This window comes from Megalobrama amblycephala, unplaced genomic scaffold, assembly GCF_018812025.1.
Source record: "Megalobrama amblycephala isolate DHTTF-2021 unplaced genomic scaffold, ASM1881202v1 scaffold450, whole genome shotgun sequence".
Taxonomy (NCBI): domain Eukaryota; kingdom Metazoa; phylum Chordata; class Actinopteri; order Cypriniformes; family Xenocyprididae; genus Megalobrama; species Megalobrama amblycephala.
Window position 1 is genome coordinate 156818 of NW_025953385.1, and position 70431 is coordinate 227248.

General features: G+C 40.1%; 7 protein-coding genes across 7 annotated transcripts in view; 6 read left to right on the plus strand and 1 right to left on the minus strand.

Annotated features, from left to right (window-relative positions):
- The window catches only part of LOC125261653 (complement C3-like), a 14626-nt gene extending 12879 nt beyond the window's left edge, over positions 1–1747 (plus strand). Inside the window, exon 15 of the mRNA XM_048180207.1 lies at positions 1329–1747. Coding sequence (XP_048036164.1) covers positions 1329–1467 — 139 coding nt within the window. The 3' untranslated portion in view covers positions 1468–1747. The remainder of the gene's footprint in view (positions 1–1328) is intronic.
- A 3691-nt stretch (positions 1748–5438) lies between these two features.
- LOC125261648 (C-type lectin domain family 10 member A-like) lies at positions 5439–6708 on the plus strand. Its single transcript, XM_048180202.1, has 4 exons — positions 5439–5664; positions 5983–6348; positions 6431–6540; positions 6661–6708. Exons 1-4 carry the CDS (start codon positions 5556–5558, stop codon positions 6706–6708), a joined length of 633 nt encoding a protein of 210 aa, XP_048036159.1. The 5' UTR covers positions 5439–5555.
- Positions 6709–10965: 4257 nt separating this feature from the next.
- LOC125261649 (CD209 antigen-like) lies at positions 10966–20741 on the plus strand. The gene is made up of 5 exons (XM_048180203.1): positions 10966–11192; positions 11510–11875; positions 11958–12067; positions 20189–20292; positions 20422–20741. The coding sequence occupies exons 1-5, from the start codon at positions 11084–11086 to the stop codon at positions 20555–20557; spliced, it is 825 nt and encodes a 274-aa protein (XP_048036160.1). The 5' UTR covers positions 10966–11083; the 3' UTR covers positions 20558–20741.
- A 6135-nt stretch (positions 20742–26876) lies between these two features.
- LOC125261654 (C-type lectin domain family 4 member E-like) lies at positions 26877–28461 on the minus strand. Its single transcript, XM_048180208.1, has 4 exons — positions 28305–28461; positions 28082–28203; positions 27910–28013; positions 26877–27564 (listed from the first exon to the last, which is right to left on the minus strand). Exons 2-4 carry the CDS (start codon positions 28157–28159, stop codon positions 27429–27431), a joined length of 318 nt encoding a protein of 105 aa, XP_048036165.1. The 5' UTR covers positions 28160–28203; positions 28305–28461; the 3' UTR covers positions 26877–27428.
- Positions 28462–31447: 2986 nt separating this feature from the next.
- On the plus strand, positions 31448–33788 carry LOC125261651 (CD209 antigen-like). The gene is made up of 4 exons (XM_048180205.1): positions 31448–32007; positions 32094–32203; positions 32984–33087; positions 33203–33788. The coding sequence occupies exons 1-4, from the start codon at positions 31686–31688 to the stop codon at positions 33336–33338; spliced, it is 672 nt and encodes a 223-aa protein (XP_048036162.1). The 5' UTR covers positions 31448–31685; the 3' UTR covers positions 33339–33788.
- A 2470-nt stretch (positions 33789–36258) lies between these two features.
- On the plus strand, positions 36259–58443 carry LOC125261652 (complement C3-like). Its single transcript, XM_048180206.1, has 20 exons — positions 36259–36343; positions 37232–37318; positions 37399–37602; positions 37703–37778; positions 37875–38034; positions 43887–43982; positions 44107–44257; positions 48506–48669; positions 49131–49289; positions 50190–50249; positions 50342–50432; positions 50710–50758; positions 51100–51190; positions 53413–53502; positions 53886–53991; positions 54782–54871; positions 54970–55050; positions 55181–55264; positions 55583–55718; positions 58046–58443. Exons 3-20 carry the CDS (start codon positions 37446–37448, stop codon positions 58182–58184), a joined length of 1980 nt encoding a protein of 659 aa, XP_048036163.1. The 5' UTR covers positions 36259–36343; positions 37232–37318; positions 37399–37445; the 3' UTR covers positions 58185–58443.
- A 3780-nt stretch (positions 58444–62223) lies between these two features.
- LOC125261650 (CD209 antigen-like) overlaps positions 62224–70431 on the plus strand; it is a 9714-nt gene continuing 1506 nt past the window's right edge. The window contains exons 1-3 of the mRNA XM_048180204.1: positions 62224–62388; positions 62706–63071; positions 63154–63263. Coding sequence (XP_048036161.1) covers positions 62280–62388; positions 62706–63071; positions 63154–63263 — 585 coding nt within the window. The 5' untranslated portion in view covers positions 62224–62279. The remainder of the gene's footprint in view (positions 62389–62705; positions 63072–63153; positions 63264–70431) is intronic.

The following is a 70431-nucleotide window of genomic DNA, read 5'->3' on the forward strand; positions in this document are numbered from 1 at the left end:
AATTTGGTTGATTTGACACAGAATGACCTAAATGTGTTTATGTCTGATAACCTTTAAATCTTTTATACACATATTTAATGGCAGATACTGAAATGACATACAGTGTGTGGTACAGTACAAATATTTAGGGGCAGTTTCGCGGACAGAGATTAGTCCTAGTCCTAGATTAAAATGGCCCTTTAAACCAGATTAACAGAAATCTGCTTTCTCTGTCATGGTTTAAAATAGTCCTAGACTTAGTCTAGTCCAGAGTTTAATAAACTGATTTCCTGGAGGAAGAGTAGAGCTACTCCAGGACTAAACTGAGGCTTAAATTAAACCTACAAGGAGGCAGGTTTCTTCTGCTGATCTTCTGCTGTAGAATCACAGTGCTGCTGTAATCAATAATGTAAATCTAACTCAGAGATTGGGCTCTAAATGAGTTCAGTGATTCAGGTCAAATAATGATTATGTGAAAACATAACCAACACCACCTGATCATCTTTTTACTTTGATTGTCTGGATGTGATAATTCAATTACAACAGCCAAACAAAAGTTAAGGGTCAAGAGCTCAACTAAAGCAAACACTGATCTCCACGATGGTGACTTAAAAATTGTGATTTTCTCCTTTGATTCTGCTTGTTATCATCAGGTGTCTTCAATAATGGTCAATCATCACTCAATTAATCACTTAATTATCTCATTAACTTTAACACTGCTTCAGTGGGTGAAAAAAAAAAATATGGCAGGACTTTTACTTTCTGACCCCTGGACTTTACACCTCTGATAGCAGCATGTTAAAACACACTGTCTGTCTGTTTTTCTAATATAGCCTACCGTATTGCCTTCAAAAATGGTCAAACTTTAAGCTTTAAAACTACTTTAAACTTTAAAAAACTTCAGACTGAAAACCTTCAAATGTTAAGCTTTAAAAACTTCTTCAAACTTTCTGGTCAGGTGTTCTCATTAAGCCAATATCAAAGTTTGTTCTGACTAACTTTTTTAATCTAGTTATATTCATTGTAATAATGTATTAATCAGACATATTATATTGTATATATTTCTTACTGTGCACATTCTGATGTCATTGTAGATTTAGTTATTGTTCATTATTGCAGTCATTGAATGCACGTGAATATCTTTGCAAGTTTGAGAGAACACACGCATTTGACTGTAATCAAAACAGTTTATCAAAAGTCAACAAATAAGTTGTAACACAAGTGAATTATACTGTAAGAAGAGTGAAAGAAATGTTAAACTTTTTGATTTTGAGTCAAGGAAAAAGGATAGAATGTATTCATTTTAGTCATGTCTTCTTTAACATGCATTTCCTCTGATTCCTCTTCAGAATTCAGTACGCTCTGGGTGAGAGGACGTGGGTGGAGTTTTGGCCCAGCTTGGAGCAGAGCAAGATAAGTGCTGAGCTCAAACAAAAATACGAGGGCATGTTGAGTCTCCAGCAGGATCTGCGCTTCGGCTGCGGCTAATCCGTCAAAACGGCCCTAATGCCAGACTGATGCTTTTGATAACAAAATAATAAATATTACAAAACTCATGATAGCTTAATTTTCAACTTTCAATGTATGTTAAACATGAGTTTATTTTGACTGTTGCTTTTTTTAGTAATTATCCTGTTACTCAGCCAATTAAATAATGTATACCAGCTTGACTTACAGAGCCATTCTTAAGGCAGTGTTGTAACGCATATATGCTTGAGCAAATTTGCATAATAAAAGAAGTCTATCAAGGTCATCCATTCTGATCATCCCCTTATTCACTGTCACCAAACAAGAAACTTTTAGAGGGTACTGATTTAATATTGATGCTGAAATGCATGTATTATTACAATCTTTACTTTAAAGGTACCCTAGAATCAAAAATTGAATTTACCTTGGCATAGTTGAATAACAAGAGTTCAGTACATGGAAATGACATACAGTGAGTCTCAAACTCCATTGTTTCCTCCTTCTTATATAAATCTCATTTGTTTAAAAGACCTCCGAAGAACAGGCGAATCTCAACATAACACCGACTGTTACGTAACAGTTGGGATCATTAATATGTATGACCCCAATATTTGCATATGCCAGCCCATGTTCAAGGCATTACACAAGGGCAGCCAGTATTAACGTCTGGATCTGTGCACAGCTGAATCATCAGACTAGGTAAGCAAGCAAGAACAATAGTGAAAAATGGCAGATGGAGCAATAATAACTGACATGATCCATGATTACATGATATTTTTAGTGATATTTGTAAATTGTCTTTCTAAATGTTTCGTTAGCATGTTGTTAATGTACTGTTAAATGTGGTTAAAGTTACCATCGTTTCTTACTGTATTCACGGAGACAAGAACTGTCGCTATTTTCATTATTAAACACTTGCAGTCTGTATAATTCATAAACACAACTTCATTCTTTATAAATCTCTCCAACAGTGTGTAATGTTAGCTTTAGCCACGAAGCACTATCAAACTCATTCAGAATCAAATGTAAACATCCAAATAAATACCATACTCACATGATCCGAAGCATGCATGCAGTATGCATGACGAATATACTGGGAGCGCGCGATTTAAAGGGGCCGCAGCCTGAATCGGTGCATAGTTAATGATGCCCCAAAATAGGCAGTTAAAACAATTAATTAAAAAAAAAAACTATGGGGTATTTTGAGCTGAAACTTCAGACACATTCAGGAGACACCTTAGACTTATATTACATCTTGTAAAAACTGGTTCTAGGGCACCTTTAAAGTGACCTTATGTTGTGTGATGAACTTTATGTAAGTGTATTTTTCCAGTAATTCAAGCTCAACAGGATGTAAAAGAAATTAAATTACTTTTCTTTCCTGACAGCAACATAGGGCCTGTTTACACCTGGTCAATTCATGCGTTTTCGCTGATCGGAAAGCAAGACCGGTCGGTGTTCAAATGGGAACCACCAGCAGGGTGTTAAAAGTATGTCACCATTGATGAGAAACATATGCTGATTCTTGATGTCTGTGTGTCCTGTGTGATAATTTTTTTTTTCAGATTTTTTATTATTATTATTATTAAAGAAAACAGACGTCAAGAATCAGCAAATCAATCACAATAATGTTGACATTTTTCATGCCACAATGCATGCTGGGGGCCACCATAGTATAAAATTCATGACCCCCAGCATGCATTGCAGCATGAAGCATGTCACCATTGATGAGAAACATGCTGACTCTTCAAATTCAAAATGTCTCATCTGTGGCATGGTCATTGATAGGACTAAATAATCAGTTTTCTTCTTGATGGTGTAAACCATATCACCTGACTGCTTTTGTTTATGGTCTTCTTCTTAACAAATTACCACAAATTTAACATAAAAATCAAGAGTAACTGCCCAACTAAAGGAACACTGATCACCATAATGATGACCAATCATTTTTAATAAAACATTAAAATCCAAGCATGTTAATTCTCAAAAATAACTGTAAATGAATGACAGAAATGAAGTCAGCCTGGTTTGTAATAAGAGAGATTTAATGTATTTTATCTTCAGTTGATTTCATCTAAGGCTGTGACTGAAGTCAGTTGTAGTTCTTGTGTTTCTCTTTTCCTTCAGTGATTCTGCTCGTTATCATCAGGTGTCTTCAATAATCAAACAGTCGTCACTTAATTAACCACTTCAGTATCTAATTAACTCAGTGTTACTTTAACACCCAGCTGGTGGTTCCCATATGAACACAGAGCGGTGTTGATTTAACACCAGGGAATTTACTGTGTGTTATAGGCTAAATAACATGTTATAGCCAGATATGACTGTGCTACTGCATCACACATCGCCACAGCTGAGCATCTCTTCAGCAACCCAACATGCAAACTGCCGCATTGAACTGAAAGTAAGTTACAGACGCTCAAATCACACAATCATCTTCATTAAAAGTAATGAGACTAAATGATCTTACCAGTGCTGTTGTCACACCCTCTTCACAGTTTTTGATTTTGAAATTAGCTTTTGATCAATAAAAGCTCATATCTGTTGCTTCCGGTGACGTGAACTATATTAAATCTGCATATAGCATGGGAATTGAAGATCAGATTTATAGTTGTTTTGCGGAGACACATTTATGAGGGCAAGTGTAAATGGAATCGCTTTGATAAATCGGATATCTATCCGATCAGAGGAAACGAATGAAGTGACCAGGTGTAAAAAGGCCCATAGTGTTGTAATCCACATGTACCAGATGTGGGCCACACTATGTTGCTGTTTGGGTTTGGAGGGAAATGTGTATTTGTGTTTAACCCAGCACATCAATCTGAGGTTCATCACCTCGTAGTAACACTGAGCACAAATAATACTCAACAGAAAGTTCAGAATGGACTTGGTACGTAACAAGTTTATTTTCAATGCATCTCTTTACGTTTTTTGAAAACAAAAAGAGTGTATTATATAAAAGATTAATTAATGTTTGCAATAATTGTGTAAATTCAAGAATTATTGTACTGATATTCACCAGTATTTAAAGAAAGTTGCACAATGAGCTGTGCTGTTTGTCACTATGCAAGAAAAAACTGCTCTAAAATCAATTTTCACAGAAACAAAATATATTAAAAGGTATACAGTTGAGTTTGGACCCTGTCTGAAATAAAGTTTCAGTGAAATTAAGGAGGGAAAAGTCCTTGCACCCAATATGTTTGACAGTGGTCACATTTTTTATGAAGATATACAGTGCATTAAAATTTAAATTCTTGTCAGCGATATGTAAATTTAGGGGAGGTTATTAAATCCTGCATCCGTACTCCTAAAGTCCACAGCTCAACTGAAGAGACGCAGACGTCATAATGGAACTGGATGTTGACTGTGAGACCTGCAGCAAATGCAATGAGAGGGCATTGGACAGAGATGACGATATTTATGCTATAATAAGGAGCCAAAATTCAGCCTGTCTGTGGGTGTGTCTAATATATTTTTTTCCCACAATTTGTATACAAATTCTAATTCAAAATGTCTGATCATGAAGGTTCTGTTGGGGAAAATAACTTAGTTTTCAGTCAGTGATGGGGCTAGGCCATTAGTTTTATTTTTGATGGTATAAAGCATCACTTGATTGCTCTTTTTAATGGTCTTCTTTTTAATAAACTATGTGAAACTATGTTCCATAAACACTATTACAAAGACCACAAACTAGCATAAAAACCAAAAAACAAGTCCAACTGACAAACTTAAAAAACCCTGATCACCATAATGGTAGCCAAACATATTTCGATAAACATCTAATCCTGTTAATTCTCAAATAAAAAAATAAATAAAGCCAGTCTGGTTTGTAATAAGTGAGATTAAATGTATTTTCAGTTGATTTCATCTAAGGCTGTGGCTGAAGTCAGTTTTAGTTCTTGTTCTTGTTCCTTCAGTGATTCTGCTCGTTATCATCAATAGAGTTTCAGAGAGTTTTTTTTTTTTTTTTTTTTTTGTGGAAATGAAAGTATTTTTCTCTGTGTTTAAACGAATAAAGTCACTTCCTGGTCAGCACTTTTAAAAGAAACCATGCCATTCAACCACAGAGCTCATCTGTGAACACTTGCTGTCAGACATAAGAGAGAAAAATGGAATTAGAGGACATTTATGAAAATGTTGAAAACGATGATACTGAGGATACAACTAAACCTCGAACACTGAATCACAGCCAGGATGAAGGAAAAGATCAAAAGTGCAGTAAGTAGAAAGTTTCATTTGAAGCAGAAATGGTGTCATCGGTTTGAGGAACAAAGAAATAATACTTGTAATATCAGTCTTTTTTCAAAGAACAATGTGTCAATGCTTTTTTTTCTGCTTTTTTATTTGTATTAACATTAATTATTTTTTAACTTTTTAACATAATTATGTTCCCTATCATTATCAAGGAATAAACATTTTTGTTAAAAAGGCCTGTGTATTATCTAAAGAAAAAACCTGGTTTGGAGCCTTTATATCTAATAATATTAAGTGAATTGTTATTAATTGATATCTGTGTGTTTTTGTCCTGTTTGTCAGGAGGAAGCAGACGTTTGGTGTTGATGACAGTGTGTCTCGGGATCGTTTGTGCTCTTCTGCTGGTCTCCATCATATCGCAGCACATCTCCAACAGAGCAGAGAGAGAATCTCTGTTCAAGAGTAACAAGAACACAGCTGAAGAGTTCAATCAGACCATCAACAGCTTACAGGACAATTACACTGAACTAATGACTGAAAAACACCAACTGAAGAACAACTTCAACTCTTTGAGTCAGAAAAAACTGGAGCTGGAGACCAGAGTCAATGATCTTATGGCTGAGAAAAACCAGTTACAGAGAAACATTGATTCTTTGAGTCAGAATAAACTAGAGTTAGAGAATGAACTAAGGAAGTTATCTGAGCAAGGTTTGCAAATTTTGAGTTGTACATAGAAGCATTTTACAAATAATAAATAATAGCCTAATTGTATTTGTTTGTTTATTGAAAGCAATTGGCTGTCTTGTTGTGTCCAATGAGGAGAAGAGCTGGTCTGACAGCAGGAAGTACTGCAGGGATCGTGGTGGTGATCTGGTCATTATCAAGAGTGAAAAGAAGCAGGTGAGTTCAGTGGAAAACGTACTCGGTTACGTACGTAACCTCGGTTCCCTGAGATACGGGAACGAGTACTGCGTATGGGAAAAGCTCCTTTTTCCTCCTTGCTGAAGCCTTTTTCAATAGCGCAGTGAAACTGCACGTCTATTGGCTCAAAGGAATGGAACTCTTTGAACCAATGACGGCGCGGCGTAGTCGCGCGAGCCAATGGCGAAACAGCGCGCCAACAAGCCCGCCAATACGGGCGTGGCTTATGGCTCTATAAGCCGGTGTTTTCACCATGGATTCAGTTTAACTCGACTGAAGCGACGATACTGAGCCGCAGTGTTGGAGCACGGCATAATACGCAGTACTCGTTCCCGTATCTCAGGGAACCGAGGTTACGTACGTAACCGAGTACGTTCCCTTTCGATACTCTCACTCATACTGCGTATGGGGAACGAATTCAATCACGCCGTGCAGCGATGCGCTTAACCGATGCTAGCGCGAGTAGCAGAGCGGTTTTGAGCGTTAAGGGCCGAAGGTCAGCTGACTGCATTGGCTCAAAGGGCGGACCCTTGAGGGCTGCAAGGACAGTGGAAAGGTCCCAATAGGGAACGGTAAGTGGTCTAGGGGGGTTAAGACGCCTAGCACCTCTTAGGAAACGGACAATAAGGCCGTTTCTGCCCACCGTCTGGCCAGCAATAGGGGCGTGGAACGCTCCAATGGCTGCAACGTAGACCTTGAGCGTGGAAGGGGTGAGACCACTATCCAGCCGCTCCTGGAGGAAAGACAGTATCTGGGATACGTCACTCTCCACAGGGTCGACGCTGCGCATTGAGCACCAGTCAACGAAGACCGACCATTTCTGGGCGTAGAGACGCCTGGTGGACGGCGCTCTAGCCTGAGAAATGGTGTGCAAAATGTTCCCGGGGAGGCTTATCGGCTCCCATCGAGGGACCATAGGTGCAGAGCCCACAGTTGGGGCTGGGATGGCCAGATCATCCCGTTCGCCTGAGAGAGGAGGTCTCTTCTCAGGGGGATTGGCCATGGGTCTCTTGTGGAGAGCCTGAACAGCTCTGAGGACCAGGTTTGGGTCTTCCAGAGTGGGGCCACCAGTAGGACTCTGTGTTTGTCTTCCCTGATTCGTCTGATCACGTAAGGGATCATTGCGATTGGGGGAAAAGCGTAAAGGAGGAGCCTGGGCCAGGCTTGGGCCAGGGCATCCGTCTCTTTCGAGAAGAAGGTTGGGCAGTGAGAGCTGTCTTCTGAGGCGAAGAGGTCGACCTCTGCCTTCCCGAAGATTTCCCATATCTTCCGTACCGTTTGGGGGTGAAACATCCACTCGTCTGAGGGCACATTGCTCCGTGACAGCATGTCTGCCCCAAGGTTTGATTTGCCAGGTATGTGCGTCGCTCTGAGCGACCGCAGCCTGGGCGCTGCCCATTCGAGGAGGCTCTTTGTCAGGGCACAAAGGCGGCTGGACGAAAGGCCTCCCTGGTGGTTTATATAAGACACGACCGTCATGCTGTCCAACTGGACCAGGACGTGGTGTCCTTTCAGGAATGTCTGGAACGTGGCCAGGGCATGTTCTACTGCCAGCATCTCGAGGCAGTTGATGTGCAGATGGCTCAGCTCGTGGGTCCACGAGCCGAAGGCCGGTCTGCCCTCGAAAACGGCTACCCAACCCGTGTTGGAGGCGTCCGTCGAGAGCACCTTCCTTCTTGATACCGCCTGAAGGGGGACTCCACGCTTGAACCAGCTGGGGTTCGTCCAAGGTCTCAGAGCTGTAACACAGGCCTGATTGACCTTGATTAAGAAGCGGCCGTGCCGCCAAGCATGAAGTGGAACCCTGAGTTTCAGCCAGTGTTGCAGAGGCCACATACGTAGGAGGCCGAGCTGCAGTACCAGGGAGGCGGAAGCCATCAGCCCTAGCATCCTCTGGAAAGTCTTCAGAGGGTAACGGCGTTGTTCCTGACTGATGCCGAGAGCTTCTGAATCATCAGAGCGTGCTCTGGGGAGACTACAGCCCTCATGTGGACTGAGTCGAAGACTGCGCCCAGGAACGTGATACGTTGGCTGGGGAGCAGTGAGCTCTTGGCAAAGTTGACCCTGAGTCCCAGGCACTGAAGGTGGCTGAGGAGCACGGATCTGTGGTGTTCTAGCTCGGTACGAGACTGGGCCAGTACGAGCCAGTCGTCGAGGTAATTCAAAACTCGGATCCCCATCTTTCTTAGAGGGAGAAGCGCCGAGTCCATGCACTTGGTAAACGTGCGGGGAGCTAGAGACAGCCCAAAGGGCAGGACCTTGTATTGATAGGCCACACCCTCGAAGGCGAATCTCAAGAATCGCCTGTGGCGGGGGGCTATCTGGATGTGAAAGTACGCATCTTTCAGGTCCAGCGAGAAGAACCAGTCCCCTGGGCGGATCTGCGCGAGGATCTGCTTCAACGTTAACATTCTGAACTTCCGTCTCATGAGGGAGAGGTTCAGAAGTCTGAGGTCTAAGATGGGTCTGAGACCGCCATCTTTCTTGGGGACAACAAAGTAGCGGCTGTAGAAGCCGACTCGCTCTCTGCAGGGGGAACAATTTCTATGGCTCCCTTCTGTAACAGAGACGTCACTTCTGTGCGGAGGACATGAGCGTCGTCTGCTTTGACTGAAGTGGTGACCACACCGCTGAAGCGCGGTGGCCTTCAGGCGAACTGCAGGGAGTAGCCGCTGGATATAGTCCCGATGACCCACTGTGACACTCCGGGGATGGCTTGCCAGGCCTCGACCCGTGTGACCAGGGGCTGAATAGCGTCCGGTGACAGACCGCTGTGCAGGGGTCTTTGCACCGTCGTTATAAGATGAGGAAATTTGCTCTCTTTTTGGTAATTTAAAAATATTAAATCATCTTCATTAAAAGTAATGAGACTAAATGATCTTACCAGTGCTGTTGTCACACCCTCTTCACAGTCTTTGATTTTGAAATTAGCTTTTGATCAATAAAAGCTCATATCTGTTGCTTCCGGTGACGTGAACTATATTAAATCTGCATATAGCACGGGAATTGAAGATCAGATTTATAGTTGTTTTGCGGAGACACATTTATGAGGGCAAGTGTAAATGGAATCGCTTTGATAAATCGGATATCTATCCGATCAGAGGAAACGAATGAAGTGACCAGGTGTAAAAAGGCCCATAGTGTTGTAATCCACATGTACCAGATGTGGGCCACACTATGTTGCTGTTTGGGTTTGGAGGGAAATGTGTATTTGTGTTTAACCCAGCACATCAATCTGAGGTTCATCACCTGTAGTAACACTGAGCACAAATAATACTCAACAGAAAGTTCAGAATGGACTTGGTACGTAACAAGTTTATTTTCAATGCATCTCTTTACGTTTTTTGAAAACAAAAAGAGTGTATTATATAAAAGATTAATTAATGTTTGCAATAATTGTGTAAATTCAAGAATTATTGTACTGATATTCACCAGTATTTAAAGAAAGTTGCACAATGAGCTGTGCTGTTTGTCACTATGCAAGAAAAAACTGCTCTAAAATCAATTTTCACAGAAACAAAATATATTAAAAGGTATACAGTTGAGTTTGGACCCTGTCTGAAATAAAGTTTCAGTGAAATTAAGGAGGGAAAAGTCCTTGCACCCAATATGTTTGACAGTGGTCACATTTTTTATGAAGATATACAGTGCATTAAAATTTAAATTCTTGTCAGCGATATGTAAATTTAGGGGAGGTTATTAAATCCTGCATCTGTACTCCTAAAGTCCACAGCTCAACTGAAGAGACGCAGACGTCATAATGGAACTGGATGTTGACTGTGAGACCTGCAGCAAATGCAATGAGAGGGCATTGGACAGAGATGACGATATTTATGCTATAATAAGGAGCCAAAATTCAGCCTGTCTGTGGGTGTGTCTAATATATTTTTTTCCCACAATTTGTATACAAATTCTAATTCAAAATGTCTGATCATGAAGGTTCTGTTGGGGAAAATAACTTAGTTTTCAGTCAGTGATGGGGCTAGGCCATTAGTTTTATTTTTGATGGTATAAAGCATCACTTGATTGCTCTTTTTAATGGTCTTCTTTTTAATAAACTATGTGAAACTATGTTCCATAAACACTATTACAAAGACCACAAACTAGCATAAAAACCAAAAAACAAGTCCAACTGACAAACTTAAAAAACCCTGATCACCATAATGGTAGCCAAACATATTTCGATAAACATCTAATCCTGTTAATTCTCAAATAAAAAAATAAATAAAGCCAGTCTGGTTTGTAATAAGTGAGATTAAATGTATTTTCAGTTGATTTCATCTAAGGCTGTGGCTGAAGTCAGTTTTAGTTCTTGTTCTTGTTCCTTCAGTGATTCTGCTCGTTATCATCAATAGAGTTTCAGAGAGTTTTTTTTTTTTTTTTTTTTTTGTGGAAATGAAAGTATTTTTCTCTGTGTTTAAACGAATAAAGTCACTTCCTGGTCAGCACTTTTAAAAGAAACCATGCCATTCAACCACAGAGCTCATCTGTGAACACTTGCTGTCAGACATAAGAGAGAAAAATGGAATTAGAGGACATTTATGAAAATGTTGAAAACGATGATACTGAGGATACAACTAAACCTCGAACACTGAATCACAGCCAGGATGAAGGAAAAGATCAAAAGTGCAGTAAGTAGAAAGTTTCATTTGAAGCAGAAATGGTGTCATCGGTTTGAGGAACAAAGAAATAATACTTGTAATATCAGTCTTTTTTCAAAGAACAATGTGTCAATGCTTTTTTTTCTGCTTTTTTATTTGTATTAACATTAATTATTTTTTAACTTTTTAACATAATTATGTTCCTATCATTATCAAGGAATAAACATTTTTGTTAAAAAGGCCTGTGTATTATCTAAAGAAAAAACCTGGTTTGGAGCCTTTATATCTAATAATATTAAGTGAATTGTTATTAATTGATATCTGTGTGTTTTTGTCCTGTTTGTCAGGAGGAAGCAGACGTTTGGTGTTGATGACAGTGTGTCTCGGGATCGTTTGTGCTCTTCTGCTGGTCTCCATCATATCGCAGCACATCTCCAACAGAGCAGAGAGAGAATCTCTGTTCAAGAGTAACAAGAACACAGCTGAAGAGTTCAATCAGACCATCAACAGCTTACAGGACAATTACACTGAACTAATGACTGAAAAACACCAACTGAAGAACAACTTCAACTCTTTGAGTCAGAAAAAACTGGAGCTGGAGACCAGAGTCAATGATCTTATGGCTGAGAAAAACCAGTTACAGAGAAACATTGATTCTTTGAGTCAGAATAAACTAGAGTTAGAGAATGAACTAAGGAAGTTATCTGAGCAAGGTTTGCAAATTTTGAGTTGTACATAGAAGCATTTTACAAATAATAAATAATAGCCTAATTGTATTTGTTTGTTTATTGAAAGCAATTGGCTGTCTTGTTGTGTCCAATGAGGAGAAGAGCTGGTCTGACAGCAGGAAGTACTGCAGGGATCGTGGTGGTGATCTGGTCATTATCAAGAGTGAAAAGAAGCAGGTGAGTTCAGTGGAAAACGTACTCGGTTACGTACGTAACCTCGGTTCCCTGAGATACGGGAACGAGTACTGCGTATGGGAAAAGCTCCTTTTTCCTCCTTGCTGAAGCCTTTTTCAATAGCGCAGTGAAACTGCACGTCTATTGGCTCAAAGGAATGGAACTCTTTGAACCAATGACGGCGCGGCGTAGTCGCGCGAGCCAATGGCGAAACAGCGCGCCAACAAGCCCGCCAATACGGGCGTGGCTTATGGCTCTATAAGCCGGTGTTTTCACCATGGATTCAGTTTAACTCGACTGAAGCGACGATACTGAGCCGCAGTGTTGGAGCACGGCATAATACGCAGTACTCGTTCCCGTATCTCAGGGAACCGAGGTTACGTACGTAACCGAGTACGTTCCCTTTCGATACTCTCACTCATACTGCGTATGGGGAACGAATTCAATCACGCCGTGCAGCGATGCGCTTAACCGATGCTAGCGCGAGTAGCAGAGCGGTTTTGAGCGTTAAGGGCCGAAGGTCAGCTGACTGCATTGGCTCAAAGGGCGGACCCTTGAGGGCTGCAAGGACAGTGGAAAGGTCCCAATAGGGAACGGTAAGTGGTCTAGGGGGGTTAAGACGCCTAGCACCTCTTAGGAAACGGACAATAAGGCCGTTTCTGCCCACCGTCTGGCCAGCAATAGGGGCGTGGAACGCTCCAATGGCTGCAACGTAGACCTTGAGCGTGGAAGGGGTGAGACCACTATCCAGCCGCTCCTGGAGGAAAGACAGTATCTGGGATACGTCACTCTCCACAGGGTCGACGCTGCGCATTGAGCACCAGTCAACGAAGACCGACCATTTCTGGGCGTAGAGACGCCTGGTGGACGGCGCTCTAGCCTGAGAAATGGTGTGCAAAATGTTCCCGGGGAGGCTTATCGGCTCCCATCGAGGGACCATAGGTGCAGAGCCCACAGTTGGGGCTGGGATGGCCAGATCATCCCGTTCGCCTGAGAGAGGAGGTCTCTTCTCAGGGGGATTGGCCATGGGTCTCTTGTGGAGAGCCTGAACAGCTCTGAGGACCAGGTTTGGGTCTTCCAGAGTGGGGCCACCAGTAGGACTCTGTGTTTGTCTTCCCTGATTCGTCTGATCACGTAAGGGATCATTGCGATTGGGGGAAAAGCGTAAAGGAGGAGCCTGGGCCAGGCTTGGGCCAGGGCATCCGTCTCTTTCGAGAAGAAGGTTGGGCAGTGAGAGCTGTCTTCTGAGGCGAAGAGGTCGACCTCTGCCTTCCCGAAGATTTCCCATATCTTCCGTACCGTTTGGGGGTGAAACATCCACTCGTCTGAGGGCACATTGCTCCGTGACAGCATGTCTGCCCCAAGGTTTGATTTGCCAGGTATGTGCGTCGCTCTGAGCGACCGCAGCCTGGGCGCTGCCCATTCGAGGAGGCTCTTTGTCAGGGCACAAAGGCGGCTGGACGAAAGGCCTCCCTGGTGGTTTATATAAGACACGACCGTCATGCTGTCCAACTGGACCAGGACGTGGTGTCCTTTCAGGAATGTCTGGAACGTGGCCAGGGCATGTTCTACTGCCAGCATCTCGAGGCAGTTGATGTGCAGATGGCTCAGCTCGTGGGTCCACGAGCCGAAGGCCGGTCTGCCCTCGAAAACGGCTACCCAACCCGTGTTGGAGGCGTCCGTCGAGAGCACCTTCCTTCTTGATACCGCCTGAAGGGGGACTCCACGCTTGAACCAGCTGGGGTTCGTCCAAGGTCTCAGAGCTGTAACACAGGCCTGATTGACCTTGATTAAGAAGCGGCCGTGCCGCCAAGCATGAAGTGGAACCCTGAGTTTCAGCCAGTGTTGCAGAGGCCACATACGTAGGAGGCCGAGCTGCAGTACCAGGGAGGCGGAAGCCATCAGCCCTAGCATCCTCTGGAAAGTCTTCAGAGGGTAACGGCGTTGTTCCTGACTGATGCCGAGAGCTTCTGAATCATCAGAGCGTGCTCTGGGGAGACTACAGCCCTCATGTGGACTGAGTCGAAGACTGCGCCCAGGAACGTGATACGTTGGCTGGGGAGCAGTGAGCTCTTGGCAAAGTTGACCCTGAGTCCCAGGCACTGAAGGTGGCTGAGGAGCACGGATCTGTGGTGTTCTAGCTCGGTACGAGACTGGGCCAGTACGAGCCAGTCGTCGAGGTAATTCAAAACTCGGATCCCCATCTTTCTTAGAGGGAGAAGCGCCGAGTCCATGCACTTGGTAAACGTGCGGGGAGCTAGAGACAGCCCAAAGGGCAGGACCTTGTATTGATAGGCCACACCCTCGAAGGCGAATCTCAAGAATCGCCTGTGGCGGGGGGCTATCTGGATGTGAAAGTACGCATCTTTCAGGTCCAGCGAGAAGAACCAGTCCCCTGGGCGGATCTGCGCGAGGATCTGCTTCAACGTTAACATTCTGAACTTCCGTCTCATGAGGGAGAGGTTCAGAAGTCTGAGGTCTAAGATGGGTCTGAGACCGCCATCTTTCTTGGGGACAACAAAGTAGCGGCTGTAGAAGCCGACTCGCTCTCTGCAGGGGGAACAATTTCTATGGCTCCCTTCTGTAACAGAGACGTCACTTCTGTGCGGAGGACATGAGCGTCGTCTGCTTTGACTGAAGTGGTGACCACACCGCTGAAGCGCGGTGGCCTTCAGGCGAACTGCAGGGAGTAGCCGCTGGATATAGTCCCGATGACCCACTGTGACACTCCGGGGATGGCTTGCCAGGCCTCGACCCGTGTGACCAGGGGCTGAATAGCGTCCGGTGACAGACCGCTGTGCAGGGGTCTTTGCACCGTCGTTATAAGATGAGGAAATTTGCTCTCTTTTTGGTAATTTAAAAATATTGGGTTCGCCATTAGAACGGCGGTTTGTGTGGGCGCAGTCGTTGTGGGCCCAGGGCACATAACCCGATGAATTCCAGCACCCGGAGCTAAGCGAGGTGGCAGGGAATGCAAGCGAGAGAGCTTTTGGGGCGGTCCGGCCGTGGCGAGACCTGACCCCATCCTCTTTCTTCCTGCTGGATCAGGAAGACGCCGGAGGCGTTGGGTCCAGCACTATCTTAGGGCGGGGACCCTGGCGTCTCGGGAGCGTGGAGCGTTTCGCAGGGCGGGCCCGCAGGCGTTGCTCCTTAGGTGGCGCTGCTTGTGATGCGGAAGGGGCAGGCTTGCTCTGAGGCTGGGTCGGCGCAGGCCGACTTACAGAGGATGAAGAGCTGGAGCGCTTTGGCAAGAAATGTCGCATTGCCTAGGACGATTTCTGCGCGGCCGAGAAGCGCTCGGTGAACCCTTCCACGGCTGACCCGAAGAGACCTGAGGGCGAGACAGGGGCATCCAAGAAGGCCATCTTGTCTGCATCCTTAGTCTCTGTGAGGTTAAGCCAGAGATGGCGCTTCAACACAACCAAGTTGGCCATGGTCCTTCCTATGGCCTGGGCCGTGGTCTTCGTGGCGCGCAGGGCCAGGACAGTGGCGCTGCGCAGGTCACGGAAGGCCGGTGCGTCGATTCCAGACTCGTCCAGGGTATGGAGGAGTTTGGCCTGGAAGACTTGAAGGATGGCCATCGAGTGGAGCGCTGATGCAGCTTGCCCTGCTGAGGAGTACGCTCGGCCGACAATGGCGGAGGTCGTACGGCAGGGTTTAGAAGGAAGGGCCCTCTTGCTCTTCCAGCCCACGGCCGCGGGTGGGCAGAGGTGAGCGGCCACGGCTTCGTCTAGCGGCGGCATCTGCTCATAGCCCTTCTCACGTGAGCCGTCAACCGAGGTGAGAGCCGCGGGTGAAGAAGTGCGAAGGCGGGCCAAGACTTTGTGAGCTCTGCGTGGACCTCGGGGAAGAAGGGCGCAGATCGCTGGCGAGGGGTCTGGCGGGGCCCCGGCAGAAACCACTCATCCAGCCTACTGCGAGTCGGCTCCTCTGGTGTGGCCCATTCCAGGTCGAGCTCCTCGACGGCCTTAGAAAGGATGCGGATTAACTCGGTGTCCGTTCCTGGCCTGGAGTCAATGGGCTCTAGTGACGGCAGGGGGGCGGGCTCCTCGTCGCCGACCCACTCCTCCGCTTCGGATGCCGCGAGCGACATGGAGTCGTCGGGCTGCTCATCCTCCGAGCCGCCGAAGGAGATGAGGTCACTCGCTTCCGCTGAGGGACGCTGCTCCGGGCGTGCAAAGAGGACAGGGGACGGCTCTCTCACAGGAGAGGGAGAGGTCGGCGGGCGCTGGGCCGGCGTAAGCTCTCCCAACTCCGAGCACTGAACTCCTCTGCCTCGCTGTCTCTTCCTTGCCGGCTCGCGGGAGGAAGAAGACGGGAAGGCGCGGGAGGCGGAGCCGCTTTCCGTGAAGAAAGCGATCCGAGCGTGGAGAGAAGCGAGACTCATGCACTCGCAGTGCGGGCATGAAGTCTCGGTGAGCGCGGCGTCTGCGTAGGGCTTGTCCAGACATCCGACGCACTCACCATGGTCGTCGTCGTCCTGCAGAGGGGCTCTGCAGGTGCCACAGGCGAGGCGCGGCAAACTGAGAAAACGGCCGTGAAAACGGCACTTGGGGGGGCTCTTTTAGAGCGGTATAGACCGCGGAAGGATGCTCTGAACAGCGGCAGAAAACCGCATTGAGGCGCTGTGAAGCGCTCGCCGGATGGCAGCAGAAGACTCGCTGAAAGCGAAACCGGAAGCTCGCGGCGGGCAGCGAGAGCAGCGCTCTGGGCGGCAGTCTGCGGTGGCGCCGGCGGGAGCAGGCGGCGGAATTCAGCTGTCCTCTGCGGGGCCTCTTCAACGGCGGAGAGAGCTCGTTCCAGCGGCGAAAGGCGATCAGCAGGATCCAGCGAAGCGTAGATCGTCGCTGAAGGAGAGAGAACTGAATCCATGGCGAAAACACCGGCTTATATAGCCATAAGCCACGCCCGTTTTGGCGGGCTTGTTGGCGCGCTGTTTCGCCATTGGCTCACACGACTACGCCGCGCCGTCATTGGTTCAAAGAGTTCCATTCCTTTGAGCCAATAGACGTGCAGTTTCACTGCGCTATTGAAAAAGGCTTCAGCAAGGAGGAAAAAGGAGCTTTTCCCATACGCAGTATGAGTGAGAGTATCGAAAGGGAACAACCAGTTCCAAGAAATTCTGAGCATTTCTCTAAACATAATTTGTCATACTAAAGGCCTTTGCACACTGAGTCCGAAATTTTCGCATGCGTTTTTTCATATTCGTAATCCTAAAAATTCGTCACACACAGAGACCTTGCACGCTGAGTCCAATGCGTATTAATGAATGCGTTGCGAAAATCGCAAAACAATACAAAATGAAGTCTTCAAGCAGTGAGCACGATTTAGTTGTCCTCTCTCTCTTTAAAAGAGGAAATTTGGGTCCATCCAATTTCGAGATTGCATAGAGAGAAAGGAGAGTTTCACCTCATCAAGGAGCTGAGTGATTATCCCGAGCGTTTCAAAGTTTACTTCAGGATGTCAGTGGCTCAGTTTGATACTTTGATACTGGCACAATCTGTCTTTATATTCGGTGTCTTTGTATTCCACACGTTGTTTGTCATTCAGTGCTGCTGTTTTGTGCTGTAGGCAACGTGGATTGTCAGATGGGCATTCGGGATTCTGAATTGTCAAAACGTCTCTCAAAATGCGTGCCACGTATGTGAAAAACGCAGAAAATCGAACCTGATCGAATATTTTTTTGAAGGACGAAAGTTTCGGAGGCAGTGTGCAAACGTGATTGACATAACGTGAGGTCGAATTTATTTTTTAACGTGCGAAAATTTTGCATGCGAATTTCGGACTCAGTGTGCAAAGGCCTTAAAGGGGCTCTATGTAAGATTTTTACTTTAATAAAGCATAAAAATACCCCAATATGTTTGCAGATATTTAGGAAACATGCTAAGTTCACCTGCTTGTTTCTCAGAAAAACAATGCTACAGCCAGATATTCAACTTTGAAAATGTGCGTTCTGTGTTGGAATGTCTGTTTTTGTTTTGGTCTGTGTGAAACCTCGTGCTGCAGTTTATCCAATAGTATTTCAACATCACAGGTTGCCAGTTGGCGGAAAACACCGCGTATTGCAGCCATGGAAACCAGCAAACAAACTGGGTCAGAGAATCAGGCAATAACGTCAGCTGCGCGTTCCCGCTCTCTTCTCTGTCACGGTGAAGTGACACACACCCGCGCAGACGCCTCCTCTCTCTCTCTCGTCTCATTCGCTCCGGTTAAGTAGTGCTTGTATTGCGCATAAATTTAGTCATTCCGCAGGTTTCGCGCTCACACCAAAAGCGCGCGCACTACTGCTCTATATAAGTGAAGCGAACAAGCCACGCTCAGTCTCAGAGACAGAAGTCTTACAGAGTCACACGTACCAAAATAAGCGCCTTCCTGCGCTTAAACTGTCAAATACAAACAAAAGTATGTCAAAACCAGCGGCACAGGCAATCTTGGCAAGTATTCAGATAAACACAGTCAGTTTTGAATCGTTAAATAGCTAAGAAAGTGAACTCATGTTGTGTTTAACAGTATTGGGTCCGTTGATCACTGTTCATAAACTCTTAAAGGGACAGCAGTCCAATATTCCTGCTGCTGTCAACAAAAGACAAAGAAAATCACTTTCTGCTCTTGACTGAATACGTTTTATAACTTTAATGGTAAGAATTATTTACAATAAAGACTACAGAAATTAAGGTAACCAATGCAAAATAACACAATGTGTTATTTTACATTTGATTACTTTAATTTCTGTAGTATTTCTTACCTGAATAAAAACCCAGTTAACCCGAAAAATGTAGTTTCATAGCTCTCTTTATTCTGTTGCATTTATTTGAGCTGTTTATATTTTATTACTGACTTTTACTTGTTTTTTTTTATGAAAATAAAACTCATTGAAGAAAAGTAGATTTTTGTTTGTATATGTTGTCATTTATAGTTCTTAGAAAGAAAATCGGAATTGGCAAAAAATAAGTATCAGCCGATCACACTAACAAAAAATCGGAATCGGCCAAGAAAATTGCAATCGGTGCATCTCTACTAAAAAGCCTCTAATCCATCTAAATATCTCTATGAACAACAGCATATCAAAACAACTCATAAATCAACTCATCAGCTTACAGTGTTAGGGTAAGTCTCCTCAGCTTTCATTGTCAATTGCACTCCCTATTGTTGCTGGCAACCATATGCTGTAAAAGCTGGCAACCCGTGTCTTTGAACGAGGGGGCGGGCCAAACAATATTTTGAATTTGGACTGCAGTACCTATTTTGAACACTGGGTGTCATTATTACATAGAGACCCTTTAACAGCTAATAAGTAATAAACCCAAAATTCACATCTGTCTCAAGATTGCATGGAATGTGTTCAACTTTTGAGGGAGTTTTAGGTTTCTCCTACACTGTAAAAAAATAAATAAATAAATTATATATATAATATATATATATTATTCACTAAACTGAACTTTTTGAGTTATCTTTTCATGCACTGACTCAGTTAAGCTGTATTTACGTAGAATATTAAGTATGTTTACCTTGACAAATTTAATGTTGTTTGAACTTAACTTAATGATGTTATGCACTGTAGATGATGAGATTTGCAAAGCCTTTGCAATTTGACATTGAGGAACATTGTTTTCCACATTTTTTTACGCACTCTTTCACAGATCTGCCCATCTTTACTTCTGAGAGACTCTGCCTCTCTAATCCCTTTTATAGCTAATTATGTTAAAGACCTGATATCAATTAACTTAATTAGTTGCTAGCTGTTCTACCAGCTGGATCTTTTCAAAAATCTCTTGCTTTTTCAGCCATTTGTTGCTCCCGTGCCAACTTTTTTGAGATCTGTGGCAGGCATCAAATTTGAAATGAGCTCATTTAGTGGATAAAAGTGTAAAATTTCTTCATTTAAACATTTGTTATGTTGTCTATGTTCTATTGTGAATAAAATATTGGATCATGTGATTTGAAAGTCTTTTAGTTTTCATTTTATTCAAATTTAAAAAACATCCCAACTTTTCCGGAATTCGGGTTGTAGATAGCGAAGTAAATGTGTGTGTGTGTGTGTGTGTGTGTGTGTGTGTGTGTGTGTGTGTGTGATAAAGAAGAGAAAGAGGAATCACACTTATTCCTGTATTTACTCACACACAGAGGTGCATTTCTTCATTCATCAAAGAGATGGTGTGGATTGGTTTGTCTGACATTGAGAAAGAAGGCAACATGACATGGGTGGATAATTCACCACTGAAACAAGGGTATGTGCTAAAACACACCCATAAAGCCACTGTGTGTTTGTTTTTAAATTATTTTTTCTTCTTATACTTGTATGAGTGAGTAAACATTTTTAGCTCTTCAGGAACTGAATCTGATTGTATGTTATTCAGGTTTTGGGAAAAAAATGAGCCGAATGATGCAGGTGGAAAGGAAGACTGTATTGAACTGAATCCTGGAAAAACTGTCCTGAACAACTGGAATGACATCCCATGCTCAAATAAGAGAAAATGCGTTTGCGAGATTTAGAATTCATTCTTTAATTTTCACACTTTTTAATAATAATTTGATTCTAAAAATACTTTTCACCTTAACATTTTTATTGTGATTTCCATTCTTGGTAAATGTTCCTGTCAGCAAAGCTAATATCTTACAATTGTTATAACTGATTTACTGGTTTCAATTTTTATGTATCTTATTTTTTATATATATATATATATATATATATATATATATATATATATATATATATATATATATATATATATATATATATATATATATATTATGTATCTTCCAGTATATAAAAACGTAGTTTCTTGATTTTCTAGATTTCTCACTGCAGTAATAACAACTGAAGACATCCTGAGAAATGCTTTCTAAAATAGATTTCCTGTGAATTATCTGCTTTTTATGATTTTATCTTTTTATGAAATCATTGTAGTTGCTTCAATTTCTGGTTCCTGTCCTCTTTTTCCTCTTATTTTTTTTATTGTGCTATTCAAAGAGTAAAATATGCATACTTATCTGGGAATAATTTGAGATTTATGCTGCCTTCACATGCTTTCAGAACAGAGGGCAGTGGGCAGAACTATTAAATACTCCGCAATGCCATTGGTACGGTGTCCATTTTAGGACATTCTCAAACCTCAGTCATACAACGAAAAGGCATCATGCCTCAGACTAAGCTACGTCCACACGAAGCCGGAGCTTACCCCAACCGATCTTTTTTTTTTCCCCTCGTCTCAAAAAATATCTGCATCCACATGAAACCACAGAAACGACTCAAAACGATGTAGTATACATGCCAGACCAGTATGTGGCGCTGTAATTCTGCCACAGAGATGCACTTTTTACAGTGCATGAAATCATCATGATCTCACAGTCTGTTTTCTACTGTCACTCCAATGCCACCGTGATGCTGCCATATAAAAATATATTTCATTCCTATCTAGTTAGTTGACATAAATACAATTGTATTTAAAGGACATTTAAAGGCCAATTTTATTTTAGAGTTTTTTTAGTTCATTTCTATGGCTTTTAGATTACAATATGATCATGGGAAAATCTACACTTTGTTTTGACTACATTACATCAAATGTAATACATGCATATACATTCAATAGTATGAGTGTACAGAGTTTCAAAGTGATAATAAAAACCTAGATGTTTTTCTGAATGGAACCATTTACTGTCTAAGAACCATTAAAAAACACACACCTCATCTGTGAACACATACTGTACTGTAAGACTAAGTTAGAGCAAATAACAAAATCAGGAACCTTTTATGTGTGGAGAAATATAACATTGTGTCACTAATGTTTGAGAGGATGAAAATGTTGCATAAAAATCCAATCATTGTTTTATGATTAATATGTCATTGTTTCTGCTTTTAAATGAAATGTTTTAACATGTAATTATTTTTCTGTTTAATTGTTCAGTATGTTTTTGATTGCATATGTTAATGTATAGGATTTCCAGATGTCAAAACATTCACTTTTAAAAACCATATCATAATATTATGGAGTGAAAGTTAATAAATTCTATTTGTGTGTTTTTGTCCTGTTTGGCAGGAAGAAGTATATAGATGTTTGGGTCAACTCTTCCAAGTCTAATGAGAATGGAGTAGGATAATGAACTAAGGAAGAGTTATCTGAACAGGGATTGTTCAAATGGATTTATATTTATAGTTGCACTAATAATAATAATAATAATAAAAATTCTTTGTACTGTATTTATTGAAAGTAAATGGTAGGTTTGTTCATATCCAGTGAGTTGGTCTGAAGAGATCCTCAGCTGCTCATCTGCGGTGATACATGATGCAGTAGTGCTGTCATTTCTGGCTATAACATGTTATTTAGCCTATAACACACTAGTAGGAGTTAAATTTACATATGTGGTTTCAACAACCAGATGCATTTAGACTTGTTCAGTTTTGACTGGAATGTGTCCCAGACCACCTTCCAAAGTGGTTTGAGTGAACAGATTTATATCCGTCTCAAATGCGTTTCGGAGGGCATTCAGACCAGGGGCTTTGCGTATAGGCCCTGAAAGTGCGTACGTCAGTTTCTACGCATAAGTTGAGTTATAAATACAAACATGACGGGAAAATTTGCGCACCTCCACGCAAACTCTGACCCATGCGTACGAACGTTTTAAAGAAAACCACTTTAAATCCAAATTATGAGTACTAATCATAAATACAGTGCACGTTCACAATAACCGTTTAAATAAATAAAAGAATGATTTAAATCACGTTTTCATTTTGATATACACATTTACATTATTATTACACTTTCACTATTGGTGATAAGCACTGAAATTACATTATGCAGTCATTACGGAGAACTTAAACAACCCAGACAGCGACATAGTATGGCCCAGATCCGGCCCACATCTGGTACATGTGGATTATACACGGACCAGATGTGGGCCAGATCTGGGCTGACACTATGTTGCTGTCTGGGAAAAATGATATGAATTTAGATGGTAGATGTGCTACTTTTTTTCACTTTTCCTGTGACACGCTGCTTTAATGACAGAGAGGAGCGCTAGGAGCACAATAATTCCTCTTTAAACTAAACTGCAGATGTTACGACAAAATATTTAAGCGAGAACAACGATCAGTGAAGCACACCTAACTTCGATATTATGGAAGACGCTGCTGGATTGGGTGGTCGAACGGTCCGTTGTCCAGTTTGAAGAGCTCCAATAATAATAGCTTACTGTATAACCACAGCTGCAGGGAGGTGTCTTCAGGAAGGATCTTCAAACAATTACCACTGTATTTGAAGGATATAATTTGAGGAAAATGGTAAGATTTTCATGTTTTCTTTTTAAAATACTTTGTCAGTGATGCGCCGAGTCAGACAATTGTATTTACACTGCAATAAATAAGTAGTCCGATCTGTTTCCACTTAAAATAGCCTATAAACTTCATAAGCGATATGTTCACCTTATCAGTAAAACTGCATAAATTTGACTTGAATTGTTTAAAACTATTAAAATACTATTTGGCCATTGGAAATGAATGAAACAACTCTATTCTAAAACCTTTATCTGAAGTATTTTATACAATTTTGTTTTTATGGATATTTTGATATATTTAATCTAAAACATAAAGAGGATATTAGATGATTTTTATCAGTGTAGTGTATTGCACAAATGGCATTCATAGTCCATTTCTAATATTTTCCATTGTCTTCTACCTTTGACGGTGTTAACCATGGTGTCACGTGGATGGGAACGTGTATGGAAATGATATGCAGATGAGGTTATGCATAGTTAAACTAGGCGTCGTAAGCTCCATATATGGTGATTTCGGGGAGGAGACAGGGTGGAGATGCACGTACACACAATCTTCCGCTGACTGGGATTTATAAAGGGATTTGTGCGCAGGTTCTGGCATACGCATGGGTTTATAAATCTGAATATTTTTGTGCGTACGCAGAATTTAGCTTTTGCACATACGTACACTTTTAGGATGAAATCTACGCAAAGTTTTATAAATGAGGGCCTGGTCTTTTTGTGATCGGATCAGATCAGAGAAAACACATAAGTGACCAAGTGTAAACAGACCCATATAGTGGCCCAGATCCAGCCCATCTGGTACATGTGGATTGCATGTGCATGACAACAACCATAATGAAAAACTTTCCAGTCCACTACTTTCCGTAAATAAATAAATTCTATAGATACACTTCTCTTCTTTAATTTTTTTGCACTTTAACTTCTGCACAACTCTGCCATTGTGGTGCCATGAATATTGTTGGCTCTTTTATGACAAATAGCTTGTTACGCTTCTCATTTTTATTTGCTGAATGCATGGATTGTGGAACATGAAACGAAGGGGCCGAATGTTATATAGACATACTACATTCGTCAATTACTGCCATTCAGATGTGCACTTCAGAATCTTGTCAGAAGTAGATAATCTGGGTACTTTTTGCCTATAAGTACTGTGAATTCATACATGCTTCTTCTGTGACATGTTTTTTTCCTACTATATAGTAGGGAAGTATGTGATTTTGTATGCTGCCATTGTCTAAAAAAATAGATTTAAACACATCTAGTTTCTTCTTCTCTTATCCCTTCAGTTTGGCAAAGCTGCTCTCTGCTGGGCTGGAAGTACAATTAAGCAGATATGCATGAATGAAATGTGAAATAAAAACAAAAATGAAGTTTTCTATGGTGTTATTGACCATTTTATTCAAAAGCATAAACAATACAACACAAAAGCAGTTTCACAGACACTCAGTAACAGGGGTGAATCAGGGCAGTCTGGGACACTTTAGACATCTGGTGCTGTATTCACAAAACATCTTAAGGCTAAAAGTAGCTCCTAACTCTTAAAAATAATGGGCATGTAAATCCTAATTATAGGTTTTAAGTATAAGTTTTTTAGTGTTAAAACTAGCTCCTAAATCTGTGAAAAGTTAGGAGTAGTCAAGAGGACTTCTAAGTCACTGAGACCAAATCACAAACCATCCTAAAATGTTTTTTTTTTTTTTTTTTTTTTGCTGGCAATCTGCATCAGCAATCTGCCAAAAGACACTGTGCACCACTGAGGCAAATAGGTTGTTTTCACATGACGTCACAGGGTGGTGCGAAATGCTGATTGAGGGCAGGAAGTGATTGTCTACTTAGGGAAGCACCTATGTTTTGCATCATTTATGGTTGCTCTAATCGATCAAACAGAGAAACCACAAGGAGCTTATATCGTGTACCAAAAGTTGTTGTTCATCGGCGGGGAAAAAATGCAAAAAATTTACTGAAAAATGCAGGAAAAAGTGGCTTGTAATCCTGCGTCTGTGGTCAGGAGGAGCCGAGTCGGATAATCCTTTGTGTGTGCAGTGACCGCTTTGTCAAAAGTTAATACAGTTAATATAGTTAATAAAAGTTAATACAAGTGGTTTGCATATGCAACCACTAAGCAAAAAGTAGTATACCTAGTTTTGTATGCTTTCATTTGCTTTCTGTTTCCGGTTGCATAAAGCATCTTGAGTGTAATTTTCCTTAGTATAACATGTTTTGCAAAACTTCACCTTAAGTGATACACAAAACAAGCAATCAAAGTCTTCAAACGAGACATGATTGGCTGATTTATATGATAAACATTTTGATTTAAGCGTTTATTCACATAAACATAGATCAAATTACATACATGGATTACTCTAATTATATTAACAAATAACGTGTCCATGGCAACAATAGAATTTTATAATGGCAAAACCTGGGTCGATGTCGTAAAACACTTTTTAAGGGAACTTTTTAAGGGATTATGTTAAAGACTTTATGTATTATATAGACAAATAATATAGATATTCCATTAGGTAAGAGGAAATCATGCCTTAACTTGAGGTGCTTTATGCAACTGGGCGCTGGAGAAGTTACTTACCGTCTCGATGACTGGAAAATATTCCAATTAACTACAAAAATCGCTCCTCTTTATAACTTAAGGATTACGTCAAACACATGTTGTGATTTTCTGTCTTATAATAGTGTCTCAACCAGTACATTAAGGACTTCCGTCCATCTTCTCCATTTGCTTTTCACTTCCTGTCCTGACCTTCCTGTCCATCAATGCAATAAATATTTTGATTTATAGATTTTAATCTGTGATGACAAATCATAAAGATTCATTTATGTACAAGAAAAATCATTGAATGATAATATCATGTCGTCGGTGCTGATTCTAGACTGGGAAGCATTGTGTTTATATACCTGTGAAAATAATTTTCATGCCTCTGTCAAATTAGAAGAGATTAGCAAGCATTCTTTTAGCAGTTAACAACAGATCAAATCTGTGCAAGGTAAATTAGATTTGGAAAATGGGATTGTCTACACTATTCATTAACACTGTGTTAATCTGCCAGTAACCTATGGAAGCTGGTTTCTGCCACTGAATAAAACAAGGTAATTGCAACATTTTATCTCACAATTTTGCCTTTTTTTTCTCAGAATTGCATGATATAAAGTCACAATTGTGATTTATAAAGACAGAATTGCATGTTATAAACTCGCAATTCTGAGAAAAAAAGTATGTCATCCTTTATGACTTGCAATTGCAAGAAAAAAGTCAGAATTGTAATTCTGACTTTATAACCAGCAATTGCAACTTTATATCATGCAATTCCGAGGAAAAAAAGTCGGAATTTCGAGATCAAAAATGGCAATTATCTCTCTCTTTTTTTTTTTTTTTTTTTTTTATTCTGTGGCAGAAACAAGCTTCTTCTCAGCTCAGATTCCACTGCGAAAAGTGAAGGAAATCAGTTGTAGTCAGTTGTAGTTCTTGTGTTTCTCTTTCCTTCAGTGATTCTGCTCGTTATCATCAGGTGTCTTCAATAATTGAATAATCATCAGTCAGTTAATCACTTCAGTATCTAATTAACTCTAACACTGCTTCAGTGTTACTTTAACACTCTTCTGATGGTTCCCATATGAACACTGACCGTGTTGATTTAACACTGGGGAGTTTACTGTTTAATCTTCCTCATCAGAAAATCATTTATTAAGAAAATTTTACTGGGACATAGCAAGATTTTACTGAGAGTGAAAAGAGGGTCTAGCAACGCCCCTGCCAAGCACTTTTACTGTTATTTAGGAGAAGAACTCTTAAATTTTGTGAATACGGCACCAGTACTTTACTGTGATTTTCACCTTAACACTTCAGACCAGCAAATGACAGCTCGAATAAGGTCTAATTAAGCTTGTGATGGAGTAAGACATGAACACATCAGATGTAAAGTGTGCAGCATAAACCCTTTCACATGAAAGCATGATGAAATAAATTGAGTTTATATGACAGGAATCTTAATATGTTATTTATTCACAATGCGATCACAATAAGATTGATTCCATAAGATGATACAAGTTTTAGCATGAAAAATCAGGATGAATCCTATTTCTCACAAATCCCTTTTTTCTTGTAAGAGCATTGGAAATCACTCCAGTTGTTCAGGGCATGTTTTGTAGGATTCAGTTCAGTACAGTCCTCATCTGAATAATAGTTATTCGGTTGACCTTCAACAAAAAACCTGAATAAAATGAGATTTTTAATTATTCATAACCTCAACTAAAGATTTTATCCATTCAGCAACTAACAAATTAAGAATGTCACACAAAATAAATAAATAAATAAATAAATAAACAGTCCATTGACAAGTTTCAAGAATAAACTTAACTAAAGCAGTAGTGAAAGTGCAGGAAAGTAAAAGAGAGTTTTTCTTAAATATAATTAATTTGCCTTTTGTGGTTTTGTGTTTGTGGAAAAGCTGTCTTGAGCAATTTAATGGAGGTTTTGTTGTTCTTATTTTTAAAATGACAATTACAAAGACCAAAACAAATAAATACACGATTTTAAGTAAGTGTTAAGCACTTACCCTTTATTCAGGGGTGAATTATCCACCCATATCAGGGTCCCTTCATTCTCAATGTCAGACAAACCAATCCACACTCTCTCCTTGACTAATGAAGTTATGTGTCTCTGTGTGAATAAAAACAGGAATGAGTGTGATTCCTCTCATTCATGAACAGACTCTCACACAAACTCACCTGCTTCTCTTCAGTGTCGATAATGACCAGATCAGCTCCTCGATCCCTGCAGTACTGCCTACTCTCAGACCAGCTCATCTCCTTATTGGATATGAACAAGCCATCTGGACCCCACAGATATCCTAATAGAAACACGACTTTTTTTTAAAACTGTATACATAAAATAATATACATAAAAAAGAGAAAGAAATAGAAAAAAGAAATGATGTACACAAAAACAAACCCCGTTTAGAAGTGCTCAGAATGTGCTGATATATAATGGCAGCAATCAGAAGAAGACAGAGGATCCCGAGACACACTGTGATCACCACCAAACATCGACTTCCTGTCAAACAGGAACAAAACACAAATATTATTAATGAATACACTCCATATTGTCAGTTCTGTCATACACTCTAAACAAAAATGGTGCTAAATAGCACTAAAAGTGGCTCACTGGCTTGTAATTATAGGGGAACCACTTTAAGACTTTAAGTGCTATATAGCACCTATATTTAAAGGTCAAATGGTGCTATGTAGAACCATTTTTTTTCAAGTCAGGAGACAAGCTCTGTGTCTCAAACTATCGACCTATTAGCATTCTACCAGCCATCTCCAAGATCTTTGAGAAGGTGGTGGCAGAACAGCTGGTAGAGCATCTCAACCACACTTTTTTTTTTTTTTTTTTTTTTTTTTTTTTTTACTTTTACACCATGTTCTTATTTGGATATTTTACTGTATAGCAATGTTTGTCTTATAAAAGAATATACAGTAAAACCTCTATTTACAGCATTATCTAAATCCCTCCTGGAGGGTCTACATTCTTCAGAGTTTAGCTCTAACTCAGCTCCAAAACACTTGCCTAGAAGTTTGTACACAACAAAAAACCCAGTTAAATTAGACTCGTTTTAGAATGTGCCTCACCTCCACTGAAATGTAAACGAAGGTAGGCGGCTGCAGTGAGGGGAGGAGTGAAAAAAGTGCAGGCAAATCGGACAGTTCTCTCATCTCGTAGTGGATCAGACACAAGATCTAAGGCGGATATTGCGGGATTCACACTCATGCGCTGTGTTTCTAATAAATATGATGTTAAGTTCTTTTGCTGTTACATTATAATAAATATAATGAAAAAGATACCCAAAGTACTTATTTATTTCCATTCAAAAGATGTGTTTATTAATCATTTTTACATTAATACATGAATGTTTTTATATATTTTTTAGAAATATGATGACAATCCCAAGTCAGACCACACTCAGACATGTTTCTAACCGGCATACATCTCACGGTGATCACCGGTGATCGATTCTGCACAGATTTTGCTCATCTCAAAAGAATCTATTAGGTGTGTTCGGCATCGGCTGTGGCTGGATGCAACCGATCGGCTAGAGTATCCGCGTGCAGTCGGGGTGGAGCTGAAATCGGAGACGTGAAATCGGACAATTTCTGCTTCCAATAGTGATGCTCGCACTGTGTTTGCAGACTTTATCACAGCTGAAGTTAAATAAATGTACTATATGACTAATACACAGACATTTTCATTCAGTACTTTATGCACTGCTCACAGTGTCTGTTTTTATCAATCATGTTCACATTGAATGCCCAATATAATGTAGTTCACCTCATGCAATGTTATGTCAGGACATAGGATCAGCAGATTTTAAACTAAAGCAATAGGCCCTGTGAAGCTGTGGTTTACAGTGAATTTATAACAGCTGAGGGGTGTTGTTAGGCACGATGCGGAGTGGAGTGCCTAAAACCCCCTTAGCTGATATAAATTCACTGTAAACCACGGCTTCATGGGGCTTATTGCTTTTATAAAATGGTTGCCACACAATACAATATTAAAGCCAAAAAAATATGTATCAATGCAACTTTCATGAAGTAGAATCATTAAAAGCCTTCCATTCCGCTGGAAAAAATAGTCCCTGACCGTGAATAGCAACAGAAGTTAAATTTTTTATGCCATTAGATGGTGGCAAAGATTGTCTTTATGAGCGAGTCACTCAGTCGCAAAGACTTTTATATTGAAACTTGTTGTGAACACGGAACAAGACACAAATGACAAATGCTTTGACTAGCGCTGTCAGTGTCAGCAGGGCACGGGAAAATCGCAGTGGACATTCAAACAGATTTTTTATTATGAACATAGCAACATGCCTTTATAGGTCGTTTGTCACTTCCCTTAAATACAACCCATAGAAGCATTTAGTAAAGTTGTGCCCCATATCGACGACAGGACAATTTCATTTTAATGCATTGTTGCCTTTTATCTGCATCATATTTGGGGTTTCACATAGCTCAGTTGGCAAAGCATTGCAATATATAACAATGTGCAATCATGTGATCATACAATCGTGAGTTCGATCCCAGGGTTAGGATGCGTTCCGCATGTGCTCATAAAGTGTATATGCACTATAAATCACTTAGGGTAGGTTTAGGGATGGGGTGGGTGTAGTTGTTAATAAAAAAAAAGATTTTTTTTTTTTGAACACACATTTTGATTGGTAACGACAGTCATACGTAATTTCATGATGACAGACGTAACACTAGACTGTCATTATTGTCACGCCAGCTAGAGGGCGCATGACTTTAAAATGTAAATATAGGTTGTAATAAGGTGCTTGAAAAACGAAAAAAGTTCCTTTAAAAGTTCCTGAAAAGTATAAAAGTTCATTTTCTCAAAGAAATAAAAACTCATTCAGACACACACAGACATCAAGAATCAGCGTATGAATCTCAACAGTGATTACTATAAAAAAAGCTTGGTGTTGGAGTGCATTCCGTGAGCCACCAATCAAAACTCATTGTGTGTGTCTAAATGACACAGTAGTTCATACATTTTTGTGCAGAGTCTGATACTGTAAAGTCTCCGGGCTGTTATACAACCCAAATGTTGGGGTGTTTTTTAAATTTGAATAAAATGAAAACTAAAAGACTTTCCAATCACATTAGCCAATATTTTATTCACAATAAAACACAGAAATTTTACACTTTTATCCACTAAATGAGCTAATTTCAAATTTGATGCCTGCTACAGGTCTCAAAAAAGTTGGCACGGGGGCAACAAATGGCTGAAAAAGCAAGAAATTTTGAAAAGATTCAGCTGGGAGAACATCTAGCAACTAATTAAGTTAATTGATATCAGGTCTGCAGCATAATTAGCTATAAAATAGATGTCATAGAGAGGCAGAGTCTCTCAGAAGTAAAGATGGGCAAAACTGTGAAAGAGTTTGTAAAAAGATTGTGGAAAACTTTAAAAACAATGTTCATCTTTGTCAAATTGTAAAAGCTTTGCAAATCTCATCATCAAAAGATTCAGAGAAACTGGAGAAATCTCTGTGCGTAAGGGACAAGGCCGAAGACCTTTATTGGATGCCCGTGGTCTTCGGGCCCTTCAGACGACACTGCATCACTCATCGGCATGATTGTGTCAATGACATTACTAAATGGTCCCTGGAATACTTCCAGAAACCACTGTCTGTAAACACAATCCGCCGTGCCATCTGCAAATGCCAACTAAAGCTACAGTTGGTTGATTTGAAACCTAATTTCTAATCATATGAAGGGTATACACTGATATCTGTGTGTTTTTGTCCTGTTTGTCAGGAGGAAGCAGGTGTTGATGACAGTGTTTCTCGGGCTCATTTGTGTTGTTCTGCTGGTCTTCATCATACTGCAGCACATCTCCAACACAGCAGAGAGAGAATATCTGTTCAAGAGTTACCAGAACACAGTTGAAGAGTTCAATCAGACCATCAACAGCTTACAGGACAATTACACTGAACTAATGACTGAAAAAGACCAACTGAAGAACAGCTTCAACTCTCTGAGTCAGAAGAAACTGGAGCTGGAGACCAGAGCCAATGATCTTACAGCTGAGAAAAAACAGTTACAGAAAAGTGTTGACTCTTTCAATCAAAAGAAATTGCAGATAGAAAGCAAAGGTTAGTACAAATAGATTTATGTGTAATATGTATATTTGGCATTTTACAACACATTAATAAACACAATTGTTTATGTTTATCGATAGGAAATGGCAGGTTTTTCACATCCAATGTTTTGATGAGCTGGTCTGACAGCAGGAAGTACTGCAGGGATCAAGGTGCTGATCTGGTCATAATCAACACTGAAGAGAAGCAGGTGAGTTCAGTGGCAAATAGATCTAGTTACCGCAATGTTGTGAATGAACATACTGTACTGAAATAGATTTTGTCACATACAAACAACCAAAGAACCAGATAGAAAACAATGATCGACAATTAATGTTGAAAAGATGTTAAAAATTTCAACAAATAATCAATGGAAATGGCATTGAATCAATGTTACAATGTGATGTTGGTTCAACATCATTCTTGCACTCTCAGAAAATGAAACACTACAACTGACTTAAAGCCACACAGCCTGAAATCAACTGAAGATAAAAGAAGACAATAAATCTCTCAAGATCTCAGCAGAAGTTCTTTTTGAGAATTAACAGGTTTAGATGTTGATGTTTTATTGAAAATGTTTGGTCACCATTCTGGTGGTTAGTGTTTCCTTGAATGATGTTGAACCAATATAACGTTGTAACATTGATTCAATGCCATTTCCATTGATTTTTTTTGTTGAAATTTCAAAATTTTTTCAACATTAATTGTGGGTGCAAAAGAGATATTGATTCAGTGTGGTTAACGTTGACACATTAACATTGATTTAACATTATTTAGATCATTGTTTGCTATCTGGGCAGTAATTAAAAGAAACAGTCACACCAAAGTCTTGTGTCTTAAAACTGCTTGGAAAATAAATGCTTTATTCTTGCTTTTGAATATTCATTTTTAATGCTGGTAATTGTCTTTGATTTCTGTCCATCAAATAATACCATAAAGATCTTAAATGTTATGATAACCCTCACTCTTTAATTGTTTTATTTACACACAGAGGTGCATATCTTCATTTGTCAAAGAGAGAGTGTGGATTGGTTTGTCTGACATTGAGAACGAGGGCAGAATGAAATGGGTGGATAATTCAACACTGAAAAAAGGGTAAGTGACAAAACACTCACAGACAATCACTGTTTACTTTTTGCATTTAGTTTTATAGCATGAGTGAGTAAATGCTTTTAGAACTCTTCAGGAACTGAATCTGATTGTTATCCAGGTTTTGGGAAAGAAATGAGCCGAATGACGCTGGTAGAAATGAGGACTGTATTGAACTGAATCCCGTAAAACCCGTCCTGAGCAACTGGAATGACATCCCATGCTCAGTGATAAGAAAATGGGTTTGTGAGAATTAACATCTGCTCCTTCATCTTCATGATAGCTTTGACTCATATCTTCCAGCTTCATTAGTTCATTAGTAGTTCATTTAATAAATAACTAACTTTAGGATTTCATTTTTTAATCTTTTTTTATATAATTTTCAAAACAAAGAGTAGCTATTAAGATGTAATTTGTTAGAAGAAAAGTATTTTTTTTCTAACTGCAATAATAAATGACAAAATTCTGTTTCTCATATTTTTCTTAGTAGTAGACAATCACAATAAATGACACAAGTCTAAAGCTTCCCTGATTCACACTGTTATTCTAATACAGGATTACTGTGAAACTGCTTTTCAGTTCAGTTGGTTCCCTTTAAATTAACCCTCTGGAGTCTGAGGCTGATTTGGGGCCTGGAGAAGTTTTGACATGCCCTGACATTTGTGCTTTTTTCAGTTGTTCATAAACATATTAATGGAAAAAGTGTCATTACACTGTATTCATTAGACTGTATTCAGCACAAACTACGTTACAATAAAAGGAACATGTATGTACATGTTTGTATTTTTTAAGAAATAACGTTTATGCGTGGTTATTGAAAAAAAAAAAAAAAACTTAAGTCACTGAAATAAGGCCAAAAAACTAATGTTATATATGTGTTCACAAGACTTCTGGGTATTGAAGATTGTAGACTAGAATTTTTGCTTCAACATGTAAAAATTATCCTGCCTACTCGTTCATTTATAACAATATATTGATTTAGTTTTTGTAAGACACTTTTTGTCAAGAAACACAGCATGCGTGGAGGCATGAATCTTGATGAATAATGCTGTGATTCACACCTGAGAAGACAAAAGATTTGCATAATGAGCTGTAATATGCTCTTTCAGTCAGGTAGGCTCTGTGAAAAAAACCCTATGTGAACATGTCTCAAGCTCATCATGGTGTATATCAAACATACAGAAAAAACAACAATACTGTGAAATATTATTACAATTTAAAATAATGGTATTCTATTATATACTTTAAAATATAATGTATTTCTGTGATGAAAAATGTCTGAACAATTATGTTACCTCTTACCTTATATAGCCTTTTAGCACATTTGGAGAAATATTGATGGATTATCATATGTTTATGTCAATTTTCTGTACAGAGGAGTAATATTTATTCAATATTTATTGTCATCACTATGAGCGCTGGATACTGTGTTTTCAATTCATACTTGCAGCCGGAGGGCGCTCTGTGCACCTTTAGTCCACAATTTACTCTAAAGAAGAACAGGCCATGTGACATTCCAGGAACTAAAAGAGGCTTCCAGAGATTGCTAACCATGGCTATAACACACAGATAAACACTTTTCAACACAATAAATACACAATTGAGACGATGTATGCATGTATTGCCTCAGAATTTGCACATGAATACCGCTCGCTCCGTGGGCGTGGCCGCATTAGTGGATAATGAGCTTAATCACAGGCGTCTGACATGTGTCTCTTTTCATAGATTACATAAACAGAAAATATTTGTTTTCGATTTGACATACACGATTTAAAACCTGACATTTCAACGTTTCTTTAGACATAAGTCAAATTTTTTTGTGATTAGTATTCACTAAGTTACACTTCATTTTCTGAGATCTATCAGATTGGACTTCGTTCAGAGGGAGACGACAGAGCACACATCATTTTAGTTTTCTTTATTTTGCAAAAAGCACAACATTTTGTTTTTATTCTGAGTGTACACAAATAAAATAAGATATTTCACAGATTAAAATGGTGTATAACTCTTAATTGTATGTGCAACATTGACAGAGTATTTTGAGTCTCTTTCACGCTGGTAAGAAAAAACCGAGGTGGTATCGCCAGCGATACCTCTGACTCGAGGGAGCTAAATGGTCACTTTTACATCATTAACATTGTAAACCCATATTTTTATTTCATGTTTCATTCTTGTATCTGCTTTGCTGCACTTTGGAGAGATTTTCTTCAGTCCAGCAGGGCGCAGCAGAGAGCAGGTTTATCAGAGGTTAGTCGTCTCAGTGAGTTCAGCAGGCTATGGACCCTTTTCACATTCCCAGGGTTCTCAGAAGCAGAAGTTGTCATAGTTGGGAAAACTTCAAGCAGTGAATGAGACAATAACAAATATAATTTTTGTATTTCCTTTTGCTCCAATAGCAAAAGACAAAATTCATGTTAGTGTTTACATGACTTTACAAAAGAGGGAAAAATATAGAGAGATTGAATACAGCAGTCAGAAAAGGGAAAGATATAAAATTTCCCACATAGCAACATTGTGTCAGCCCAGATCCGGCCCACATCTGGCACATGTGGCGTGATGATCCCACATGCTGTGTGGGCCGCTTCTGTTTGCCAGATCTGAGCAGGCCACAGTATTGCCACATGTCAGCCAAGAGCAAAGAAATAAACCTAAACAATACCTTATCTGAGCCACAAAATTTATGTATATTAACTATGGAGTCATCTCAGACTTAATAAGCCTGTTAACAAGCAGAATCACTGAAGGAAATAGAAACAACTCTAACAGAAACAACTCAACAAACCGCATTACCAGCTTCACTTATTACAAACCAGATTGACTTTATTTCTGTTAGACATCTACAGAAATTGTTACTGAGAATTAACAGAGGTTTAACTCTAATGTGTTTCATGTGAAATCACCATAATGGTGATTAGTGTTTACATTAGTTGGGCTTTTAACTCTTATTATACATTTGTTTTTTTCTGGTTGTTGTGATTGTGTGTTCGTTGAACATGCAGATTTCATACAGGGACATAAAGAAATGGACTGGCATACATTTCCCACAGCTTTCCTCAAGTTTTAAAGACTGTATAAAATGTTAGTCGCAAATATGCACTATTTGATTTTTTTTTTTTTTTTTTTTTTTTTTAGGGTGTACTTTTTTTTTTTTACACAGCATTTGTTCTCTCTCTCACTTACTCACTCTTCACTTTATTTCTTTAGTCTGAAGGTGTTTTGACCAAACTGAATGAAAATCTACAATTCAGTCCTTATAAGAAAGGTAAGATGATTCCTCTGATAGCCTCTGGAACTGATAGTCAAGGATATTTTTTTTTCTTTTATATGGGTATTTTATGAGTTACTGGGAGTGTTTTCTTCACATTCATGTTTTATGATTTTTTTTCTTAAGCCCTGGATAATGTCTAGGCCACACTAGTCAATTTCCTGTCCTGTATTGAGACTTTGTAGTGCGTGAGGCTGCCTCCTTGTCATTTCTGACTTATAACAAAAAACATAAAAATTCCTAAAAGCTGCTATGTGAAGGTGTACAGCAAACAAGCTAAAAAGCCAGAACCAAAAGCCCAGAAGTTATTATAAGCTGTCGACCCAAAAAACAAGCGTTTAAGGACACAAAAGTGGATACAGGCGATTGAGACGGAGCGCGACATGTTATATTACACTGAGAACTATGCCCACTGGAGGGGAACGTAATCAGCGACAGGAAATATAATATATAAAACTGACATTAGGATATTTGACTTATCAGTGACTGAATGTTTACTGCACACGTGGGCTTACTGAGGCATACTGAGTGTCAGGATCCCAAAATTTACCCATTCGTCCTGCTGATGCTTCACTTCTTATTGCCTGTATCCACTTTTTCACCTTAAAGTCTGGCTTTTACGGTTCGGCAGCTTATAAAAACTTAGTTCTGGGTTTTTTAGCTTGTTTGCTGCACACCTTGTCACATAGCAGCTTTTAGACCTTGTTCTGTTTTTTGTTATAAGTCAGAAATGACAAGGAGGCAGCCTCACGCAATACAAAGTCAATGGAGACGGTTGGATTGCCCCCCCCCCCCCCCGCGCGTGGGCGTGGCCTAAATGCGCTCTGTCTCTATGTACAAATCAGAGTGAAGCATGACTGTACAGTTCCCGTTGTTCTAAAACAGGTGGTGAACAAGTGGAGGTTATCAGGAGCCTTATACTGAGGGACCAGGCACCTAACACACCTGCGAGCACATATGTATCAGCGATAGGTGATTATTCTATCACATGCTGTACGTAAAACAAAAATATGCCTTTTTTTGTACCAGTATGTTGATCTCTTTGTGCACAGGAGATATAATTAGTATAACAATAGAGGCGGCTATTAGTGGTCATGCCATGGGGTCCCTGGTTGTCCAGCCTGGTGGCTGCGGGGAGCAGAACATGATTGGCCTAACGATGCCTGTCATTGCAACGCATTACTTGGATAAAACGAATCAGTGGCACACTGTGAACGCCGGACTTAGGCAGACAGCTGTTTACTATATCACCAAAGGTAAACTGAACTCAAGACTGGAATGCAAACTATTCTGCTCCTAAACTTTTGTTTCACATTCTTGTATAGAGCCTGTCCATCTTGTTGTGTTGATGTACAGGTTACAATCAACAGCTGGCGTATCGTAAATCTGACGGGTCCTATGGCGCATGGATTAATTGGCCAAGCAGCACCTGGTACCTGATATATTTCTCAATAGTTCTGTTTGTTTGGTAAGAATTATTAACCAGGCATCTCGCCATGATTAAGAGTTTGTTTTCTTTCTCCTAAAGGCTGACAGCATATGTTGCGAAAGTATTTGCCATGGCCAGTAACATCATAAACCTAGACCAGAATGTGATCTGCTCAGCTCTCAGGTGGCTCATATTGAACAAGCAGTTACCTGATGGTGCTTTCAAAGAAGATGCTCCTGTAATTCACGGAGAGATGACTGTGAGTGTGACCTGTTTCAAACACTAACACTAAAGGGATAGTTCACCCAAAACTGAAAATGTGTTAATCTTTCACCTTCATATTGTTCCCAGCATGTATGACCTTCTTTCTTTCATAGACTGAAAAATTCAAGTCATACTCCAAAAGTGCCACCAAGTACTCCATATGAAGTTTATAATAGATTTGTTTGAGGAACAGAACAAAATTCAAGTTGTTATATGTTGCCAGTTAACAAAAAGAAATCAATTGATACCGAATCACGTTTTACATTTTGGTGATTTACTTTGTTCAACTCAATCAGTTGTTTGGAGTTTCTTTGTTGTGGTCTTAAAAAATATGAAATTAATAGTTTCACAAATAACAGGTATTCAGTATCACTTAACAAACCAAAGATAGTAATACTCAAAATTCACCACACGGGGTCACTATAACAGCATATAATCTCCAAACTCGGATTTCACAGGAATATTAAACGAAAACTTTAGCAAACTAAAATAAAGTGTCAATTTGTACCAATTTTCTTAAATTACAAATGTTAGGGTGAAACAATACACTTTAGAGCTAAACAAACACGGTAGTGACCAGTGATGGGAATAACGGCGTTATAAATAAACGGCGTTACTAACGCCTATACTTTTTTCAGTAACGAGTAATCAAACGAATTACTTTTTCTCCCGTTACCGTTACTGACAAAAAAATGGCACGTTACTATAATTGAGCTCACTGAAGCGGTTTTCATCCGAGTAGCCTAAACTCTCTCTCATAGGACCTGCAAAGTGTTTTCTGTGCTGCGGTTAATCATACACAAATATAATTTTAAACTGATAATAATGAACGATGCTCTGTGTGTGTGTCTGTGAGCATGCGAGTTCAAACCAGAATAACCTTTGTGACATGCTGGTTCGAAAATATGTGAAATAAGTTTTTCTAGTCGACTAGTACTTATTAATTTAAGCCATTAGTTGACTCATCACATTTATATTCATTTAATTTCTTAAATACCAGAGAGAATAAACCATAATAATGAGCGTTTACGAAATATAGTCTATGACTCAAGAGCACGCATAAAGCTTGCCATAAAGAACCGGCAAAAGTAATAATTATGAATGTGATAAAACACAGCAAGGAGACATTTTAATTGTTTATTAATAAAGTAATGTTTTCTGAATCAGTGTCGGCTGCGAAGATGAAGTTGACATTGCTGACTCTCATCATCTCCGCATATACTGGACACGCCTAGAGAGAAAATGTACATTTCATTCGGATTAGGCTACATAATCAGAGTAGGCCTAGCCCATTTCTTTTCGTTTTTAGATATTTCAAGCTTTCTATAGATATATTTCTCATGTCTGCGAGGCAAGCAGCCTATACGCTGAGTTTTGGTTAGCCTGTAAGTCGCGTTCAGTTCACGCGACAGTGATTGCGCCCGCGCCTGCCATGATTATATTGCCTGCTATATTTGCTTCTTATTTATTAAATCCAGAACAAGAATTTTTTAAAGTAACGCAATAGTTACTTTCCCTGGTAATTAGTTACTTTTATAATGATGTAACTCAGTTACTAACTCCGTTACTATTTGTGAGAAGTAACTAGTAACTATAACTAATTACTTTTTTAAAGTAACGTGCCCAACACTGGTAGTGACACCCTACACAAACACAAACCCCACCATCAGCATTTTCATCACATTAATTGAAATACCAATATAGAGAAATCAAATATAACATGCTCACGATCTTATGCACATCATTCTTACACGTTATGCACATGAACATCACATTGAACACTTACCGAATTCTGTTTTACAGAGAACTCGTAACACCCCTGACGTGCAATTTCACACAATCTTTGAACCCTAACCGTAAAACATACGTTACATAAACCGGGTGAAATGAAGACTATTACATCAAATTAAATGATTATCATCACATTCATAGAATTAGCCGTCTGTCTCAATATCGCACCATAGACTGTAAAAAAATATGGACGTAGCGTCCGTGACGTCACCCATAGAGTTCTGAACAGCAGTTTCGACGCCTAAATGAGGCCGCGGCCATCTTAGCTGCGCGTCACAGCACGTCACTCCCGGATAACTGAAAATGGGCAAAGAGGCGGTTTGCCTGATATGACTGGTTGCTGAAACCATGCCAGCCTAGCTCGACGCGACCATGTTAGCAGCAAAGGAGCTATCTATCTATCTAAGATACGATCTAAAATATTAATGAAGATAAGTTTTATCATCAGAACGTTCTAAAGGTTTACTGTCAATCTACGGTGTTTTTTAAGATATAGATGCTCCAACACCAGTAGTGTTGGTTGTGCAAATAACAACATGGAAAATCAAATGGGACTTCATACCTTTATAATGAAATAGAGATCGCGAGATGAATCCAATCCGTGGCACTTGGGTAAAATATGAATGTCCATTGCAAAACAAAAAAACATGTCACATTTCTTCTGAATGATCTGCTCTCTGTCATCGTTCTTCAAGAAAGGATGCAATCTGAGCAGCCTTTATGTTGTAAAACTGTATACGATCGTATCTAACAAACAAATGAGCCTGTGTCCAAAGTATATTTTTTTCAAAATAGTGCAGCAGTTTTAGTTATAATATCCAAGCAGTGCTGTCGGATTTTGATATCCTCCCGCCATTGTCCTTGCAGTAAATCTCACAACCAAAACTTTCAGCCAATGCCACGATCCAACAACGTGTGTTCTGTGTCTCTTCCCCATGCATGCACATCTACACAGACACACATCAGTCTCGAATATTATGCAGCAAGCCATATTTTATAATTGTATAAAATAATCGAGCACAAATACGGCTGAGATGCCAAATTCAGCGGCAGCTGAGGTAACATGACAGCGCAATATACCTGTCACTCAAGTGACCACGCCCTTAATTATGCAGAACTTTAAGGCTTAATATAATTTAAACGGATAAGTTATAAAAAAATTCACCCCCCTCAGAGTTGTCATGAAGGGCAAAAATAGCAGTATAGACCAAAACCACAATTTGAACCAACTTGTAAACTTGTTTTTTTCTGCTATAAACTTGGCCAATTTAACATGGGACTCTATGAGATTCTGCTCTCTTTTGGAGCCTGTCCCTAGCGGCCAGTCGATGAATCGCAGTTTAAGTTACTTCCGTATTGGCTTCACGAGAGAAAGGGGGAGGTTGCCGCTTGTATCGCACACTTAGCGCGTCATCATCAGCGGCCGCTCTCCTAAAGGGGAAGTACATCTGTTTTTTTTTTTGTTTTTTTTGGGGGGGTATCATTTTCTAATACAACCCTGTTACATATATACTAAAATCTTCCTTGATAAAAAATAAAAAGGCAAAAACAACAACACATGATTTTGCCAACATTGCCTTTGGCATTCACTGAGATGTGGACATTTTTAACTCTTCAAAGAAACAGAGCGTGTGTTTTCTCAGCAGATTAAGCTAGAATATGGAGAAAGTATTTTAACATTTGAAAACATTAAAATTCAGCGTTAACTTGGAAGCATTTAATTCCCCAGCTAACAGAATTTTCTTATAAGAACGTTCTCTAAATATTCAGTGTTGGTTCTGGGAACATTAAGTTTTCTTGACATTAGAGGAATGTTTTTATAAGGTATAAAGTTCCTCAAACGTTCTTTCAACTTAATTTTGATCTAAAATTCAACATTCTAGGAACGTTGATTTGTAACGTTCCAAGAACATGAAAATGTCCAGTTTCCTTAATGTTAGTAGAATGTTATTTAAAGGTTAGTTTGATGTTCCTGAAACATTCTTTCAATCATTCAAACACCTGCTGTGAACAAACACTGAAAGAAAGAGAAATAAGAACACAAACTACAACTTTCTTCAGCCACAGCCTTAGATGGACTGAAGATAAAAGACATTAAATCTCTGAAGATCTGATTAAACAACTCCACAAACAGCATTACCAGCTTCACTTATTACTAACCAGACTGACTTTATTTCTGTCACATGTCTACAGAAGATCTTACTGAGAATTAACAGAGGTTTACGTTTCGTTTGAGGTCACCATCATGGAGGTTGGTGGTTGCTTTAGTTGAGCTCTTGACCCCTGACTATCATAGAGTTGCTTCTTTATCCGCAGTTGCATGTTTTCAGAAAACATTTCTGCACTGATAAATCAGATTGACATGTTTGTTTTAATAACAGACAAATAACTGCATTAAAGTGGTTTAAACTGTCTTTTTTTCTGTAATTGCTAACTTAAGAGATTGAAATACTGTATCAAACTCAACCAATGTGAGAAATATCATTTGCAAAACTGTCATTGTTAACTTGTTGTTTAAAACATAGTTTTGTATCATTTATACACTCACAGACATCAACGTTCGGCATATGAAACACAACAATGGTGACATGCCTCATGCCAGCATACAAAACACATTCATGGCTCCCAGCATGCACTGTGACATGAATAAATTATGCAGCTGATTTTTTTTTTTTTTTTTTTTTCTTTCCTTGTCACCATTGTTGAGGTTTGTATGATGAGTGCTGATGTCTAAGTGTGTCGTTTTTAACTTTTAAATAGTTTTGGACAATCCAACATAAATCAGTTTAGTGTTAAAAATGCTTTCTATCACATTTTTGAGTTTATTATTTCTTTTTTACTTAACACGTCAATACCAAAAGTAAACAAAACTACAATAAAGCAGTTGTTTGTCTGTTATTAAAACAGACATGTTGATCTGCTTTATCAATGCAGAAATGTTTTCTGAAAACACCTGCAATTGCTGATAAAGAAGCAACTCTATAATAGTCAGGGGTCAAGAGCTCAACTAAAGCACATCTAAACTTCTGTTAATTCTCAATAAGAGCTTCTGCAGACGTGTGACAGAAATAAATTCAGTCTGGTTAGTAATAAGTGAAGCTGGTAATGCTGTTTGTGGAGTTGTTTAATCAGATCTTCAGAGATTTAATGTCTTTTATCTTCAGTTCATCTAAGGCTGTGGCTGAAGAAAGTTTGTGTTCTTATTTCTCTTTCTTTCAGTGTTTGTTCACAGCAGGTGTTTGAATGATTGAAAGAATGTTTCAGGAACATCATACTAACCTTTAAATAACATTCTACTAACATTAAGGAAACTGGACGTTTTCATGTTCTTGGAATATTACAAATCAACGTTCCAAGAATGTTGAATTATAGATCAAAATTAAGTTGAAAGAACGTTTGAGGAACGTTATACCTTATAAAAACGTTCCTCTAACGTCAAGAAAACTGGATGTTTTTAATGTTCCCAGAACCAACACTGAATATTTAGAGAACGTTCTGGTTACTACCAAAATACCTTATTTATCTTCAGTTTTAAGGTGTGGTTACTGTTGCTCAGTGAAATTTTGCAGGCGAAAGAAAGTGGCACCTGATGTGACAGAATACCTTGAATGAAATACAAGAATAATGACATAACAAACATCCAAGGATAATTTTACCAGCTATCAAACAGACCAACCCTAATGAACTGCTTTAAAAACATTCTCTTTTATCAATATAATATATTTATATCATAATATTTAAGTGTAGTGTTGTACAAAAATGGCAAGGTAGATGCAGCTTTTCCATTGTGGATCATTTGTTTTGCTGTGTTGCAACATTATGAGTCTCTGCCCACACAGAAGTCACTTCCAAATATCAACCAAGAAGCTTTTTATTGGTCACCAATGCAGTGCTGTGTTGTGTTGAGAGAATTTATTTTTCTTTCTTCTTCATTGGGCCAGTTTTCATTTAAATGACTGAATTTCACCCGCAAAATTTCACACAGCAATGGTAAATGTGACCACACCTTCATTTCTGTAACATTTTTGACATCCCTATGCCATCACTGTGACACAGGGGAACGTACGTGGGACAGACACAGAAGCATCCATGACGGCATTTGTGCTCATCGCCCTTCAGGAGGGGAGAAACCTTTGTGCTGGCCAAATCTCAGTGAGTCCTGCTTTGAGTTCATATGTTTCTAGTTTCATTTAACTGAATATCAGCAATGTTCATTTATTATCTGTCACACGTGTAATTTATTCTCTGCAATTTTCTTGTTTTTATTCCTCTTTAGAGTCTGGACGGTAGCATATCTAAAGCCGTTGCATACCTTAGATCTCGGATATATGGTTTGACGAATCCATACTCAGTGGCTATGACATCTTATGCTCTAGCCAATGGAAACGCACTTGACAAACAAGCCCTGTTGAGAAAAGCCTCTGCAGGTAAAGATACAGCCTTTTCTGTATGTTTATTTGTGCTTGAAATGTTCAGGCGTCAACGCTGCTCACATATCATCCTATCGGCATTAACATTTCTTGTTTTACCAGCCTAGGTATCAAAGCAAAATGATTAAGATGCAGAGCAACATATTGGTTCAAATCGATGAAGACAAAAATCTTAATTATTATAAACTTTTGACCGCTAGTGTATAATGATAATGGAAATAAACATAAAATTCACATGAACAAATCAACAATGATAACACAATATAAAACTAAAAGTCAAGAAGTACAAAATGTGCTCGGTGTCTTGTATTTTTTATCTACCCTATTTCAACAAAAAAAGTGCTATACAAATAAAATTGATCAGAATTAATCCTATTGTTGGAAATCTCAGAAGCATAGACCAGGAGACTTTGGGATCTCTTGAAGCAGAAGTTACTCTTTATTGAGAAACACGCTGTGCGTCGCTGTGGTCATCAAAAATCTGACTAAGGCAGTGACTTGGTAGTTCATATACATTCAAGGGGGAGGGATACATAGAGTAGAGGTGTGGACAATCTAAACAAAGCATGCAAATGAAATACAGGAATCAGCCCATTCCCTACATTTCCCAGCCATGATCTAATCAGCATAACTGTGTCATTCAAATGCATAGGTGCTAATCCAATCAGTCTGGCAGTATCACCTATACCTTTACATTATCATAGAGACAAAAGCACTGCTGTATCTTGAGCTTGTCCTGCCAAATGGTCAGGATGTAGGATCTGCAGATTTTAAACAGATTCTTAAATTTGTAATTCCACAGTTCCCCCTTTGAGAGTTCTAATAACTCTCACATAATACAAATTTAAACCTTCTTAAATCCCTTCTATAACATATGTTTGTTAACATAAATTCCATCTTCCAGTCATGCAACTTGTAACAGTAACAGGCACATACATCTTATTCTGTGTCGTGTCCAACATTTACATAAGTGGTGTTCTTTAACTTGAGTATACTGTTGACACACATATACAACGCAGGGTGGTAACATGTTGTATTAACTACATGATGACACAGAAAAACCATGTAGCATAAGCGTGGAAGTCCTAAAAGTCCATGGCGCCTGAATAGCTGTGGAGTCTGTTCCCGGGAGAGTCCATTTCCATGTTTGTCCCAAGATGATTATTTGTCGTCGTGCAACTCCGAGTTGCTCTGATGAGTCCGTCATCATGAAGGTTGTTCATGGATATCTGAGGTGATGCTTTACACCAGGTGCTGCTTGTGAGACGTCATGGCATATACACATACCTGCACACAAGAAAACAAAGAGACAGCAGACCAGCAGTATTCATGCATAGACTTTAGTACGTTAGACCTCTGATGATCGTATAGTTTTTCTGTCTAACTCTGATCATCATAAACTTCTAGTGATCGTATAGTGGTTTTGTTCTTCTTTTTCTTAACCTAGTCTTAATCAATTTGACTCCTATAGACCAGTAAGGTGGGGATAAACTGAGAGAGGGGGAAACCTATGAGGAAGTCTTCACCACAGGGTTAACCCCCGAGGCCTTTTGCACTTCGGTTCTTCCCTGGGCTCCTCACTGGTCTGTGTGTCCTATTCTCTCCCTGTAGTTAATTTCCAAATTTAAGGTGCTACATCTCCATCTTCCATTGAAACATCAGTCATAGTAGACATCATAACCCATTGAGGATGGATAAGTGAATGGAGTGTGCTGTAGCATAACATTTAAGGCTGTGAGTGTACTTAACCTGTGTCCCCAAATGGTGGAAGTGATAGTCAACTTTCTTTTGTTCAGAACGAGTCTTTCAGTTTTCTTGTAAATGACTGGGGAAATTAAGCACTCACAGCCCAAATGGTTAGCATGTCAGCAAGCTGCTGCTCCAAGAGTTTGGAGAAGAGGGGAGGGGCAGTTTCAATGTAGCAAGTAGACTGAGTAGGAGCTGAGTAAAGCTGTTCATTTCTTTAAATGTCTTTTTGTTTTTCCTACACTCTTTCATCCAATGTCCAGGTTTACCACAGTAATGACAAGTGCCTTCTCTCTTAGGACATTTACGTTTCTGTCGATTCTCTGTGTTGACCTTAAAGGATGCTGATGCAATTTTTACTCTTGTCTTGACATCAGAGTCTCTTTCCCAAACAGCTAACCTATTAAAGTTGTTTTGCAGAGTTCCATTGGACCATGTGAGGTCTAAGAAAGGCAATGCATTTCTGTATTCTGATGAGAGCCCATCAAACCACATGCGGACCAGTGGTCCATTATCCTCTAACACCTTCTCTGGAGTGTCAGCTATTCCACTGTATGCTGCAGCTGACTGACAAAATCTTTCAGTGTACTCACTTACAGTTTCATCCTTCGTCTGTACACAACTAGTGATCTTTGACCAGTCTACCTTTGGTCCAACAAGGTTCTGTAACACTCTCAGAACTCCTTCTCTCAATTCACCTTTGCTGGAATGCTGAAACTCAGAATTATTTACAGCACTTTCAAAATCATTGAATTCTGACTCTTTCAGGATTTGTGACATTAGCTGGGTGACTTCAGCTAGGGACATATCATAGAGCTTCATTTTTCTGGACAACTCTGTCCTAAACTCAGAAAAGTTTCTATGCACTGATGGCAAATTCTCAGCAATTCTTTCTATGTCTTCAGGACCTATAGCGGTACTGACTGCTTGTAACTGCAGTATGGGGGTTACAGATGGAACTGTGTCAACCCCTTTTACCCTACTCTGAGCCTTTTGTCTCACTCCACACACTTCAACTGCATTTACATCTTTATCCATCAATCCAGTATTGCTATTATCCTCAAGTCTACAGAAAGACTGTAAGTCAGGATAGCTTTCATCTGACTGCTGGTCTTTTGAGTCACTTTTGGTTAATGCTTTGTTACGACCCAACTTCTGAGTGAGACGAGACACTCGAGTGTGCAACTGTTTGTTCTGCTCTTCTAACTTAGTAATACGTTGGATTTGTTCTTGTGCAATGGATAGAGTAAATTCTCTGTGGCAGCAGATAATGCCCTTCATATTTTTCTTCCGAATACAAGCACCAAGTACCTTTTTGCATTCTTCAATAGACCAAACTTTTTCTGGATGAATCCCAGATTTCTTTGTCAAATCCAGTCTGACTGACTCAGTCACTATTGAGTCCATGTGCTTTCCTAACAATGATTTGAACTCACTATCTGTCCATAAAGGGGTAGCTAGTCCACCTTTCTCAGTTGTTGGAATTAGTCTAGCGTTCTTTCTCAACATTGTGTAATGTCTTTCTGGCACAACAATACACTTCAACACTTCCCTGACAGAGCAGAGGTTAACCTAGTTAATACACATCGTAATGTATTCAACCTTCTCTGACGAGCAGAGTAGAACCAACTTGCTAGCACACTGTAACAGTTGTAACCTTCCCTGAATTAACAAAGGATGAACCTTCTTCTCTAGCAAAGTAGAGGATGGCTATTCTGTTAACACACCACCTTCCCTGATTAAACAGAGGATAACACAAATTATTAGCACGTAATGCTAATCTTCTCTACCTGAACAGAGGCTAAACTTCATCTCTAAAAGAACATTTTTAGAGGATAACTTAGTTAACCAAACCCTAAAGCTGTCTGTTAACTCTTCTCTGACGGTGCAGAGGATAACAACTTTGTACTGGTCTTAATGGTTCTTTTGGATAGAGTATCACTCACCAACCCTTGGGTGTACAGGAAAATTCAGCCTGGATCTTCTTTTGGATCAGATCTTTGTTGTGCTTGAAGTTCCAATCTGGATTGAGGTGAGAAGCTCTATCCGGGTCACGGCACCAAAACTGTTGGAAATCTCAGAAGCATAGACCAGGAGACTTTGGGATCTCTTGAAGCAGAAGTTACTCTTTATTGAGAAACACGCTGTGCGTCGCTGTGGTCATCCAAAATCTGACTAAGGCAGTGACTTGGTAGTTCATATACATTCAAGGGGGAGGGATACATAGAGTAGAGGTGTGGACAATCTAAACAAAGCATGCAAATGAAATACAGGAATCAGCCCATTCCCTACATTTCCCAGCCATGATCTAATCAGCATAACTGTGTCATTCAAATGCATAGGTGCTAATCCAATCAGTCTGGCAGTATCACCTATACCTTTACATTATCATAGAGACAAAAGCACTGCTGTATCTTGAGCTTGTCCTGCCAAATGGTCAGGATGTAGGATCTGCAGATTTTAAACAGATTCTTAAATTTGTAATTCCACACTATACAGATGGAAGTTACTGGCCCGTCCCTGGAAGCAGTAGCTTTACTTTGGAGGCTTCGGCCTATGCGCTCCTGGCTCTTGTAAAAGCTGAAGACTTTCAGAGGGCAGCTCCCATTGTAAACTGGCTCAACAGCCAGAGGCAGTACAATGGAGGATATGGCACGACTCAGGTTTGTAGTGAACATTAAACATTATTTATCTGGCCATGCAGTATGTTTAATATGCGACATTTACAGTTATTTTACAATAGCTAGGACACATTTCTCAATACTCAATACACATTTCTCAATCTTTTCAAAACTCTTCAAACAGTTCTCATTACCAGCTTTCACTTTGGCACAGCAATTAATTTCACATTAAAAATGTATAATTAATTCATGTCTCAAATCTATTAATTCTTCCATAAAACTAGCTGTTTTTCACCCAACAAACAGTCACTCTCATAAACAATGACCTAACAAAATAAAACTTGAACAACAGGTGGATAGTTTTGAGTGTCCTAAGTATTAAGAAAGGAATCTTAGTGATAGTAAAAAAAAAAACCCCTGTAAGATACAGATTATCCACCTTAAGACCAAAAGGGTGATACCTACACAAGAAAAACAGTTGAAACATGTCTCCTCCCTCCCAGGCCACCATTATGGTGTTCCAGGCTGTTGCTGAATACAGGATTAAAGTGAAAGACATAAAGCAGTTAGAACTGGAGATGACGATCCAAGTGGAAGGCAGCCGGCAGCCGATTGTGTTGAAGTTCAGCAAAGAAGATGCTCATCTCGCACAAACAGCAAAGGTGAGTTTGAGCTTGTGTGGTACCATTTTAATGTCATTTGAGGGATGAGTTAATAAAGTCCTACGATGTATATCGTACAATTACCATTTATGGCAGAGTGTACACAGTAAAATCCACAGAATTAAATCAACTCTGCACAGATAACATTTGGTCCCTCTCTGAATAGTGTTAAAATAACACTGAAGCAGAGTTAAAGTTAATGAGATAATTAAGCTATTAATTCAGGGATGATTGAACATTAATGATGAACACCTGCTGTTAACAAGCAGAATAACACAAGAACTACAAGTGACTTCAGCCAAAACCATTTAATTGAAATCAACTGAAGGTAAAAAATCTCTCAAGATCTGATTTACTTATTACTAACCATATTGACTTTATTTCTGTCACATGTCTAAATAATTTCTTATTGAGAATTAACAGAGGTTTAAATGTTGGTGTTTTATTGGTCAGTAAATTGTTTGTTTTAGTTTGGCTCTTGACCTTTTTATGTTTTTAAAATAATTTGTGTTTCACAGCAAACACTTGTGCATTGCTGAATCAAAAGACTAAAGGAGCATCATCCCTTAATTAATAGCTTAATAATCCCATTAATTTTAACTCTGCTTCAGTGTTATTTTAACACTATTCAGAGAGGGACCAAATGTTATCTGAGCAGAGTTGATTTAACTGTTGATTTTAGAGTGTAGCTTTACTTTCACACAAGTCATATTGTATGAGCAACTGTCATAGACGCACACCTGGTATAAGTTGAACCTTTAACCTTGTAAATCTTATACTAACCCTATCTGCTACATTTTATATATTTTGTCAAGATTCATTAATTTACTGTATACATTACACATACTGTATACATATATTATTTTGCTGTATTTTTCTTCTTTTTTTTTACATCAACAGCTTCCATCTAACAGACAGATCACCATCAGTGCCAAGGGTTATGGAGAGGCCTCTGTAACTGTAAGTGACTGAAGAAAGCAATAATGAAAGCTAAAAACAAAAAAATGACCAATACATCAGACCTTGAATACTGTCTGTTTTCTCCTCTGCAGGTTGTGACTGAGTACTATGCAACACCAAAAGAGAGTAGTGGCACCTGCAAGAACTTTGAGCTTGATTTGACTTTTGAAAAGGATGATCAAGGTTAGATTTTATCAACATTTTGTGTCTTCAAATTGCAGAGGGAGACATGATCATCAATGTGATATATTTCAAATGTAAAAAAATAAAATAAAATAAAAAAATAAATGTATGATCATGCTGGTCCTCACAGGTGTCATTTGGTGCTTATGTAAAAATGTATTACAATATTTTGTATTGTAACCAAAATTAAATACAATTTTATTTCAAGAAAACTGTTTAATTGTCATGAAAGTAATATTAATGTTCCTAAAATCACATTTTGTTTCTTTCTTTTTAGTGAGATATCAAGGAGCAACTGAGAGTTACAAACTCACTATCACCACCAGGTGTGCAAATCTGTCCTATTTTCATCACAATGTTTCTGTTTTAATCAAGTGAATATAAAACTATAAACTTTCAAATTTCAAAGTTCAGTGAATAATCCACGAAAATTATTCAATCAATTACTAAGTTTAGTTTAACTCACATCATAGACAGTCCAAAGTTTTGGCCAGAATTACAGTACTTTATCATGACGTTTATTCTATTCTGTTAAAGCTGATGTGTGTTTTGATGTTTAATATACTTTTTCTTGCCCCATTTTCACATTTGGAGGAGAGCTGGAGAAAACTGTCTGAACCTCTTATTTTAGGGCTATAGACAGCTCACATTTTCTTTGACTCCACAGGTATCTGTCTGCTGACAGGGATGCCACCATGTCTATACTGGACATATCATTACTGACAGGATTTGTTGTGGATGAGAATGATCTGAAGGCGGTATGGATCACTTTTTCATTATTATCACATTTGCTGTTGACAAAATTGAATAAACATTACGAAGGGGCATTAACCGAAATAGTGTTAGTCCCAACAAACTTTTTTCCACTAAGAAAAAGGATGCATGGACTCTACGTATGTCAGCTGACTACATATTTCCGCTACAATTTCAGTGCCACATGAGTTATGGTATGGTATTGTCCCACAGCAAACTGTGGAAGTAGCAAACTCTTTCTGTCACAACTAATAATAATATAATATATATTATTAACTATAGTAAGCATAACATTTTATATTATGTATCATAAAGCATACCTTACGTAAAGGTGGATCTTATCAATATTGCTTTGTCCTGTTGTGGGATATTTCCAAGATTTAACTTTACACTCTTAGAGAAGAAATGTGTAAAAAAAACCAAAAAAACATGTTATGTGTAGCACTCTAGTTTACACACTTTGGGCCTTATTTTAATTGTTAAAATTACTAAGCACATGGTCTGAAGTGCATGGCACATCCACTTTTGCTAGTTTAACGACAGAAAAAAAAAGGTCGGCCCACCAGGCGCATGGTCCAGAAGGGTTGTACCTATTCTCTTAATGAGTCATGGGTGTGGTTTGGGCGTAACGTGCAATAAACCAATCAGAGTGGCATCTCCCATTCCATTTAAAAGCCATGTGCGCTTGCAGCATGGCAGATTGCTATTTGCATGGCGGAATATAGACACCCTCAACCTGACGAGTCAGTTTAAACACATGTGTGTATTGCCACGATTGGTCAAATAATTAGCTGTGTGTACGTAACAAGAAGAGTGTATGCACACTGTGGACCCGCCTATATTACTAACGCACCCTTTAAATTAAAAAAAACTACTGACTTTAGACCAGGTTTTTGTTGGTCAATGGGGCAGTTGTTTTCAGTTGCCTCAAAATAGCAACACGCCAACAATGCGCCTAAACACAGCGCACCCATAAGTGAACATATGGGCCAGAGTGCATTTGCTATTTAAACAATGTGGGCTCTGGACATGAAAATTATAATTCCATCGGGCTGAAACAAGCAAAAATCACTTGTATTGCATTGCACCGGGTGTATGTTAGGGTCCTAATTGTCAATATTAACTTTCAAGAACACTTAATCTCATCCAAAAAAAAAACAAACAAAAAAAAAAATCTAAACTTTCACTTCCTTTAATCACAAAATGAATAAATGTATTATTGTAATAAAATTGTATTGGAAGAATTAATTTGTTTTACACATATGTGTAGTTTTAAAATTAACACAACTTGTCTATTTGTTCACAGCATCCAACACAATCTGTGTAGCCAAGAACACCCATAATGTGCTAATATTACACATTTACACATCACGTGTTAATCTCAGAGATGTAGTGAAGACCAGTCCTCCAAGACCATGACCATTCAAGACCAGAGGTGTGGTCAAGACCAGATCCTCTAAGACCAAAACAAGAACATTAAAGTATAGAGTTAATGAGATAATTAATTAATCATGTGGTGATTGTGCATTAGTGATGAACACCTGCTGTTAACAAGCAACTAAAGCAAACACTGATGATCATAATGGTGACATTTTTAAAAAACTAATAAAACATCAACATCTAAAGCTCTGTTAATAAAGTCAAAATGGTTAGTAATAATATAAACTGTTAATGTTGTTTGTGGAGTTGTTTAATCATCCTCTGCTGAGATCTTAAGAGATTTAATTTCTTCTTTTATCTTCAGTTGATTTCATGTAAGGCTGTGGTTGAAGTCAGTTAGGGTTAGGGTCTTGTGTTTCTCTTTTTTTATGTTGTTGTTTATTTCCTTCAGTGATTCTGCTTGTTAACAGCAAATAACCTTCCTGACACATTCACAGTGGTAACGCAGTGTTGACTCTGCTTGTTAACAGCAGGTGTTCATCACTAATGCTCAATCAACAATTGTAAAATCATTAGCACAGTGAATGTATTAAAATTAACACAAGTGTTGTCATAAAACTTACACATTGATGTGTAAGAATTTAACACAGTTTGAGTTGGTTTTAACACATCCTTTCTAAGAGTTTATGTCAAATTTTCTCACAATTTCCATACACTGCACTGCACTGAAAGTAGCTGTGACCACTGAGGCTAAATGCGGATGCGATTTGCATTAAAGGTCATAAATAAGCATATTAAGGAGAAAAGCTGTCAAACTCCAATGATAACTTTCTGTTCCCGTTTGTAGCTGTCAACTGGACGCGACAGGCTGGTTCAGAAATTTGAGATGAACAAGCAGCTTTCAGAGCGAGGATCCCTCATCATCTACCTGGACAAGGTCTCTGTCAGTTTTACTCTGAAAACACTGATATAAAAGTGTTGTAATGTTAAAAAAAAAAAAAAAAAAAAAAAAAAAAAAATCACATCATTGCTAAAGGCTAAGTGAGACTGTCATCAACTGAATATGACCCACAGTCCTAAATTACTCCCTAAATTGACCAACTACTATAAATAACAAGCAATAAGTGATTACACTGATGCTGTGACAATAACACTTAGCCAATACATTTTAAATACTCCAAACAGAATACTAACAATGATTTCAAAATGATTTTGGGTAGCGCAAACACCCATTTATTTATTTAAACTAAAAAATAAACTTACAAAGTCTCTCCTGCATCCCTACTCTAAAGTGTCTGCTATTTGCACTTACATTTGCAGATTTCTCATAAAAGGAAAGATTGGATCACCTTCAGGCTGCACAGGATTATGAATGGAGGCTATATTCAACCAGCAGCAGTCACTGTATATGAATACTACTCTATAGGTATGAAACTGATGTGCATGCAGACACTCCAGTAACCTGACATAAATTGCAAAAATATTTTATCAGTCCATCAGTAAACAAGCCTTGTTTACCAGAACCAACCATAAATGCTTCTGAATAAGCTGTCTTTAATGTGGAGCCTACTGCAGATACTTGCCTCAATGAAGTGCACTCAGTTCGTTTAGTGTTATTTATTCTTGATTTTGTTTGTTTATTCGTTTTTTTTTCTTCTACTTTTTTTTCCAAGCCTAGCATCAAATACTGGCCAAATACTAGCAACTATAACCTACATGCAGAACACGATTTTGTTTCAGTTATAACGATGTACCATATTTTGGGTACAAATGTGTACCCACTACCCAGAACTGAGTAAACCTGACAAAACCTGTCATCTCAAAACCCTCCCTTTTGCGATGTCTTCATTTGTAAAAATGTTTTTTTTTTTTTTTTTTTTTTTGGCAAGGACAATACATCTTTGCATTACAACAGTATATATAAAGAAAATTTATACAAATATATCAAAATACATGAATGTATCATATTACATCAAATAGCTCTGTCTGTAATCCTCCTCTAAATGGCAATAACTATCTTTAAATTATGATTAACTCTAATTCAAATCATGATTACTGTAAAAGATGTTGTATATGTTTATTGATTATTTGACCTATTTATGACTTATTGGAGATTATTTTCATGGCTGACTGCTATATCTCTGATGCTACAACACAATGAAAACTGAATACAGTTTCAGCGTGACACATGTGATTCCTGATTCCTCCATTTTTAGAAAATCGCTGTGTGAAGTTTTATCATCCGACCAGAAAGGAAGGAGCTCTTCAAAAAATCTGTAAGCAAGATGTCTGTCAGTGTGCCGAAGGTAATGTGCTTAATTTTGTTTCATGTTAGAAAGTTTAAGTAAGAGTTATATGCTGTTAATCTACAGCAGGTTTATTTCTCTGTCTATTGCTGATGCAGAAAACTGCAGTCTTCAACGAAAGGAGAAAATTCAGGAGGCTCAGCGTAATAAGAAAGCATGTGAACCAAAAATAAATTACGGTAATTTATTATGTGTGTGTGCACAATTTTGCTTTGTGTAGAGACAATGCACTGCATCTAATGAGAAAATATATAATTAGTTAATGAGGTGATCAGTAAGATGCTACATCAAACTTATCAATTTTTACAGTTTATAAGGCTGTTCTGCTGAGGGAAGATGACGACGCTTCAACGGTTTATTACAATATGAGGATTGAAAGTGCCCTCAAATCAGGTATAATTCTTCACTCCAACCATCATCTGATGTTTGTAAATTCTGTCAATTTAAAGATTATGTGTCCCACTTATATTCCCAGCAGTATGATGTAAAGTGATACACAGATGTTCTATTGATATTGTATTTAAATTTAACCCACTGGAAATAAGCAACTAACGTCCTTAATAGACTTTACAGCGTTTTGGGAAAAACTAATAGATTTTTTTAGTTGTTGTGAATCCCTCAGAGAGAAATCAAACATGTCACATACTTGTGTATTTGTGATTTGTGTTACATATTTAACACAATGAATTTAAATGTTGCATATTTGTGTAGAGACGGAAAACAGCGTGGTGGGGAAGCAGCGCGTTTTCACCATACAGATCTCTTGCAAAGAAGCTTTGGATCTGAAGCGGGGTGAGAGCTATCTGATCATGGGCCAGTCTGATGATGTCCAACTGGAAGGTGGAAAGTAAGTGCACTTGAACTGTGATCCAAAGTGTGTGTGTCTTGATCTGTATTCATGAGAGAGTGTGAAATATGAAACACTTTTTAAGTGGTTAGTGTGCATTCACATTGTTTGACATGGTTTGCAAGTCTGGTAATGGTGCAAAAAGTTGCATGCTGTAGTTCCCATATTGTGCATTTAAACTGCACTCAGCAGCAAAGCATGTATCTGAATTAATTTGATAAATTGCTGCTTCCATGATCAATAGAAAATGCACAAAATCAATCTAATATGAAAACATGCTAGCAACGTGCTGAATCACATTATAAACATGATGACAACATGTTAAAACATGCAGGCATTGTGTTAATTCATGCTATTATAATTCAATGTTTTAATTCATGCTAACAAAACATGCTAAAAAAGGGTTTCCAACTCTCCCGTGTTAGCTGGGACGTCCCTTATATTAGTAATTGATTTGTCCCATACGTGACCTCCCTTGTCCCATTTATTGACTGCTACACTGATCTAACGGCCACTTACTTTCATGTATTCCAGGAGAAGTGGATGAACTGACGAGTTCTAAATAAAACATACAATTCTCTGAATTACGGTGAAAACTAACATGGCGGCACCCATTGTGCATCATAGGTCAGCTAATGTGATCATTACAAAGGTTTTTAAATGATAAAACACATTTACTTACATGTATTTGAGAATCGGAATATCAGGTAGATGATGAAAGCTAACAAGTTTGTGAATAATTTGAATAAAAAAAGAATAAAAGAGATACATCTGTCATACAGTGCTATTGTGGCTGCGGTGTGTCACATGTCAAGCATGACGAGTCGCCATGGAAATAATAAAGTGAAATATTCTAAAATAATGGTCGCCTTAAACTCATGCTGGGAGGTCAGCTAGAATATTTTAAACTTAATATTGTGTCTTTCTTCATTTATGTTTGTCATTCTTCAAAAAAAATATATTAACAAAAACACAAAATTGAGCTGGGAAAGTTTCTGAAATTTGGTTGATTTGACACAGAATGACCTAAATGTGTTTATGTCTGATAACCTTTAAATCTTTTATACACATATTTAATGGCAGATACTGAAATGACATACAGTGTGTGGTACAGTACAAATATTTAGGGGCAGTTTCGCGGACAGAGATTAGTCCTAGTCCTAGATTAAAATGGCCCTTTAAACCAGATTAACAGAAATCTGCTTTCTCTGTCATGGTTTAAAATAGTCCTAGACTTAGTCTAGTCCAGAGTTTAATAAACTGATTTCCTGGAGGAAGAGTAGAGCTACTCCAGGACTAAACTGAGGCTTAAATTAAACCTACAAGGAGGCAGGTTTCTTCTGCTGATCTTCTGCTGTAGAATCACAGTGCTGCTGTAATCAATAATGTAAATCTAACTCAGAGATTGGGCTCTAAATGAGTTCAGTGATTCAGGTCAAATAATGATTATGTGAAAACATAACCAACACCACCTGATCATCTTTTTACTTTGATTGTCTGGATGTGATAATTCAATTACAACAGCCAAACAAAAGTTAAGGGTCAAGAGCTCAACTAAAGCAAACACTGATCTCCACGATGGTGACTTAAAAATTGTGATTTTCTCCTTTGATTCTGCTTGTTATCATCAGGTGTCTTCAATAATGGTCAATCATCACTCAATTAATCACTTAATTATCTCATTAACTTTAACACTGCTTCAGTGGGTGAAAAAAAAAAATATGGCAGGACTTTTACTTTCTGACCCCTGGACTTTACACCTCTGATAGCAGCATGTTAAAACACACTGTCTGTCTGTTTTTCTAATATAGCCTACCGTATTGCCTTCAAAAATGGTCAAACTTTAAGCTTTAAAACTACTTTAAACTTTAAAAAACTTCAGACTGAAAACCTTCAAATGTTAAGCTTTAAAAACTTCTTCAAACTTTCTGGTCAGGTGTTCTCATTAAGCCAATATCAAAGTTTGTTCTGACTAACTTTTTTAATCTAGTTATATTCATTGTAATAATGTATTAATCAGACATATTATATTGTATATATTTCTTACTGTGCACATTCTGATGTCATTGTAGATTTAGTTATTGTTCATTATTGCAGTCATTGAATGCACGTGAATATCTTTGCAAGTTTGAGAGAACACACGCATTTGACTGTAATCAAAACAGTTTATCAAAAGTCAACAAATAAGTTGTAACACAAGTGAATTATACTGTAAGAAGAGTGAAAGAAATGTTAAACTTTTTGATTTTGAGTCAAGGAAAAAGGATAGAATGTATTCATTTTAGTCATGTCTTCTTTAACATGCATTTCCTCTGATTCCTCTTCAGAATTCAGTACGCTCTGGGTGAGAGGACGTGGGTGGAGTTTTGGCCCAGCTTGGAGCAGAGCAAGATAAGTGCTGAGCTCAAACAAAAATACGAGGGCATGTTGAGTCTCCAGCAGGATCTGCGCTTCGGCTGCGGCTAATCAGTCAAAACGGCCCTAATGCCAGACTAATGCTTTTGATAACAAAATAATAAATATTACAAAACTCATGATAGCTTAATTTTCAACTTTCAATGTATGTTAAACATGAGTTTATTTTGACTGTTGCTTTTTTTAGTAATTATCCTGTTACTCAGCCAATTAAATAATGTATACCAGCTTGACTTACAGAGCCATTCTTAAGGCAGTGTTGTAACGCATATATGCTTGAGCAAATTTGCATAATAAAAGAAGTCTATCAAGGTCATCCATTCTGATCATCCCCTTATTCACTGTCACCAAACAAGAAACTTTTAGAGGGTACTGATTTAATATTGATGCCGAAATGCATATATTATTACAATATTTACTTTAAAGGTACCCTAGAATCAAAAATTGAATTTACCTTGGCATAGTTGAATAACAAGAGTTCAGTACATGGAAATGACATACAGTGAGTCTCAAACTCCATTGTTTCCTCCTTCTTATATAAATCTCATTTGTTTAAAAGACCTCCGAAGAACAGGCGAATCTCAACATAACACCGACTGTTACGTAACAGTTGGGATCATTAATATGTATGACCCCAATATTTGCATATGCCAGCCCATGTTCAAGGCATTACACAAGGGCAGCCAGTATTAACGTCTGGATCTGTGCACAGCTGAATCATCAGACTAGGTAAGCAAGCAAGAACAATAGCAAAAAATGGCAGATGGAGCAATAATAACTGACATGATCCATGATTACATGATATTTTTAGTGATGTTTGTAAACTGTCTTTCTAAATGTTTCGTTAGCATTTGTTGTTAATGTACTGTTAAATGTGGTTAAAGTTACCATCGTTTCTTAATGTATTCATGGAGACGAGCAGTCGCTATTTTCATTATTAAACACTTGCAGTCTGTATAATTCATAAACACAACTTCATTCTTTATAAATCTCTCCAACAGTGTGTAATGTTAGCTTTAGCCACGAAGCACTATCAAACTCATTCAGAATCAAATGTAAACATCCAAATAAATACCATACTCACATGATCCGAAGCATGCATGCAGTATGCATGACGAACATACTGGGAGCGCGCGATTTAAAGGGGCCGCAGCCTGAATCGGTGCATAGTTAATGATGCCCCAAAATAGGCAGTTAAAACAATTAATTAAAAAAAAAAAACTATGGGGTATTTTGGGCTGAAACTTCAGACACATTCAGAGGACACCTTAGACTTACATTACATCTTGTAAAAACTGGTTCTAGGGCACCTTTAAAGTGACCTTATGTTGTGTGATGAACTTTATGTAAGTGTATTTTTCCAGTAATTCAAGCTCAACAGGATGTAAAAGAAATTAAATTACTTTTCTTTCCTGACAGCAACATAGGGCCTGTTTACACCTGGTCAATTCATGCGTTTTCGCTGATCGGAAAGCAAGACCGGTCGGTGTTCAAATGGGAACCACCAGCAGGGTGTTAAAAGTATGTCACCATTGATGAGAAACATATGCTGATTCTTGATGTCTGTGTGTCCTGTGTGATAATTTTTTTTTTCAGATTTTTTATTATTATTATTATTAAAGAAAACAGACGTCAAGAATCAGCAAATCAATCACAATAATGTTGACATTTTTCATGCCACAATGCATGCTGGGGGCCACCATAGTATAAAATTCATGACCCCCAGCATGCATTGCAGCATGAAGCATGTCACCATTGATGAGAAACATGCTGACTCTTCAAATTCAAAATGTCTCATCTGTGGCATGGTCATTGATAGGACTAAATAATCAGTTTTCTTCTTGATGGTGTAAACCATATCACCTGACTGCTTTTGTTTATGGTCTTCTTCTTAACAAATTACCACAAATTTAACATAAAAATCAAGAGTAACTGCCCAACTAAAGGAACACTGATCACCATAACGATGACCAATCATTTTTAATAAAACATTAAAATCCAAGCATGTTAATTCTCAAAAATAACTGTAAATGAATGACAGAAATGAAGTCAGCCTGGTTTGTAATAAGAGAGATTTCAATGTATTTTATCTTCAGTTGATTTCATCTAAGGCTGTGGCTGAAGTCAGTTGTAGTTCTTGTGTTTCTCTTTTCCTTCAGTGATTCTGCTCGTTATCATCAGGTGTCTTCAATAATCAAACAGTCGTCACTTAATTAACCACTTCAGTATCTAATTAACTCAGTGTTACTTTAACACCCAGCTGGTGGTTCCCATATGAACACAGAGCGGTGTTGATTTAACACCAGGGAATTTACTGTGTGTTATAGGCTAAATAACATGTTATAGCCAGATATGACTGTGCTACTGCATCACACATCGCCACAGCTGAGCATCTCTTCAGCAACCCAACATGCAAACTGCCGCATTGAACTGAAAGTAAGTTACAGACGCTCAAATCACACAATCATCTTCATTAAAAGTAATGAGACTAAATGATCTTACCAGTGCTGTTGTCACACCCTCTTCACAGTTTTTGATTTTGAAATTAGCTTTTGATCAATAAAAGCTCATATCTGTTGCTTCCGGTGACGTGAACTATATTAAATCTGCATATAGCATGGGAATTGAAGATCAGATTTATAGTTGTTTTGCGGAGACACATTTATGAGGGCAAGTGTAAATGGAATCGCTTTGATAAATCGGATATCTATCCGATCAGAGGAAACGAATGAAGTGACCAGGTGTAAAAAGGCCCATAGTGTTGTAATCCACATGTACCAGATGTGGGCCACACTATGTTGCTGTTTGGGTTTGGAGGGAAATGTGTATTTGTGTTTAACCCAGCACATCAATCTGAGGTTCATCACCTCGTAGTAACACTGAGCACAAATAATACTCAACAGAAAGTTCAGAATGGACTTGGTACGTAACAAGTTTATTTTCAATGCATCTCTTTACGTTTTTTGAAAACAAAAAGAGTGTATTATATAAAAGATTAATTAATGTTTGCAATAATTGTGTAAATTCAAGAATTATTGTACTGATATTCACCAGTATTTAAAGAAAGTTGCACAATGAGCTGTGCTGTTTGTCACTATGCAAGAAAAAACTGCTCTAAAATCAATTTTCACAGAAACAAAATATATTAAAAGGTATACAGTTGAGTTTGGACCCTGTCTGAAATAAAGTTTCAGTGAAATTAAGGAGGGAAAAGTCCTTGCACCCAATATGTTTGACAGTGGTCACATTTTTTATGAAGATATACAGTGCATTAAAATTTAAATTCTTGTCAGCGATATGTAAATTTAGGGGAGGTTATTAAATCCTGCATCCGTACTCCTAAAGTCCACAGCTCAACTGAAGAGACGCAGACGTCATAATGGAACTGGATGTTGACTGTGAGACCTGCAGCAAATGCAATGAGAGGGCATTGGACAGAGATGACGATATTTATGCTATAATAAGGAGCCAAAATTCAGCCTGTCTGTGGGTGTGTCTAATATATTTTTTTCCCACAATTTGTATACAAATTCTAATTCAAAATGTCTGATCATGAAGGTTCTGTTGGGGAAAATAACTTAGTTTTCAGTCAGTGATGGGGCTAGGCCATTAGTTTTATTTTTGATGGTATAAAGCATCACTTGATTGCTCTTTTTAATGGTCTTCTTTTTAATAAACTATGTGAAACTATGTTCCATAAACACTATTACAAAGACCACAAACTAGCATAAAAACCAAAAAACAAGTCCAACTGACAAACTTAAAAAACCCTGATCACCATAATGGTAGCCAAACATATTTCGATAAACATCTAATCCTGTTAATTCTCAAATAAAAAAATAAATAAAGCCAGTCTGGTTTGTAATAAGTGAGATTAAATGTATTTTCAGTTGATTTCATCTAAGGCTGTGGCTGAAGTCAGTTTTAGTTCTTGTTCTTGTTCCTTCAGTGATTCTGCTCGTTATCATCAATAGAGTTTCAGAGAGTTTTTTTTTTTTTTTTTTTTTTTTGGAAATGAAAGTATTTTTCTCTGTGTTTAAACGAATAAAGTCACTTCCTGTTTAAGTCAGCACTTTTAAAAGAAACCATGCCATTCAACCACAGAGCTCATCTGTGAACACTTGCTGTCAGACATAAGAGAGAAAAATGGAATTAGAGGACATTTATGAAAATGTTGAAAACGATGATACTGAGGATACAACTAAACCTCGAACACTGAATCACAGCCAGGATGAAGGAAAAGATCAAAAGTGCAGTAAGTAGAAAGTTTCATTTGAAGCAGAAATGGTGTCATCGGTTTGAGGAACAAAGAAATAATACTTGTAATATCAGTCTTTTTTCAAAGAACAATGTGTCAATGCTTTTTTTTCTGCTTTTTTATTTGTATTAACATTAATTATTTTTTAACTTTTTAACATAATTATGTTCCCATCATTATCAAGGAATAAACATTTTTGTTAAAAAGGCCTGTGTATTATCTAAAGAAAAAACCTGGTTTGGAGCCTTTATATCTAATAATATTAAGTGAATTGTTATTAATTGATATCTGTGTGTTTTTGTCCTGTTTGTCAGGAGGAAGCAGACGTTTGGTGTTGATGACAGTGTGTCTCGGGATCGTTTGTGCTCTTCTGCTGGTCTCCATCATATCGCAGCACATCTCCAACAGAGCAGAGAGAGAATCTCTGTTCAAGAGTAACAAGAACACAGCTGAAGAGTTCAATCAGACCATCAACAGCTTACAGGACAATTACACTGAACTAATGACTGAAAAACACCAACTGAAGAACAACTTCAACTCTTTGAGTCAGAAAAAACTGGAGCTGGAGACCAGAGTCAATGATCTTATGGCTGAGAAAAACCAGTTACAGAGAAACATTGATTCTTTGAGTCAGAATAAACTAGAGTTAGAGAATGAACTAAGGAAGTTATCTGAGCAAGGTTTGCAAATTTTGAGTTGTACATAGAAGCATTTTACAAATAATAAATAATAGCCTAATTGTATTTGTTTGTTTATTGAAAGCAATTGGCTGTCTTGTTGTGTCCAATGAGGAGAAGAGCTGGTCTGACAGCAGGAAGTACTGCAGGGATCGTGGTGGTGATCTGGTCATTATCAAGAGTGAAAAGAAGCAGGTGAGTTCAGTGGAAAACGTACTCGGTTACGTACGTAACCTCGGTTCCCTGAGATACGGGAACGAGTACTGCGTATGGGAAAAGCTCCTTTTTCCTCCTTGCTGAAGCCTTTTTCAATAGCGCAGTGAAACTGCACGTCTATTGGCTCAAAGGAATGGAACTCTTTGAACCAATGACGGCGCGGCGTAGTCGCGCGAGCCAATGGCGAAACAGCGCGCCAACAAGCCCGCCAATACGGGCGTGGCTTATGGCTCTATAAGCCGGTGTTTTCACCATGGATTCAGTTTAACTCGACTGAAGCGACGATACTGAGCCGCAGTGTTGGAGCACGGCATAATACGCAGTACTCGTTCCCGTATCTCAGGGAACCGAGGTTACGTACGTAACCGAGTACGTTCCCTTTCGATACTCTCACTCATACTGCGTATGGGGAACGAATTCAATCACGCCGTGCAGCGATGCGCTTAACCGATGCTAGCGCGAGTAGCAGAGCGGTTTTGAGCGTTAAGGGCCGAAGGTCAGCTGACTGCATTGGCTCAAAGGGCGGACCCTTGAGGGCTGCAAGGACAGTGGAAAGGTCCCAATAGGGAACGGTAAGTGGTCTAGGGGGGTTAAGACGCCTAGCACCTCTTAGGAAACGGACAATAAGGCCGTTTCTGCCCACCGTCTGGCCAGCAATAGGGGCGTGGAACGCTCCAATGGCTGCAACGTAGACCTTGAGCGTGGAAGGGGTGAGACCACTATCCAGCCGCTCCTGGAGGAAAGACAGTATCTGGGATACGTCACTCTCCACAGGGTCGACGCTGCGCATTGAGCACCAGTCAACGAAGACCGACCATTTCTGGGCGTAGAGACGCCTGGTGGACGGCGCTCTAGCCTGAGAAATGGTGTGCAAAATGTTCCCGGGGAGGCTTATCGGCTCCCATCGAGGGACCATAGGTGCAGAGCCCACAGTTGGGGCTGGGATGGCCAGATCATCCCGTTCGCCTGAGAGAGGAGGTCTCTTCTCAGGGGGATTGGCCATGGGTCTCTTGTGGAGAGCCTGAACAGCTCTGAGGACCAGGTTTGGGTCTTCCAGAGTGGGGCCACCAGTAGGACTCTGTGTTTGTCTTCCCTGATTCGTCTGATCACGTAAGGGATCATTGCGATTGGGGGAAAAGCGTAAAGGAGGAGCCTGGGCCAGGCTTGGGCCAGGGCATCCGTCTCTTTCGAGAAGAAGGTTGGGCAGTGAGAGCTGTCTTCTGAGGCGAAGAGGTCGACCTCTGCCTTCCCGAAGATTTCCCATATCTTCCGTACCGTTTGGGGGTGAAACATCCACTCGTCTGAGGGCACATTGCTCCGTGACAGCATGTCTGCCCCAAGGTTTGATTTGCCAGGTATGTGCGTCGCTCTGAGCGACCGCAGCCTGGGCGCTGCCCATTCGAGGAGGCTCTTTGTCAGGGCACAAAGGCGGCTGGACGAAAGGCCTCCCTGGTGGTTTATATAAGACACGACCGTCATGCTGTCCAACTGGACCAGGACGTGGTGTCCTTTCAGGAATGTCTGGAACGTGGCCAGGGCATGTTCTACTGCCAGCATCTCGAGGCAGTTGATGTGCAGATGGCTCAGCTCGTGGGTCCACGAGCCGAAGGCCGGTCTGCCCTCGAAAACGGCTACCCAACCCGTGTTGGAGGCGTCCGTCGAGAGCACCTTCCTTCTTGATACCGCCTGAAGGGGGACTCCACGCTTGAACCAGCTGGGGTTCGTCCAAGGTCTCAGAGCTGTAACACAGGCCTGATTGACCTTGATTAAGAAGCGGCCGTGCCGCCAAGCATGAAGTGGAACCCTGAGTTTCAGCCAGTGTTGCAGAGGCCACATACGTAGGAGGCCGAGCTGCAGTACCAGGGAGGCGGAAGCCATCAGCCCTAGCATCCTCTGGAAAGTCTTCAGAGGGTAACGGCGTTGTTCCTGACTGATGCCGAGAGCTTCTGAATCATCAGAGCGTGCTCTGGGGAGACTACAGCCCTCATGTGGACTGAGTCGAAGACTGCGCCCAGGAACGTGATACGTTGGCTGGGGAGCAGTGAGCTCTTGGCAAAGTTGACCCTGAGTCCCAGGCACTGAAGGTGGCTGAGGAGCACGGATCTGTGGTGTTCTAGCTCGGTACGAGACTGGGCCAGTACGAGCCAGTCGTCGAGGTAATTCAAAACTCGGATCCCCATCTTTCTTAGAGGGAGAAGCGCCGAGTCCATGCACTTGGTAAACGTGCGGGGAGCTAGAGACAGCCCAAAGGGCAGGACCTTGTATTGATAGGCCACACCCTCGAAGGCGAATCTCAAGAATCGCCTGTGGCGGGGGGCTATCTGGATGTGAAAGTACGCATCTTTCAGGTCCAGCGAGAAGAACCAGTCCCCTGGGCGGATCTGCGCGAGGATCTGCTTCAACGTTAACATTCTGAACTTCCGTCTCATGAGGGAGAGGTTCAGAAGTCTGAGGTCTAAGATGGGTCTGAGACCGCCATCTTTCTTGGGGACAACAAAGTAGCGGCTGTAGAAGCCGACTCGCTCTCTGCAGGGGGAACAATTTCTATGGCTCCCTTCTGTAACAGAGACGTCACTTCTGTGCGGAGGACATGAGCGTCGTCTGCTTTGACTGAAGTGGTGACCACACCGCTGAAGCGCGGTGGCCTTCAGGCGAACTGCAGGGAGTAGCCGCTGGATATAGTCCCGATGACCCACTGTGACACTCCGGGGATGGCTTGCCAGGCCTCGACCCGTGTGACCAGGGGCTGAATAGCGTCCGGTGACAGACCGCTGTGCAGGGGTCTTTGCACCGTCGTTATAAGATGAGGAAATTTGCTCTCTTTTTGGTAATTTAAAAATATTGGGTTCGCCATTAGAACGGCGGTTTGTGTGGGCGCAGTCGTTGTGGGCCCAGGGCACATAACCCGATGAATTCCAGCACCCGGAGCTAAGCGAGGTGGCAGGGAATGCAAGCGAGAGAGCTTTTGGGGCGGTCCGGCCGTGGCGAGACCTGACCCCATCCTCTTTCTTCCTGCTGGATCAGGAAGACGCCGGAGGCGTTGGGTCCAGCACTATCTTAGGGCGGGGACCCTGGCGTCTCGGGAGCGTGGAGCGTTTCGCAGGGCGGGCCCGCAGGCGTTGCTCCTTAGGTGGCGCTGCTTGTGATGCGGAAGGGGCAGGCTTGCTCTGAGGCTGGGTCGGCGCAGGCCGACTTACAGAGGATGAAGAGCTGGAGCGCTTTGGCAAGAAATGTCGCATTGCCTAGGACGATTTCTGCGCGGCCGAGAAGCGCTCGGTGAACCCTTCCACGGCTGACCCGAAGAGACCTGAGGGCGAGACAGGGGCATCCAAGAAGGCCATCTTGTCTGCATCCTTAGTCTCTGTGAGGTTAAGCCAGAGATGGCGCTTCAACACAACCAAGTTGGCCATGGTCCTTCCTATGGCCTGGGCCGTGGTCTTCGTGGCGCGCAGGGCCAGGACAGTGGCGCTGCGCAGGTCACGGAAGGCCGGTGCGTCGATTCCAGACTCGTCCAGGGTATGGAGGAGTTTGGCCTGGAAGACTTGAAGGATGGCCATCGAGTGGAGCGCTGATGCAGCTTGCCCTGCTGAGGAGTACGCTCGGCCGACAATGGCGGAGGTCGTACGGCAGGGTTTAGAAGGAAGGGCCCTCTTGCTCTTCCAGCCCACGGCCGCGGGTGGGCAGAGGTGAGCGGCCACGGCTTCGTCTAGCGGCGGCATCTGCTCATAGCCCTTCTCACGTGAGCCGTCAACCGAGGTGAGAGCCGCGGGTGAAGAAGTGCGAAGGCGGGCCAAGACTTTGTGAGCTCTGCGTGGACCTCGGGGAAGAAGGGCGCAGATCGCTGGCGAGGGGTCTGGCGGGGCCCCGGCAGAAACCACTCATCCAGCCTACTGCGAGTCGGCTCCTCTGGTGTGGCCCATTCCAGGTCGAGCTCCTCGACGGCCTTAGAAAGGATGCGGATTAACTCGGTGTCCGTTCCTGGCCTGGAGTCAATGGGCTCTAGTGACGGCAGGGGGGCGGGCTCCTCGTCGCCGACCCACTCCTCCGCTTCGGATGCCGCGAGCGACATGGAGTCGTCGGGCTGCTCATCCTCCGAGCCGCCGAAGGAGATGAGGTCACTCGCTTCCGCTGAGGGACGCTGCTCCGGGCGTGCAAAGAGGACAGGGGACGGCTCTCTCACAGGAGAGGGAGAGGTCGGCGGGCGCTGGGCCGGCGTAAGCTCTCCCAACTCCGAGCACTGAACTCCTCTGCCTCGCTGTCTCTTCCTTGCCGGCTCGCGGGAGGAAGAAGACGGGAAGGCGCGGGAGGCGGAGCCGCTTTCCGTGAAGAAAGCGATCCGAGCGTGGAGAGAAGCGAGACTCATGCACTCGCAGTGCGGGCATGAAGTCTCGGTGAGCGCGGCGTCTGCGTAGGGCTTGTCCAGACATCCGACGCACTCACCATGGTCGTCGTCGTCCTGCAGAGGGGCTCTGCAGGTGCCACAGGCGAGGCGCGGCAAACTGAGAAAACGGCCGTGAAAACGGCACTTGGGGGGGCTCTTTTAGAGCGGTATAGACCGCGGAAGGATGCTCTGAACAGCGGCAGAAAACCGCATTGAGGCGCTGTGAAGCGCTCGCCGGATGGCAGCAGAAGACTCGCTGAAAGCGAAACCGGAAGCTCGCGGCGGGCAGCGAGAGCAGCGCTCTGGGCGGCAGTCTGCGGTGGCGCCGGCGGGAGCAGGCGGCGGAATTCAGCTGTCCTCTGCGGGGCCTCTTCAACGGCGGAGAGAGCTCGTTCCAGCGGCGAAAGGCGATCAGCAGGATCCAGCGAAGCGTAGATCGTCGCTGAAGGAGAGAGAACTGAATCCATGGCGAAAACACCGGCTTATATAGCCATAAGCCACGCCCGTTTTGGCGGGCTTGTTGGCGCGCTGTTTCGCCATTGGCTCACACGACTACGCCGCGCCGTCATTGGTTCAAAGAGTTCCATTCCTTTGAGCCAATAGACGTGCAGTTTCACTGCGCTATTGAAAAAGGCTTCAGCAAGGAGGAAAAAGGAGCTTTTCCCATACGCAGTATGAGTGAGAGTATCGAAAGGGAACAACCAGTTCCAAGAAATTCTGAGCATTTCTCTAAACATAATTTGTCATACTAAAGGCCTTTGCACACTGAGTCCGAAATTTTCGCATGCGTTTTTTCATATTCGTAATCCTAAAAATTCGTCACACACAGAGACCTTGCACGCTGAGTCCAATGCGTATTAATGAATGCGTTGCGAAAATCGCAAAACAATACAAAATGAAGTCTTCAAGCAGTGAGCACGATTTAGTTGTCCTCTCTCTCTTTAAAAGAGGAAATTTGGGTCCATCCAATTTCGAGATTGCATAGAGAGAAAGGAGAGTTTCACCTCATCAAGGAGCTGAGTGATTATCCCGAGCGTTTCAAAGTTTACTTCAGGATGTCAGTGGCTCAGTTTGATACTTTGATACTGGCACAATCTGTCTTTATATTCGGTGTCTTTGTATTCCACACGTTGTTTGTCATTCAGTGCTGCTGTTTTGTGCTGTAGGCAACGTGGATTGTCAGATGGGCATTCGGGATTCTGAATTGTCAAAACGTCTCTCAAAATGCGTGCCACGTATGTGAAAAACGCAGAAAATCGAACCTGATCGAATATTTTTTTGAAGGACGAAAGTTTCGGAGGCAGTGTGCAAACGTGATTGACATAACGTGAGGTCGAATTTATTTTTTAACGTGCGAAAATTTTGCATGCGAATTTCGGACTCAGTGTGCAAAGGCCTTAAAGGGGCTCTATGTAAGATTTTTACTTTAATAAAGCATAAAAATACCCCAATATGTTTGCAGATATTTAGGAAACATGCTAAGTTCACCTGCTTGTTTCTCAGAAAAACAATGCTACAGCCAGATATTCAACTTTGAAAATGTGCGTTCTGTGTTGGAATGTCTGTTTTTGTTTTGGTCTGTGTGAAACCTCGTGCTGCAGTTTATCCAATAGTATTTCAACATCACAGGTTGCCAGTTGGCGGAAAACACCGCGTATTGCAGCCATGGAAACCAGCAAACAAACTGGGTCAGAGAATCAGGCAATAACGTCAGCTGCGCGTTCCCGCTCTCTTCTCTGTCACGGTGAAGTGACACACACCCGCGCAGACGCCTCCTCTCTCTCTCTCGTCTCATTCGCTCCGGTTAAGTAGTGCTTGTATTGCGCATAAATTTAGTCATTCCGCAGGTTTCGCGCTCACACCAAAAGCGCGCGCACTACTGCTCTATATAAGTGAAGCGAACAAGCCACGCTCAGTCTCAGAGACAGAAGTCTTACAGAGTCACACGTACCAAAATAAGCGCCTTCCTGCGCTTAAACTGTCAAATACAAACAAAAGTATGTCAAAACCAGCGGCACAGGCAATCTTGGCAAGTATTCAGATAAACACAGTCAGTTTTGAATCGTTAAATAGCTAAGAAAGTGAACTCATGTTGTGTTTAACAGTATTGGGTCCGTTGATCACTGTTCATAAACTCTTAAAGGGACAGCAGTCCAATATTCCTGCTGCTGTCAACAAAAGACAAAGAAAATCACTTTCTGCTCTTGACTGAATACGTTTTATAACTTTAATGGTAAGAATTATTTACAATAAAGACTACAGAAATTAAGGTAACCAATGCAAAATAACACAATGTGTTATTTTACATTTGATTACTTTAATTTCTGTAGTATTTCTTACCTGAATAAAAACCCAGTTAACCCGAAAAATGTAGTTTCATAGCTCTCTTTATTCTGTTGCATTTATTTGAGCTGTTTATATTTTATTACTGACTTTTACTTGTTTTTTTTTATGAAAATAAAACTCATTGAAGAAAAGTAGATTTTTGTTTGTATATGTTGTCATTTATAGTTCTTAGAAAGAAAATCGGAATTGGCAAAAAATAAGTATCAGCCGATCACACTAACAAAAAATCGGAATCGGCCAAGAAAATTGCAATCGGTGCATCTCTACTAAAAAGCCTCTAATCCATCTAAATATCTCTATGAACAACAGCATATCAAAACAACTCATAAATCAACTCATCAGCTTACAGTGTTAGGGTAAGTCTCCTCAGCTTTCATTGTCAATTGCACTCCCTATTGTTGCTGGCAACCATATGCTGTA

Excerpts from the sequence above, each read along its gene's own strand:
- LOC125261648 (XM_048180202.1), top strand. The coding sequence starts at position 5,556 with ATGGAATTAGAGGACATTTATGAAAATGTTGAAAACGATGATACTGAG. Across the intron at positions 5,665-5,982 it reads AGGAAAAGATCAAAAGTGCA|GAGGAAGCAGACGTTTGGTG; the intron begins GTAAGTAGAAAG and ends CCTGTTTGTCAG. Across the intron at positions 6,541-6,660 it reads TCAAGAGTGAAAAGAAGCAG|CGCAGTGAAACTGCACGTCT; the intron begins GTGAGTTCAGTG and ends CTTTTTCAATAG.
- LOC125261649 (XM_048180203.1), top strand. The coding sequence starts at position 11,084 with ATGGAATTAGAGGACATTTATGAAAATGTTGAAAACGATGATACTGAG. Across the intron at positions 11,193-11,509 it reads AGGAAAAGATCAAAAGTGCA|GAGGAAGCAGACGTTTGGTG; the intron begins GTAAGTAGAAAG and ends CCTGTTTGTCAG. Across the intron at positions 20,293-20,421 it reads AATTCACCACTGAAACAAGG|GTTTTGGGAAAAAAATGAGC; the intron begins GTATGTGCTAAA and ends TATGTTATTCAG.
- LOC125261654 (XM_048180208.1), bottom strand. The coding sequence starts at position 28,159 with ATGAGCTGGTCTGAGAGTAGGCAGTACTGCAGGGATCGAGGAGCTGAT. Across the intron at positions 28,014-28,081 it reads TCGACACTGAAGAGAAGCAG|AGACACATAACTTCATTAGT; the intron begins GTGAGTTTGTGT and ends TTATTCACACAG. Across the intron at positions 27,565-27,909 it reads AATTCACCCCTGAATAAAGG|GTTTTTTGTTGAAGGTCAAC; the intron begins GTAAGTGCTTAA and ends CATTTTATTCAG.
- LOC125261651 (XM_048180205.1), top strand. The coding sequence starts at position 31,686 with ATGACAGTGTTTCTCGGGCTCATTTGTGTTGTTCTGCTGGTCTTCATC. Across the intron at positions 32,008-32,093 it reads ATTGCAGATAGAAAGCAAAG|GAAATGGCAGGTTTTTCACA; the intron begins GTTAGTACAAAT and ends GTTTATCGATAG. Across the intron at positions 32,204-32,983 it reads TCAACACTGAAGAGAAGCAG|AGGTGCATATCTTCATTTGT; the intron begins GTGAGTTCAGTG and ends ATTTACACACAG.
- LOC125261652 (XM_048180206.1), top strand. The coding sequence starts at position 37,446 with ATGGGGTCCCTGGTTGTCCAGCCTGGTGGCTGCGGGGAGCAGAACATG. Across the intron at positions 43,983-44,106 it reads TTTGTGCTGGCCAAATCTCA|AGTCTGGACGGTAGCATATC; the intron begins GTGAGTCCTGCT and ends ATTCCTCTTTAG. Across the intron at positions 44,258-48,505 it reads GTTGAGAAAAGCCTCTGCAG|ATGGAAGTTACTGGCCCGTC; the intron begins GTAAAGATACAG and ends CACACTATACAG.